General features: G+C 48.1%; 2 protein-coding genes and 1 pseudogene across 2 annotated transcripts; 1 reads left to right on the top strand and 2 right to left on the bottom strand.

Annotated features, from left to right (window-relative positions):
* Nucleotides 1–6,818: 6,818 nt before the first annotated feature.
* LOC109249295 (keratin, type II cytoskeletal 8-like) lies at nt 6,819–31,907 on the bottom strand. The gene is given in 15 exon segments (XM_053895337.1): nt 6,819–6,961; nt 6,964–7,050; nt 7,348–7,382; nt 8,007–8,227; nt 8,838–8,963; nt 10,068–10,214; nt 10,469–10,564; nt 11,214–11,274; nt 12,500–12,720; nt 22,356–22,574; nt 28,700–28,809; nt 29,924–30,019; nt 30,538–30,667; nt 31,210–31,374; nt 31,857–31,907. Coding segments are annotated over 15 exon segments (1,908 nt in total).
* Nucleotides 31,908–42,969: 11,062 nt separating this feature from the next.
* On the top strand, nt 42,970–43,464 carry LOC109249296 (ADP-ribosylation factor-like protein 2-binding protein; annotated as a pseudogene).
* Nucleotides 43,465–47,696: 4,232 nt separating this feature from the next.
* Nucleotides 47,697–57,392, bottom strand: KRT76 (keratin 76). The gene is made up of 9 exons (XM_019419468.2): nt 56,766–57,392; nt 55,011–55,231; nt 53,543–53,603; nt 52,757–52,852; nt 51,992–52,156; nt 51,757–51,882; nt 50,684–50,904; nt 49,006–49,040; nt 47,697–48,585 (listed from the first exon to the last, which is right to left on the bottom strand). Exons 1-9 carry the CDS (start codon nt 57,390–57,392, stop codon nt 48,245–48,247), a joined length of 1,893 nt encoding a protein of 630 aa, XP_019275013.2. The 3' UTR covers nt 47,697–48,244.
* Nucleotides 57,393–61,857: the final 4,465 nt, after the last annotated feature.

The raw sequence follows: 61,857 nt of genomic DNA, 5'->3' as shown, positions 1-61,857 counted from the left end.
GGATTCTGTGTCTCCCTCTCTCTCTGCCTCTCCCCCACTTGCACTCTGTCTCTCTTTCTCAAAAATAAATAATTTTTTTTTAATTTTTAAGCAGGAGCTGAGATGACAGCTGCCAACAGCTACAGAGGTGGGAAAGGTGGGTGGTGGGAAAGAACAAGAGAGGTGTCTGGGAGCAGCGGTGAGAAAGCATCCTAGGCTGGGAGGGGCTATGTGAGCAGCTTCAGGCCTCCACACCTTCTCTACTTAATAACTGTTTAGTGGACCGTCTCCAGGAGATACTGTGGGATAGACGAGAGAGTGAACCTGAAATTTACAGTCACAAAAACTGGTTTCAGCTCCCAGCCCTACTTCTACTAACCTGTGATCTTAGGCAAGTCCCTTACTCCAGAGCCTCAGATGCTTAAAGGAATCAGTAGCTATTTCTCAAGGAAACTTCTCCAATGCTCTAAGGCATTGAAAAAAGCATCGGGATGCCTGGGTAGCTCAGTCGGTTGAGCGTCTGACTTTGGCTCAGGTCATGATCTAGCAGTGCGTGAGTTCGAGCCCTGTGTCGGGCTTTGTGCTGACAGCTCAGGGCCTGGAGCCTGCTTCTGAGTCTGTGTCTCCCTCTCTCTCTGCTCCTCCCCTGTTCACACTCTGTCTCTCTCTCAAAATAAATAGATTAAAAAATATTTTTTTTAAAGAAAAAAGCATGCACTAAAGAAGCATATAGTTACTGTCAGATCCTGGTAAGATGACCAACTGCCCCGCTTTGCCTGGGCTTTCAGTGCATAAACCAGGATAGTCCCAGGTAAGTCAGGACAGTTGCCACCCTAGTTCTGGCATCTCAGAACTAGGTCTGCACAGCCTTAGTCCTGGCCCTAACCCCCCCACCTCGAGGAGCTGTTGGTAGGGAAGGGAATCCAAGGCTCAGCCCCAGGCACGGGAGATGTGGGGAGAAAACCAGCAGAGCCAGCGGAAGGACAGGAAGTGGAGCTAGGGGTTGGGATGGGTCAGTGTGGGAGAGGTACCTGAAGGCAAGGATTCTGCATCAGGTAGAGGCAGAGAGAAGAGGCAGAGAAAACAGAGAGCATATGAAAACAGAGGTAGATCCCAGACAGGAAGCAGCCGTGGTGTGGGAAAAGATCCTTGGGTTCAGCTTTGAATCCTGGCTCCGCCCTTCCTGGCCCCGGGGCTTGGACCTTGAGCCTCTCTTTCCTGGCCCATAAAACAAAGATAATAATACCAGATTCACAAGGTGATTATAATGAGTAGCTGAGATCAAACATGGAAAAGCATACTGGAAATTCCAAAGAGTCATACAAGGCGGGGGGCGGGGGGATCCCTCACACAGCCTCCCCTGAAGACCCCAGAGCATGTGAGCTCACCTCTCTCACCTGCTACAGTGCTCTCTGGCGACACTCATTTTCGAGCCCCGTCATGAAGAATGCCATGTAGTTAACTCTTCCACGTGTGTACCAGCTAAATAAACAGGAAGCTCACCCAGGTTTATATCTACCCTCAGGCTGGATAGGGAGAATGATTAAGTTATGGTAAAATAAAAGAGGAAGTCCCAGACAGAATTTAGAAAGCTTTTTTGTCTCTGGCTGTGACCAGCTACCAGCATCCAATGCCAACACCCCAGTCTGTCTCTGGTCAGCTGGATGGCCCCTGGTGGGCTGCTGTCACTCCCGTGAAGGCCTTGGGGAAAGACCTGAGCCTTTGGTATAGGGTGACAGCTATTCTCTGCTCCCTCTCAAGATAAGAGAAACTCGGCATAAAGTGAAGCATGAGAGAGTTTTACTTGACCTCAAAGAGATACTTGTCCTCGGGTCAGTATTAGATGCTGGGTGAGGTTTCTGTAACAAACTGCTACCCCTATAGGAAACCCCTCGACCAGTTGGTTGGTCAACAAAAGCAGTGGTTTCTAAGTTTGCTGTATGTTGGGATCCTCTGGAAAGCTTCAACAACCACTGGTGCCTGGGCCTCCCCGCACTCCCCCACCCCCAGACTGCGATTTCACTGATCTGGTGTGTTGTGATCTGGGCTCTGGAACTTTTTAAAGGTCCCAGAAGGCTTTAATGGGCAGAAAAGTTCTGAAACCACTGGCATGGAGGAAGCAGCAGAACCAATGAAATCTTGAATCTTGAGATTCTATTCAGCTCAAGGACAAAAGAATACATAATCATGGTAACCTCTTACCAAGTGCTTTCTGTGGGCTGTGCGTGGTGCTAGGTCTAAAACATGGAGAGTCTCAATCTAGAAGCACCGTTATAAGGAAGCCATTCTTTTAAACTATCTTTTTAAATTTATTTTGAGAGGTGGAAAGAGAGCGAGTGGGGGAGGGGCAGGGAGCGAGGGAGAGAAAGAACCCCAAGAAGGCTCCTTGCTGTCAGCACAGAGCCCGATGCAGGGCTCGATCCCACGACCCATGAGATCATGACGTGAGCTGAGGTCAAGAACCAGATACCTAACCAACTGAGCCTCCCAGGCACCCGTATAAGGAAGCCATTCTTATAATTACTCTCATTTTACAGGTGGGGAAAAGGAGACGTAGAGAGCTCAGTAACTTGCTCAAGAATACACAGATGACAACGGTGGTGTGGAGATCTGAACCCAAGCACTCCCACTCCAGAGCCCACATGTACCGCAGAAGATGTGGGGTCTCTGGAGATAGACGTGCCCTCTTCCTCCCCTCCCCGCTCTGCCCACCTGCCAGCAGCACTCTCCTTAAAGGGAAGGAGCAAGTCCGTTGAGGGCTCCAGCTTGCCCTGCTTGTCTCCCAGGTGCTGAAACCCAGGGCTGCCAAGAGGGTGAGGCCCAGGGCACTTATCAGCCACCAGATCACAGTCTCGGGCAGCAGTGGGAGTCAGGGTTCGAGAGGAGTTGCCAGAGTGACAGGCAGGGGTAGCCCCCACAAATCTGCTCCCCATCTCAGCCTGCACCTCCCAGGTCTGGAGGTGGATATCGCCGGGCAGCGCAGAAGTGTGGCAGGGGTGTGGGGACAGAGAAAGGGAGGGAAGGAGAATTTCAGTCACCTCTGCTCAGGAAGGAGGGACAGCTATGGCCCTGGTGTAGGTATGGAGGCCTTTAATCTCCTTCAGACAGGAGTTTCTGGACCCCTGGGCAGCAGGGGAAGGCAATGATGTGACAGAGATCAGGGAGAGCAGGGTCCTGGGACTGAATCGAAGCTCCTGGCCTGGGCTTCCCATTCCCTCAGACCACTATTCTCCACCAGCCCAGAGCCTTCATATTTTACAAGAAAGAAATAGCTACAAAGAAAGGAAGGCCTTGGTCAAGGTCACTGGGAAAATTGGTGATGCAAGAGCTTGGGTACCCTCCCTCCCAACCCAGAAAGAACCAGAGCCTATGAAGAATTCCCACAGCCTCTCTGTTCCTGCAGCCTGGGGGAAATGGATATGGGGGAGCCCCACCTCCAATCTCTAATAGGCCCTGCCTGCAGAGGTGAGAAAGTGGTGCCTCACACAGAGGCACACCCCTGGGAAATCTCTCTCCTAATTTCTGGGTTGTGGTGGGTGTTTGCAGCAAGAGCGAAGCCTTCAAGCTTTTCCTCAGGCCCCAAACCAGCCAGGACCCCCACCTCTGATATCCTTTTGACTAGAATCCTAGGGCCTACCTGGAAACTAAGGATCAGGCAGTGTCTCTCTTTCTCGTAAAACCCAACAGGTGCTCTGGGGCCACAAGCCCTCACAAGGTCTCAGAGCAGCCCTGCACATTCTCATGGCCAAGGTCCAGAGATAATATTGTTCCAGACATATCAAACCCTTCCATCCAACATGCTGGAAGCCATGACTATTTATACAGCCATTTATAAAGCTGGCACCTCTCTCTGGTCTCTAAGGCAAAGGGAGCAGTGGGACAGGTGTGGGCCCGAAGGAAAATAAGGCTATGGGTTAGACGGGGATTGAATTCCAAGAGAGACCTCGAGGCCTTGGCAGGGGACTGGGGTTGTCTGGAGAGGGTACTTCCCTACGCCGGGCCAAAGAGGAAAATGGGATCGACTCAAGGTTACAGGGCTAGTAAGTGGTGCGCTGGGGACCAGAATCACAAATCCACGGGGGGTGGGGGCAGGGAATGGGAGACCTGTGGGAACCTCCCAGATCATGTCTCCCCTTGCCCATAGTGGGAGAGACACAAACGTAAAGAATTAACAATGTCTTACCATTCCTTCTTTTAAAGAATAGGTGGGTTCCTGAAAGGTCGTCCATTGACAGTAATGATCATTTACTGGGCTCTCACAATGTGCCAGGGGTTAAACAGACGATATCGTTCAACGTGAGCAACCTCATTTTGTTGATGAGATTAAGCACGGAGCAGGCGGGGAGGGGGGGGGGGGGGAGGGGGGCGGGGGAGAGGTGGGGGGGCCCCAAGCAGCTTGCCCATGGTTTGGCAGCTTGCAAGTGGCCCCCACCACACCAGGGAAGCCTGCTGCCAAAGCCTGTGCTGGATCACGTTCTGCTTTATGAGGCAGGTTCGGAACAGCTGCTGGAGTTTGAATCCTGGCTCCACCACTTAATCTCTCTGCCCCTCAGTTGCCTCATCTGTAAAGTAGAGGCAATAACACTGCCCACCTCTGTGAAGATTAAATGAGCTCGTTCATAAAAAGCCGCTAGCAGAGGGGCGCCTGGGTGGTTCAGTCGGTTAAGCGTCCGACTTCAGCTCAGATCTCGCAGTCTGTGAGTTCGAGCCCCGCATCGGGCTCTGTGCTGACACCTCAGAGCCTGGAGCTGCTGCGGATTCTGTGTCTCCCTCTCTTTCTGCCCCTCCCTTGCTTGCTGTCTTTCTCTCTCTCAAAAATAAATACACATTAAAAAAAAAAAAAGCTGCTAGCAGAGTGCCAGGCGAATCACAAGACAGCATCGGTTTTAACAAAGATCGTATTGCTGCACAATGTGTGCAGATTTCTATTAACCAAACTGTTTTTTCCGTCCCGCTTCCCTTAACAAATCAGAATGTCATTGTGAGCCAGAAAACATGGCCCTGTGATATTTTGTAAACCATATGAAAGACTCAGAAAGTTTTTTCTTTAATCATCCTACTTTAAAGAATATGGCAACTTCCTGGTAAGTTTGAAACAAGCCATTAAGCTAAAGGCACTTCTCTCCACCACGAGGCATTCACCACCAGGGATGGGATGGAGAGGAGGGGGGTGGATGGAGGGGCACCAGGTATGGCCAACAGTGGGTTTGCTTTTGAGAAGTGAGGCTGCAGCCCCTGTGGGGACCGGCTGCAACGAGACAGTCCCTAGACTTCCCTCTCTCCAGACTATTCTGGCTATTCCGGGTAAACTTTTCACTCTAGAGTGAGAACATTCTTTGTCAAAGCTGCAGTTGTGTGTTGTGTTTTTCTAGCCCGGTGAGCATTTGGCTCTCTGGCAGGTGGGTGTTTACTTAGCTAAGAGTTTCTGTGATCACTCTAAGGTGTGTCTTCTCTTTCTGTTTATCTGACATCCTTTGGCAGTCCTTTATGCTAATGAGGACCATGATTTACAAAGAAGGTATTCATGCATGGACTCATACCTTTGTCCATCTTTTGTTTTTGCTTCTCCCACCTCTATGTCCCTGGTTTGTGAGGGTCCTCCCTGGCCCTGCACTGAACCTGTGTTCCACCCAAGTACCCCTGGATCTGCCTTGATCGAGTGCGATGTCTGAGGTGGGGAAGGGCAGTGACCTGTCATGAGGCCATTCTAAGTTCTTGTCGGTTCTCATAACTCTTCAGATCCGAAGGCTTCACCCCACATCATATCAAACACATTCGCTTTTGCTATGAAACATTTGAATTTTTATAATTGCCTTTTGAAAATATTTGTCTACCGACAACTCATTCAATTACAACTAGCTGTAATTTGTGGACAATTTCAGACATACTTGGAATTACTGAAAAGCAAGCAAATCTAACCTATAACTTTTTTCAAATGTAATGAAATTTTTATGGGTTGAAAATCTTATCAGTTAAGGACGTGGATCCGTGTCATCCATAGTGTCTGATGGCTGAAAAGGCCTCTGCTGCCTGGAAACTAGAGCTTCCTGTCTCCCTCCAGGCTCAGGAGGAAGCCTCCGTGTGAAAGGGTCTGCCATGACCCATGGGTGGGTGTGCAGACTAGAATCAGGGACCATGGGGGGCGCGTGGGTGGCTCGGTTGGTTAGACCCCCCACTTCGACTCAGGTCATGATCTCATGGTTCATGGGTTCTAGCCCGAGTCCACCTCTGTGCTGACAGCTCAGAGCCTGGAGCCTGCTAAGGATTCAGTGTCTCCCTCTCTCCCTGCCCCTCTTCTGCTTGTACTCTGTGTGTGTCTCTCTCTCAAAAATAAACATTAAAAAAAAAAAAACAAAAAAAAAAAAACAGGGACCATGGAAGCCAGAATGAAAATTCCACCACCAGGTGCAAACCACAATTCAGTTTATTGAAGCTACAGGACAGAGAGGTCTTTTCTTGGAGCCAAAAACGGACAAGTACCACTCATGGGAAATCAAGGCACAGATAGGTGTGTGCATCGGCTGCCTGGGGCTTTCCCGCAAGCCAGTGGGATGTGGGGCTGGAAGGGAGGCACCTGAGAGGCAGAGATGATGAAAAACCCGGCTCCTGGGCCATGCCCCTCAGCCTGGCTTTGGGGTGATAGATGGTTTTTCAACCCAATCATCCTTGGCAGCAAATTTTGGGCTAAGATGCCAGTCGTCTGGGAAGGTGGGACTCCAGGTCGGAGGTCAGAAGGTGAATTGGTAAAGGGTCCCACGGGGGTGTGGAACAGCACGCAGAACTGGGGTGTGCGGGCAGACGAAGGGGGCTGGGGTCTTGAGACACCTGGGACGCCCCCTTCAGAATTTGTGGTGGGACCGCCAACTCTGGGAGGACCTTTGCAAGACCTGGCAGGAGCTATTGCTGCCACCCCCACTGATGGCACATGAGCCCCCCGAACTAGAGAAGCCCCCACGTACCACCGAGCCCCCTCCGGAGCCAAGCCCCTGTGGGCCCCAGCTCTGCCTTCTAGGGCGGTCCCTCCCTGGGCACAGCCGCTGTCGCCTCCGCTGCTGGTGTTGTGTACCATCTCTGCAAAGAGCATTTGAGGTCAGGGAGCCTATGGGGCATCCTACAGCCCCGGGGCCACCCCCTCTGCCCTCCAGCCTTCCCCGGTGTCCCACCCACTGAAACTCCACACAGGGTGGTGAGGGCAGGTGGCTGGCAGGGGAAGTAGGGACTCAGAGCCCCTGGGTTACCCTGGCCACCACCCAAGAGCTCTTCCCAGCCTGCAGGTGAGATGATCTCACACCAATGCTGGCCCACGATTTGAGAAACCTTAATCTCAGCTGTCCAGCCCCTTCCCAGAGAAAGCACTGGGTAACTCACCAATGCTAACAGAACTCTGGCACTCGCCAGACATCCTGTGGGAAAAGCAGAGGTCAGTGTTAGCGACCTGTGTGGCAACTCCCTCTGCTAGATGCACCTGCTTAGGTCCACAGCAATTGACATTGGCAATAAGAAATAGGATGGACTCCGGATGGGTAAGGTTGGACTTTAATTATTGCCCTTCCTACTAACATCCCAGAGTAACAGTAGAGGAACATCCCCTGGCCTACCCATCCTCTCTTTATTCAGTAAATATTATTTGAATCCATATGGGCCAAGGGTCAGGCTACAGGAACTGACTCTTCAGACCTACAATTAAGCCAATGATAAAGAAATGGCCTAGAAATAATATTTATGCCTATGACTCCTCTTTGCAGACATGTGTTTTACAGCTAAGACATGAGACAAGAAGGGTGGGAAGTCTACCCAAAGTAAGGTTCTGGTGGTGTCACTATTGTACAGAAAACACAGCTCTCTGGAGGTCTGGCAGCATCTTGCAGCCCTGAAGAGGAGCAGGCTGGGCCCGCCAAGGGCGCATCACCACCTCCAGCAGTGCGCACATGCACACACTGATGGTACCCGATACCTGGCAGCTGGCTCAGGCAGGAAAGCCACCGGGCGTCACTGCCTCTTTGGGAACCAGAGGGATTCCCACTAACCTGCACTCCTCGCCCTCCAGGAGAGTCCGGTAGGTGGCAATCTCAATGTCCATGGCCAGCTTGACATTCATCAGCTCCTGGTACTCCCAGAGCAGCCTGGCCAGGTCCTCCTTGGCCTGCTGCAGGGCAGCCTTGAGGTCTTGGAGCTTGGCATTGGCGTCCCTGAGGGCCAGCTCCCCGCCCTGCTCTGCATCAGCGATGGCTGTCTGCAGGTTGGCATTCTTGGGGGGTGGGGGCAGGAGTTCGATTTAGATTCAAGTGACATACACTGAAAGCCTGCACTGTATGCTTGGTGTCTGCATGTGGGTCACCTCACACTGGGCAAATGAGGAAACTACCACCCACAGAGGTTAAAACCTGGGCCTTCGTCTAGGTCCTAGCACATCAAGGAGTGGAGTTAGTGACACCTGGCCTCAAGGACCTAGCCCGGCTCACAAGGAGTCAGACTCTGCCTTTCTCGCCTTTCATGGTAAGAGACTGAACATCTTCCAAAGACCTCCCGCCTCCAAGAAGTCTTCCTGGATTATCAGAGAAACTTTCCTGAGCTACTCTCCCAATTCATTCTTCACCTAATCAGCTTCTTTCCCCGACCTCCCTAACCTTGCCTGTATTCAGTATTTCTGACCCACATCAGCAACCAGACTCCAGGGGTACAGGACCTGGATCCACATGACAAGCTTTGCTCAGCACCCAGCCCAGAACTGCACCTGGTCAATCTTGGCATGCATGAGTCCAGGACATGGTTTCACTGCAGTAAGTGCTGAGCCCTGAGATTTATGGGGCAAGCGTAAGCCCATAGTCTCAGACACATGCTCTTCCTCCTCTTCCCACCTGCTTCTTGGTGCTCTTGATCTCAGCCCGCAGCTTCTGGATCATTCTGTTGAGCTCAGAGATCTCGCTCTTGGTGTCCTTCAGGTCATCTCCATGCCTGCCGGTCATGGTCTGCAGCTCCCCCAACTGTGTCCAGGAGAGAGTTACCCTTTCAGAAAGCCAGCAGGTGCCTTACAGATCCCCTAACCCAACCCTTCACATCACACACAAGAAAACCAAACACAGACATGTGACTAGTGCAGAGTCACCCAGTTGGCGGAACTGAGTGCTCTCACCCCTGCATCAAGGGACCTGTCTTCTAGCACAACGGCTGCTGTTTGTGGAGCAGACAGTTTGCACCAGGCCCTGTGCTTGATGTCATACTTCACAACAACCAGATGAGAAAGGCATGGTTACCTCCATGTTATGAATGGGAAAACTGAGCACAGACTGCTTAAGTCCCATGACTAAACTCATCCAGCTATCAAGTGACAGTGCCAGAATTTAAATGCCAACATTGCAGATGCTAGAACCATCTTCTTAACCAGCAGACTGTCCCTCCTTGGGCAGAAAAGACAGAAGAGTCAGCCGTACATGGGCCAGCTGATGCCCCATTCAGATTTGGGAACAGAAGGAGGGGGACAGAACTCCTTGTGCCTGTAGCCCCTTTGCTCCACCCCCCTCTGTGTCTCCCCACTTCTTTCCAGATGCTGGCTTCAACCCCTCAGTGTGATTGAATCAGAGCACACAATGACAAGGTCCTGATTGGTGGAGGAGTGATGGAAGTGTCTCCAGCAATAAAGGGAATGCAGCCAGAGGAATTAAGGATTTTCTGACCTGGGCATACTGACATTTTGGGCAGCATAATTTCTTGTTGGGAGGCAGGGTCATGCATTATAGGATGTGTAGCAGGATCCCTGACCTCTACCCGCTAGACTCCAGTAGCACCCCCACCGCCACCCCAGGTGTGACAACCAAAAGTCTCTACAGACACTGTCAAACATCTCCTGGGAGAAAATCATGCCTTCCCCTCCTGTTGAGAAGCACCAAGTTTGAGCAAAGTCAGAGCTTTCCGGTTAGGAAGGGAGATGTATGTGGGTGAGATCAGACCAGTGAGGCAGTGAGGGGACTGCTATGCTGGCGATAGAGAAAAGAATGACTCAGAGGCAAGGTCTGCCCTCCTGAATGGCCTGCTCATGTAGCTTGATGGGAGAGCAAGATCCTCCAGAGTTACATGCTGGTGTCACCCACCTTGGTCTGGTAGAGCACCTCGGCCTCTGCCTTACTCCTCTGGGCGATCGCCTCATACTGTGCACGGACCTCAGCAGTGATGTTGTCCAGGTCCAGGCAGCGGTTGTTGTCCATGGACAGGACCACAGACGTGTCACTGGTGTCTGCCTGCATCTGGGACAGCTCCTGCGGAGCCAGGCAGACATGCCCATTCCTGAGCAGATCCACACCAGGGCCCCTCAGAAGATGGGGAGCCACCAGCTCTGGAGGGGTCGGGAGTGACTGAGGGCCAGGTGGGAAGATATCACTTTTGTCAGAAGCACAGACGGGACTCAAGAGCCTAATGGTGAGCTCTGAGTGCCTTCCTCTCCAGGAGGGGGAGGTAGGTGGGGCAGAGGCTTGCACGTGAAAAGCACACTCACAGCATCATAGAGGGCCTTCAGGAAGTTGATCTCATCTGTCACAGTCTCCACCTTGGCCTCCAGTTCCACTTTGGTCATGTAGGTAACATCGACATCCTGGGGGACAGTTCAAACACTGTTCTCTCCAGCCTGTGGGCTGGCCCAGTCCTGGGTCATGAGGAAGGGGCCACCGGAGCCTCTTCCCTCCCCCCCCCTCCCCCGCCCAGGAGCTCCCTATCAGGGGAAATGAGGCAGGCGTGTCCTCACAGCACTAAACCACTGTCTGACAGGCTGGGCTGGTGCATACCCGACAGAGAGGAGCAAAGGAGCTAAGGGGCTGGGGGGGGGGGGGGGGGGGGTGCGGGAAGGAGAGCAGGGCTGGGGCCACCACAATGGGCCCAGGGCAGAGGAGGGTTTGTGACTATGCAACCCTCAAAGTTTCTCTTTAGATGGATTATGGGGATGTACTCCTGAAAACACAAAACCCTGTTGCCTCCCTTTGTCCATTTTCTCATCAAAACTCAAGACCTAATGAGATTCATAAGCCCCACATGCCCATCAGGGAGAGGTATCGCCAAAGTCTGGCAGGCCCTTTATAACCTGCCCCTGCCTGCCCACCCTGCTCAGCAGCCTCCCTCCCGGGCCCCGGCCCTCACCCACATAGCCTAAAGGAGACCCTCAGCTTAGCAGGACTAAACTCATGCTTCTCCTCAATCTTCCAGCCACTCTGCTTAGTGGGAGGTGGGAGTAGGGAGAGACCCTTCACCTTCTTCAAGACCACGAAGTCATTCTCTGCAGCCGTGCGCTTGTTGATCTCCTCTTCATACCTGTGAGAAAAGAGCCCCTGTCTGATCTGCCTTCTCTGGGATGTCCCCATGGCCCCAGAGCCCTTCTCATAAGTAACATGGACTCAGGACTTCTGCCAGTTTCACTCAAGACAGGTGTCATTGCAATGCACAGCCCTTCTGAAGTCAAGGAAGAATTCGTTCAACAGACTCTCTGCTATGTGCCAGGTACCACTTAATAATGGCGGTGGTCATTACTGGACACTGGAGTAGAAGCCTGTTCCTATTTTGGGGTCCTATTTTGATTCATCTCCTAAGGCTTCCTGGAAAATTTTGGATTTTTGAAAACCATTTCTAAGACCAAAGGGAGATGGCTGAGCTGCCAGGTGCTTTTGGGAGGGAGGTGGGTGGTACCAACTAGTGTATAGTGAGTATAGTAGGCCCATGGGCTCCCAGTAGACACTTAACAAATCAGTAAAACCCAAGAATGGGTCGCTAAGAATGTGCCAGTGAATTCTGCTTGTATTAACTCATTGAATCCTCGTTACAACCAATAGGGTAAATGCTCCCACTCTTTCCATTTTACAGTGAGGAGACTGATCACAGAGCTCCTAAGTGGCAGAATGAGGCTTGGCCAAGGCATAGCAAGTTGCTATTTGCTGAGAAGCTTATTGACAGGGGAAATAAAATTCCGATTTGGAGGAGAACCTGAAGACGGTCTAGCCCAGGGAGGACAGAGGACATTAGCTGAGTCTGTTAGCTTCGGGGTGTCTTGGAACTCCCCAGAATTCTGTGTGTATACCCTTTCACTAAATTCTCAGAAGGACTTCTGCCTCAAGCAAGCCATAAGCCACTCCTTTAAAGACTGGGCTACTGATGGGGCGCCTGGGTGGCGCAGTCGGTTAAGCGTCCGACTTCAGCCAGGTCACGATCTCACGGTCCGTGAGTTCGAGCCCCGCGTCAGGCTCTGGGCTGATGGCTCAGAGCCTGGAGCCTGTTTCCGATTCTGTGTCTCCCTCTCTCTCTGTCCCTCCCCCGTTCATGCTCTGTCTCTCTCTGTCCCAAAAATAAATAAACGTTGAAAAAAAAAAAAAATTTAAAAAAAAAAAAAAAAAAGACTGGGCTACTGAGAGTCAGAGAGGATGGGGTAAATTCTACAAGCTGGCAGCCAGCTGGAACAGAGCGAAGCCAGAGCCCAGGCCTCCTGCCACCCACCCCTGCCACCTGCCAGCTCACCCGCCTCACCCAGGGACGGGGCAGTGCACACCTCTTCTTGAAGTCTTCCACCGTCTCCTCCCTGCTCCTCAGCTCACCCTCCAGCTTGTCCTTCTCCGTGTGCAGCCCATCCAGGAAGGCCTTGAGGCTACTGATGTAGTTCTCAAAAAAAGGCTCAAGGTTGTTGTCATTGCTATTGGAACTGGAGCCCTGCTCCTGAAGGAGGGTCCACTTGGTCTCGAGGACCTTGTTCTGCTGCTCCAGGAACCACACCTGCAGCCCAATGGGAAGAGCCCCAGGGAGCTGTCTAGGGCCAGCTCCAATCATGGCGGCCCATGGCTTCCCCAAAGTCCCAGGGGTCTCCTCCTCTCTCCTGCAGGGCTGCATTCTGTAACTCTGCAACAGTTTAGTCCTAAACCCGTGTGGACAGCAGCATTGGGGTAATGCAGGGGAGTCAGAGCCCTATTGCACAGGTAAGGAAGCCGAAGCCCAGAGATGACCAAGGGCACACAGCAAGTCAGTAACAAAACACAAGTGATGTTTCCTGTTACTTAGGCTTGATGATCTTCCCGCTATATCATTCATTCATTCCTCAGTCATTCGTTCCTCAGTCATTTAGTAGTCAACAAATAGCAGGAGATCCCAACATCCAAGAGTAGATAGAGTCCCCAGGAAGAGGTTTGCAGGACCGGCCAGGTACACTGCACTAATGTGGGAAGTGGCAAAAGCCATAGGGAACTGGCTTTCAGGCAGCCCGTGTCCCAGGAACAGGGTCCAGACACACCTAGAGTCAGCCTCGTCTGACAAACCTGGTTAAATGTAGGGCTCAGCTGCATTTAAATTGAACCACTGGTTAAAAGTTCTAGGCCAACTGTACACACATGTAGAATAAATATCAATTGGCCATTCAACAAACATTTGCAGAGCACCAAGCTTGTTGCCAGGGCTTATGCTGGACAGTCAAGACCCTCAAGACCATGAGAGGCTCAAGACCCTCAAGGCTCATGAGAGGGAGGGGAGCAGGCACGGAGAGGGGCCCGTTGGGAAGGGAAAGCTGGAGGAGGGCCAATCCGGCCAGGAAGCGGGTGTAGACCACCTCGTCCAGACCCAAGAGACCACCAGACTTTCCTCTTCCAGGCTCACATTAGGATTCCCAAGGCCTCCTCCCCCTGGCTCACATGAGAGACACCACCTTCCCCATCTGGGAAGGTTGGGTTTCCTCCCCAGGAAAATTTAAGAAGAATGAGAACTATAAAAATCACCACCGTTCTGCAGCTGGGCAGTGGCTACTTAACTTGAGCCAGATCATATGCCAGTGAAGGCTCTTTTCCACCATGAGTTTTCTGAAGTATCTTTTTTAAAAAAAATTTAATATTTATTTTTGAGAGAGAGAGAGAAAGAGAGAGAGAGCAGGGGAGGGGCAGAGAGAGAGGGAGACGCAGAATCCGAAGCAGGTTCCAGGCTCTGAGCTGTCAGCACAGAGCCCCACATGGGGCTTGACTCCCAGACCCACGAAATCATGACCTGAGCTGAAGTCGGACACCTAATGGACTGAGCCACCCAGGCGCCCCTGAAGTATCTTTTTATTTATCATCATGATGTATATGCTACAGGGCTAGTTACATCCAACACATCATCCTGGAGGAGTAGATTTTTGTCCTCAAATTCTTTACATTGTTCTTGTTTCCATATTAGAAACAAAGTTTTAGATACCTTCAGACTCAGTGTTCCAAGTTGTTGGGACGCTGTCATCTGTATTTCCCACCATCCAGTGACATCCTTGTCTTTCATCTTGAATTCCTTTTCCAGGACGCACTGCCTAAAACCCACAAATTTTACAGAAGCCCCATTGAACCTACCAATTTCCCCTTTGTTATTTCCATTAAAGTTAAGAAAGAAAGAAGAAAGAAAGAAAGAAAGAAAGAAAGAAAGAAAGAAAGAAGAAAGAAAGAAAGAAAGAAAGAAAGAAAGAAAGAAAGAAAGAAAGAAAGACGAAGGATGCCTCTTCCTCAGGTTGTTGAGAGGATCATGTATGAGAAAAGTTCTCTGTCACTTGGGTGCGGTGTGAATGTAGGTCGTTTTTGTAACACTTGTCTCCTACTTCCCTTCAGCAGCAGAGACCAGTCTTGGTGCCTCTGTTGCTGGCAGCGAAACCGTAGGTCCTCTGGGGGGAAAGAGCCTGCATAGAGTGTGCATTCCCACTAACATATACATGCAGATAGACTCGCAAAACCACACACACGCACACACCTGCTCTCTCATCACAGTGCCCTGCCCCGGGCTCTCTTCCCCGTGAAGCCCTTTATGTCGCAGACGGGGACTGCCCTCCTTGCCCCCTCACCCCCTACGTACCTGCCCCATGCCCTCAAGGCCCTGATTCTTGCCCAAAGCTTCTCGCTAATCTGAAAAAGCAAGACACAGCAATTGAGTCTGAATCGGGGCACAGACTGAGAGTTCACAGCCCAGGGGCTGTCTGGACACAGCCACCTCCTGAGTCTCCTTGTACTCAGCTTCCTTTTCTGCACATACAGGGCTTCAGACTTGAGTGGGCGGGGGGAGGGGAGTGGGGCTCACATTGGACCTACTGAAGTCAGGGGTTCAAAGGAGGTATGGAAATGAGAGAAAGGGCACCAGTGTCCTAGCCCCACATTCCATCCACCACCTCGGCCTGCTGACGTCTGTGATGCTGAGGACAGAGTCAGTCTGGGGAAAGTGGAAGGAGGGTGGGTTTGCGGCTGGGAGTTGTGGGGAGGAGACATTATAACAATATTTATATAAAGTCACCCTGTTTTCGCAGACATGTGAGGCTGGTCTTGACTCCCAAATCCGAACGGTGCATTTCCAGTGTGGCCCCTGCCTTCCTTGAAAGAGACCTGGGAGCAAATGAGGAAATGTGCCACACTGTCTTCCCATCCCCTGCCTACCATTTTCTCCAATCCTTGTTATCAAGGGAAAAACACTTTGGAACAATTCAGTGGCTTCCACCCCTTGATGGTTGCCAGCAACCTGGCCCGGTTTGAATATGCTGAGAAATCAGGTTGCATTTTAAACATAAAGAACAAATTCCAAAGAAATTGGGGTGGAAGTTTGAGGCTCTAATGAGGGCCCATCCCAAATCCCTTCTTCCTGGCAAAGCCCACTGCTAATCCCCCACACCTGCAGACTATAAACCCAGCTGTTCTCCTCGGATGCCTCTTAGAAAGGGGAGCAGAGTGTGTTATTACCAGCACAGCTGGGCCTTCCCAGAGGGGAGGGCATAGGGGCTCCTTGAGAGACTCGGGGCCCTGTAGCCCCTCCTCTCCATGGCCATGGCTAGGCCTCTCACAAGGGTACCATGACCAAGGTCCCCTCTGCTCTGAGGAAGCCGGGCTGTCACTGGGGGGAGTTAGGAAGGCAGAGGAGAAATCGCTCCTGGCTGCAGGGAGCCCTGGCTTCTCTGGGAAACAGGGCACTCAGATTCAGGTGCTCAGGGTTAAGGACCAGCTTGGCAACACATAGCACAGCAGATGGCAGATAATGTGGGTTGGGGACAGAGGTGGTTGAGTGGAGCTAGGAAGGAGTTGAGGAGAAAGAAGCGTGTGGGGCTGCGTCAGGATGGGGGCACTGAGTCAGGAGGCCTTGGATCGGGTGTGGGGGAGGTGAGGGACTGTGTTTTGGTGTCCAGGACAAACTGTCATCCTGTTGTCAGCAACTGGAGAGAACCCTGCTCTATAGGGAACTGTTCAACACCAGGTGAGCTCTGAGCCAAGTCATACTGGGGAGGGACCAGCCTCGCTGCATCTAGAACCCAGGAAAGGTCTTAGGCCAGCAGCTGCTGTCCTAAAGGACAGGGTCCTTGACAGATGGGCAGCCTCCTCAAAGTGCCCAGATGCTGCCACCCCAGGAGGCCATCAGAGCAGTGCCATGGAAAGCACCCTGGACAGAAACAGGAAGCCCTGCTTCCAGGCTCCGGATCCCTCTGGGCTACCATTTAGCCAATCAGAATAGAGCTGATAAACTGCTCCGCCTATGAAGCGGCTGGGAGTTGGGACGTGAGGTAAGTGCTATACAGTGTTGTATAAACCAAACAGCAGACACGCTGTGTCTGTTTCTGTGTCTGTGTCTGTGAGGGACTATAATAGCGGCAGGTAGGCAAGCCGTGGCGTGCTGGCCAGGGGGCGGGCTCAGTGACTGACATTCACAGACCTCTTCCCTTCTATCCTCCCTCCCAGCAACCCTGTAGGGAAGGGCACGTAGTAGTTCCATTTCACAGATGAGGAAAACTGGGGCTCAGAAGTTAAATTGCCTGTCTGAGGGCCCACAGACAGTAAGTGCCAATAGCCTCCGATCCCGTTCTGTCCCAGTCTGGAGCCCGTGTTTGTGGAGCAGCCAGGCAAGACTTGGGCCTCTGCCAAAGGCCTCCTGTGGGGACCCCACACAGTGCTCTGTGTCTGTTCCTACCCAGAGCTCAGCTCATGGAACAGGCCCTGACTCTGAGCAACTGACTCGGATTTGATCAAGTTTGGGAAATGGCAGATGAAAACAGAGTGCAGAACCAGGAGCCAAGGTACAAGCAGGACCCTACTCTTGTCTAAGCCCCCAGCAAGGGCACTTGGCAGTAGTTCCCCAGCAGTGGGGGTAGTTGATGGGTGCTATATCATCTTACCTTTTTCCAGTGAGTATCAGAGTCCCAGTTTTGCAAGCCAATGGGCCGCAGGCCAGGGTCATGAACCACCCTGACACTAAGCGGTTCACAGTTAGTAGCCCCGCCTCTAAATGAGACCCTAGTGTGAGGCTCCTCTGCCCTCCCCCTCATCTGCTCCCCAGCCACCCCTTCCTGAACACCTTTCTGTGCTGGGTACTACCTTGACCTCTTCTGACTGGCTCCTCCTCTGTACCAGGGATCATGAAAAATCCTCTGGCTTCAAGCCCCCCTCACCTTTTCTTTACACCCAAACTGACCCATAATTTAGAAACCAGCAAGCACCCCAGCCCCAATGGTGTCCTGTCTTACAGCTCCTGGGACACCATTGCCCCTAAGTAAGTCAGACGAGAATGTCTTTCCTCCCCTCAACCAGCGGGAAAGCCCGTGGAGGGCAGGACCATACTTGGGGCGGTCTCTATACCCTCAGCACCCAGCCAGCCAGCCTTGTACAACTTGAGCCATTCTTGTTTCCAAAAAGTGCCAAGCCACAGCCTCGTAAGCATACGTGCCAACACTTAATAGCATCTGACATTTGTGGAGTGTCTTCAACTTTTTAAAATCCTTTCACTTATCAGGACTGACAGACAAATGGGCAAGCATGCCACACAGGGACACACACCCTCCCGTGACTCACAGACAAAATGCTCTCAAACGACCTGCAACCCCAAATGAAAACGACCAAAGCACTAAGCACGAACAAGGTTTGAAGACTGATAACAGTCAGAAGGTAAATGCTGTCTGACTCTGCTTCTACCTACCCTCTGACTCTGCTTTCTCCCAAGAGGCATGGAAACCAGAGCTGGGAGTGAGGGTCAGGCACAATGCTCAGAGAGCCCAGGCAGGGGTAGCCAATCCTTGTTTTCCCCAGGACTCCATTCCCAGCAAGGGGTACAAGGACCACCATCCATACCATTATCTTTCCAAACGTCCATTCATTCTCTCAGCGGTCGTTCGTCAAGCACCTACTTACACCAGGCACCAGGCTACCCAATAGGAACACGATTCTGCACAAGATAAGGTCCAAGGTCTGGAGAAACTCACAGTTGTATTGAAGGAGGAGCCAGTCATGTAAACAACTCCTTATGTCACATCGGGATCAGTGTTTTGGACAGCGGTACTATAGGCATAAGAGGAAGAAAGGCTATGGAAGGCATCATAGAGGAGGCAATTTTGAGTGGGGTATTGAGGGATGAGTAGGAATGGGCCCGGTGGATGCACAAAAAGAGAAAAGCATCCCCAATAGAGAGGAAAACATTTCAGATACAGGTGAGTGGGGAGGGTTAGTGAGAGACCCCACATTCTTGCAGAATAGAGGACATGGAAGGGGGGGACAGGTGATATGGAAGGTTGAAACTGATTATGATGGTGTCTTTGTGCTATGCTACAGAATCCAGGCTTCACTCTGTGGGCAGTGGCCTTGGGGCTGACTGCACATCAGGACCACTGGGCAGCTTTTAAGAATCCAGATCCTCAGGCCTCACTCTTGATCTCCTGAATCAGAATCTTAGGTAATGTGGCCCAGGCACCTGTATTTTTTTTAAGTTCCAGTTTGCTTTAACTCTGATGTACTAATCCCTAAAACATAAGCAACTTTATTATAGGAGGAAAACTTCCACATCTTTGTGAAGGGCTGGGGGAGCCATAAGAGAGAGTCACCCGTCCTGTCTTCAGACCAGGTATAGACTTTTATCTAGACCAAGAGGCTGGGCCAAGCAGCCAGTCTTTAGAGGCAGGTGCAAATGCTGATGACTGAGAAGCACCACCAGAGCGCTGGAGAGCCAGCAGGGAGCTTCGAAACACATCACTGAGAAAGGGCAAGAAAAGGTGAACCACAGCCTAGGGCAAACATGTATCTGATGGGTCTCCAAAACATCATGATGAGAGAAAGAAGCTAGACACAGAAAGAATATATTCTGTATGATTTCATTTACATGAAATTCTAGAAAAGGCAAAGTAACCTGTAGTGACAGAAAGCAAGCCCCAGCCTGGGCCTGAGGGCTGGAGGATGATTGACAGCAAAGTGGTGTGGGAGAAAATTTTGGAAGATGTCCTATATTTTGATTGTGGTTGTATTTACACAGGGATACACCTCTCTGTGAGTCAAAACTCACTGAAATGTACTCTGAAAATGACTGCATTGTTATTGTATGCAAATTATACCTCAGTGAAATTGATTTTAAAAAGGGGACAAGAAGGGCGCCTTGGGTGGCTCAGTCAGTTGAGCATCTGACTTGATTTCAGCCCTGGTCATGATCCCAGGGTCTTGAGATCAAGCCCAGTGTTGGGTTCTGTGCTGAGCATGGAGGCTGCTTAAGATTCTCTCTCTCTCTCTCTCTCTCTCTCTCTCTCTCTCTCTCTCTCTCTTTCTCTCTCTCTCTTTCTCTCGGCATCTGGGTGGCTCAGTCAATTGAGCGTCTGACTTCAGCTCAGGTCATGATCTCACAGTTCGTGAGTTCAAGCCCCACATCAAACACTCTGCTCTCAGCACAGAGCCCATTCTGGATCCTCTGTCCCTTTCCCCCTGTCCCTCCCCTGCTTGGGTGCTTCCTCAAAAATAAAACCATTTTAAAAATTTTTTTAAAAGAGCCAAATTATGGAAAGAGCCTAAATGTCCATCAACTGATGAATAGATAAAGAAATTGTGGTTTATATACACAATGGAATATTATGCGGCAATGAGAAAGAATGAAATATGGCCTTTTGTAGCAACGTGGATGGAACTGGAGAGTGTTATGCTAAGTGAAAGAAGTCATACAGAGAAAGATACCATATGTCTTCACTCTTATGTGGATCCTGAGAAACTTAACAGAAGACCATGGGGGAGGGGAAGGGGAAAAAAAAGTTAGAGAGGGAGGGAGCCAAACCATAAGAGACTCTTAAAAACTGAGAATAAACTGAGGGTTGATGGGGAGTGGGAGGGAGGGGAAAGTGGGTGATGGGCACTAAGGAAGGCACTTGTTGGGATGAGCACTGGGTGTGGTATGGAAACAAATTTGACAATACATTTCATATTAAAAATAAATAAACCATATTCAAATTGTAAAAAAATAAATAAAACAAAATACACACTTGTCGATAATTACAGTTTTTATGAAGGGAAGTAGAAACCATGTCTACTCTGGTCACTAAACCACTTAGGATAAGAGTGACTTGAAAATGGGACCCAGAATTAAAGACAGTTCTTGTGCGTGATGCCAATCCCTCACTGTAGCGAAAAGGTGGCATTATGCTCCAAAGGGCTGATGTGGTTTGTCTACCATCAAGTCCTTATAATCTGGGAATAGCTCAATCTCCGGTGGGGATACAAAAGAGGGCAGGATTTATGCCTTTCAAAGAGTTCAGGTAGTAGTGATGGTGGACGCAAAGGGTTCATGCATGGCCCTTTCCACGGCGGGGAAGGGTCGCTCTCTCCCATCGCCCTCACCCCCTCACCTCGCCTCTCTGACACAGATCGAATGACGAGGGAAGTAGAGTGTGCCATTCCAGCTCCGAGAAAGTCCTGGGAGGTCCAACGGGCACAACGGGAACTGGGCTTGCCCCCTGAGGAGTGCCATCCCACGTGGCTTCGGCCCCAGCTCCCTGCTTTCCTCTTTCTTGCCCAGCCCCACCTTCATGTGCCTTCCTGAGAAGCACAAAGCCACTCTGCTGCTGTGCACTTGTCCATCTGGCCACCATACCTGCAAGAGGAGAGAAGCCTGGGCTGGGCACAGCTGTGTCAGAGGCATGCTAGGAAGGTTCCCTGGCTGGCCCAGCTCACCCCATGTTCCAGCTTCCAGGTTCCAGCCCTGGGATTCCATGGGTGAGCCAAACAGAAAGCCAGCCTGGTCATAGGGACTCACTGAGTCCTGTGTCCTCCCAGCTCATCCCGGCTCTGGCATAAATGTTCAGGATGTTGGTAATGGATCATAGAATGGGGTAAGGGCAGTACTTCTCCAAGCCCAAACAGACCTAGATGGCACACGGCCTCCTTTTCCATTCTGCAGCTCTGCTACTCAGGTCCAATCCTCTTTTCTCCCATATTCCTCCGCTCCCCCACTCCGCTCCCGCTCTGAGGCTTGGGGACCCCCCATGGCTCGGGAGTATCTCTCTGTTCCTCAGTCAGCACTGCAGTTAATATCCCTGCAGTCTACCACAGGGCTAGGAACTCCCAGAGAGCGACCCCGGGCTTCTGTCTCTGCAGCCCCTCTCTTAATCTAATCCCTGTGCCCAGTCATGCTGAGGCCCAGCTCTGCTGCTCTGGTCCCCAGACAGAGGGCTCTGGGAATAAGGACCATGAATCAACTCCTTGGTCACAGGAGCCCCAATGCCTAGCAGAGGGCCAGGCACAGACTAGGCACTCTATTTGCTTTATTATTATTTACATTTTAGTTACTATAATTGTAATAATAATAAAATAATAATTATTAAGAATCTGGTTTCTGGACACTTAATTAATATGAATTAATAATAACAACAATGTGGGGCACCTGGCTCAGTCATTTTAAACATCAGACTCTTGATTTCGGCTTAGGTTGTCATCTCACAGTTTCATGAATTCCATCCCCGCATCGAGCTCTGCGCTGACTTCGTGAAGCCAGCTTGGGATTCTCTCTCTCTCTCTCTCTCTCTCCCTCTCTCTATCTGCCCCTCCCCCACTCCCACTCTCTTGGTCTCTCTCAAAATAAATAAACTTTAAAAAGATAATAATAACATTGTATCACTATTTGCCAGACACTTTTGAAATGTTCAGTATATGTTCAATGAATTCACTCTCAGGACAAACCTCTGAGTAGATACAATTATCATCCCTATTTTACAAATTAGGAAACTGAGGCACAGGATAGTTAGGTAAATGACCTATGACTGAGCAGCTAGAAAGTCACATAGTCAAGATTAAACCTGGGCAGTGTGGATCTAGAGTCTGTGCTCATAAACACAGTCTACACTGCTGGTCTACCAGTGAGATGCATTAAGCTTCTTCCCTATTCCTCACTTTGCAACCTGTCCAGGTGGGCCTGCAGGCAGCTGGTGTAGGACTCAAAGAAGGGCTGCAGGTCATGGGCACTGGCCCTGGAGGTGGCCAGCTGCTCCTGCAGGAGGCAACACTTGGTCTCCAGGAACTGTACCTGCGGTCAACCAAGGAAGAGAGGTCATGGCCTGCCTGGCCTCCAGCTCATGAGCAGACCCACTGCCCCAACCCAGGCCTTATGTTCCCAGGCCCCCTCCCCACACCACAGGCCCTCACCTTGTCGATGAAGGAAGCAAACTTGTCATTGAACATCTTGATTTGCTGCTTCTCTTGGTCTTCACCCTCCTGATCTAGAGGGTCGATTCCCATGTTCAGGGACTGAAGGAGGCTCTGGTTGATGGTCACCTCCTGGATGCTGAGGGGAAAGCCCCCTGAACCCTCACGGCCCCCAGATCCACCAGGAATGCCTCCAAAACCACCATATCTCCATTGCCCCTTCCTCCAGCCTCACACATTCTCCCTCCAAAGACACCCAAACATCCCCAGCATCCCCACGCTGAGCCCCCAGCCTGGGTGGCACACTAAGCAAGACTTTCTTGCTTCTCCCAAGGCTGTATAGGCTCTGGCTGCCAAAGGCATCCTGTATCATGACAAAGGCTACTACAGCAGGTTAGATAAAGGTGCCCCCTCCAAAAATGATGTAGTCCTAGGAGTGCAGAATTTTGTCATAGACAGTGGGCTGAATCTCTGTCCCCCACTCCACTCCGCTGCTTGGGCCTCAGCTAGAAGTCCTTTGTGGTAAAGCCTCATAAAGATGTGCTACAGCTCTGGTGGAAATGCGGTAAGAATGCTTGAGAAGTGGCACAATTTTTTTGTTGTAGGGAATTTAGCATAACCAATTATCTGCTGCCTTCTAAGTCTGCACCAGCTACCAGGATTTGGCATTGACTTTGCAGTGCAGACTACTACTCAGTAATGGCATTGCGTTTCCTAAGGACAAGATTATGTTGTATCGTGATCCAATAAGGGAGTCCATCTCAGATCCTCTCCAATCACCAGGATTGGATAGCGGGGGATGGTGGGGGAAGAAGACACAGAAGGCTCCTCCACTGAGAACTCCCCAGCTGACAAAGGGAATGGAGGTGCACACAGCACATGGAAAGACACAGAGACCCTAAAGCCACAGCAGGGCCATGAGCCTCAGGACCTGATCTCAGGATAAATTTGGAGCAATTCACACACACACACACCACACACACACACACACACACGCACACACACACACATGCCCTCCATGAGACCTGAAGGGCCAACAGGGCTTTACTAAAGACACATTATGACAGACTAGCTTTATCTCATTTTCAACAGGGGCCACTTGCCCAGTAAGCCAGAGGATACTACAGGTGTAGGGAAACAGGGTCCCAGAAAGACGCCAACTGGGTTGCTCATGAGGCAGATGGAGAAAGACCTGGAGGAAGTATAGCACCGGTAGCACATCCATGGCCAGCTGACTCCCATTCTCTGACCTGGACAGTGCCCCTTGACAGGATGCTCGATCCCCCACCCTCATTCACTATGCACTCATCCAGTATCTGCTCTGGGCCCAGAACTGCCAGGTGCTGCAAACAATGGCTGTTGCCTGCTCTGCCTGCTCAGTCTGCCAGTTCACGGGCCAGCAAGGAAGGCAGACATGTCAATACAAAGGTACTGAGAAAGACAGGTGTGTTCAGGGCCTGCTGGTGACACGATGAGGGGGTGAGTAACTCTGCTGGTAGCTGAGGGGCAGACATGGAAATCTCTCCTCAAGAGCAGATGTCAGAGCTGAAGGAAGATGGGGTCTCAGAGAGTATGCCCGCCAAAAAGGAAGCATTTGCAAAGGACCCAAGACTTGGAATAGTTCAGAGTGTTTAAGAAAATGGAAGCATTTTTGCTCACTGGTAAAGGTAATACAGAAAAGGGTGTGGTGTTCCGGGACCTCGTTGGAGAAACAGGCTGAGCCCCTTCAAGAAGGCCTGATAGGTCATACGAAGATGTCAGATTGCGTCCTCAGGCAATAGGGAGCACTGTAGGACTTAATGGGGAAATAACATGGTAAGATTTGTGCTTCAAATGCAATGCAGACACCCTCAAAGTCCTCCAACCTCCCAGGTCTTGCTTCCCTTTAATAACCAACCAAATGTCCAACCTCCATTTCAATTCTGCAGGGAGTTCAGTACCTCCCGCTCCCACATACTCCTGTGGAGGAGCCCTGAGCCAGACCTTCCCTGGTCAGTCTACAATACGTCTTCCTACCTGTTGCTCCCTGTCCCCAAGACCACCGTCTGCCCCTAGCCCACCCTGGCCGATATCTGAACCCAACCCTCTTCCTTTGCCAATGATGTACTGTAATGAGAGTACAGTATGATCCAGGAATGACCCCAGTTTCTTATCTGACATCCCTGTGATAGAAATGTCATGGGCATCCCCTGGGAAATGCTTCCTTGACCGTGGCCTCCATGTGTGATCTCCTGACATGTTGTAGGAGTCACTCTTCCTCCCTCTCTCTCTGCCCCTCCCCAGCTCACATGCTCTCTCTTTTGCTCTCAAAAATAATTTAAAAAAAAAACTTAAAAGAAAAAAAAGAAGTAAGGATATAAACAACCCATAGTACTTCAATTCTATGGAATACTCTTGGCAATAAAAAGAAGCAAACTATTGATACACACAACAAATTGGAGGCATCTCAAAGGCATTATGCTGAGGGAAATAAGTCAGTCTCAAAAGGTTACCTACTGTGTGACTTGTTTATATGAGATTCTCTGAGAGACTAAACTATAGTGACAGAACAAGTCAGTGGTTGCCCATGGTTAAAGGTGGAGGGAGTGTGTCACTATGAAAAATAACATTCAGGAGTTTCGGGGGGTGATGAAACTATTCTGGACCCTAACTGTGGCAGTGGCTTCACGAATCTATACTGCATAACTGTTAAAATTTATAGGCTAGTTCACCCCAAAAAAGTCCATTTTAACATATGATAATTAAAAATACAGACAAAGGAAAAAGGAACATGTTGAACAATATCACGGCAGAGGGGTGGAGGTGGGGGAACACTAAATTAGCAGGACACTAAATCTACAAGACAAATGACCAGGTTTCTTCAAGAAATAAATTACTAGGAATAAAAAAGAGGGATATGACCCAATTGCAATGCATGAACATTTTTTAGATCCTGATTAAACAAGTGCTTTTAATGCAAACATTCACAAGACATTATAGGAAATGTGAACTCAGACTGGATTTTTTTTATTTGAATATAGTTGATAAACTGGACTGAATTTTTTTATCAAAGAATTAATGTTTATCCTGTTAAGAGTGATAATTTTAATATGGTTATATTATTTTAAAAGTCCTTATCTTTTAGAGAAACTTAAGGACTATGTATGAATAAAATAGTATGATGTCTGGGATCTGTTTCAACATAATCTGGAGGGGTAAAAGGAGTGGGGAGAATAGAAATGAAACAGAATAATGAGTTGATTGTTGAGTTGATCGTTGATGGGTACAGAAAGAAGCATTCATTTACTCTTCTGTCTATTTTTATATTTATTTGAAATTTTCTATAATAAAAAAGTTTTTAAAAAGCTACTTCCCTTAAAATTAAATATAACACCTTTCTCCTCTATTCCAGCTCAGGATGAGTCAGTGGCAGGAACTGCCAAACTGCCAACTGCAAAGTTGGAGGATACATAGTGAGAAGCTCCATGCCCACTCTTTTCCTTGGGCTAGTCAGGCCACTCTTGGAAGTTTGGGTTGGGTTCCAGACATCCAGAGGATGTTATGTCTATGACAGAGCACCCAGAATGGTAAGGGCACCCAAAGCAGAGTTGGAAATGGAATGATTCCACAAGGAGAAGGAATCCAATAAAGGGGAAAAACATCCTCGAACATTTGTAGACTGTTGTGCACAAGAGGACTTAGGATTTTCCCTATAGCCACAGAGGGGAAAAAACTTGGACCAGTGAGTAGAATTTACAAGGTAAAACTCAGTTTAGTGTCCTTTATAAAAGAGAGGAGTTACTTTCCACAGGAAGCTGCTGACTATAGAATGGTGTTTTAGAGAAGACTTCAGTGTCCAAATGGGGATTCCTTTTCAGGGCCTCTGAAGTCATTTCTAGCCTTGAAAGTCTGACTCCTCAGAAATTAATTAACAGTGGTAACCCTCAAAATAATAGTGGTAATATCTCCCATATATTGAGTACCTATCTTGTTCTAGGAGCTGACCTCTGTCATGCATTGTACAATTTAATCAATACATCAGTCAACAAGTACAAATTTTCTGTCTGATATTATATAAGATACAAACAATATATGGCATAGTCCCTCTCTTTAAAGAGCTTATAATCTAGGGGTGCCCGGGTGGCTCAGGTGGTTAAGCGTCCAACTTCGGCTCAGGTCATGATCTCACAGTTTGTGGGTTCAAGCCCCACGTTGGGCTCTGTGCTGACAGCTCAGAGCCTGAAGCCTGCCTCAGAATCTGTGTCTCCCTCTCTCTCTGCCCCTCCCCTGCTCATGCTCTGTCTCTCTCTGTCTCAAAAATAAATAAAACATTTTTAAAAACTTTTAAAAAAAAGTAAAGAGTCTATAATCTAGTTGTTAATCAAAATTTGTATACAAGTAGTATAATATCTGTATGAATATTTTCACTTTATAAAATACTTTCATGTATATTATTTCATGTATTTTTTGAAACATCCCTGAGAGGTAGATATTATTTTTATTATCACATTAGCGAATACTAACAGCTAATATTTTAAATTACTCTCTTCCTCTGTGAGTGTCCAGTTTCCAATTTGCTCATCATGAGCCTAGCTCTGATCAAGAGAAGAAGACTATCTTCTCAATTTTCTTTATTTTCATTTCCCTCTCATCCCAATAAGGGAGTTAAATTAAACATAATAATCCAAAAAATAATAACAGTAATAAAAGTAATAATCCATGTTTTTAAAAAGGAAGCAAGTATGCTAATCATCCAATGACAAATACTGCCCAGCAACTGAGACAAAAAAGCAAACATGCTAAATTAGGTAAGTTTTATTATCTATAAGGACTCTGACTCTTGTTTGTTGTTCTTGGTTTTAAAAGAAACAAAACAAAACAGACAAAGCCTGGGTCTATTTTAAAGTTGAACTTTGAAACAAATATTAATATTAACATTACTTGATCTAAGTGGAAAATCTGTGAGCACATGTAAATAGTCAGAACTAAAGGTGGGACTGAGAAGTCAGGTTTGGAGGGATTGAATCCCCCAGGTATCTGGACCAGATCTCAGAACCAAGGACAGAGCAGGGCTGTGAATAGTCAGCTTCTGCCTTCAAAGACCAAAGACATTCCACCCCACAAATCTATCATGAAACAAACAAAACCACACATGTGACATTAGTACACCATGCAAGTTACAAGCATGGACTCTAGGGTCCAACTACTCATGTTCAAACCCTGGCTGTACCACCTGCTAACTGCATCCTTTGGCATAGTGTGATCTTTATGTCTCTGTGCTCCTTTTTCTCATCTATGAAGTGAGGATAATCATACTTACCTCATAAGATCATTGTGAAGATTAAATTATTTATGTGTGAAATTTCCGAACAATGTCTGAGGAGGTGAAAATTACTTAATAAAACCTTTTTTCATTTATTGATTTTCCAGAGCCTTGAGATCTCAAGATGTGGGAGGAAAAGGGAGACAGAGAGCTACAGAGTCTTACTGGGAAGAGGGGCAACTGTCATTGAATCATAAGGAATGAGGACACAAGGGCAACGTTTGACCACATTCTCCTACCACTGTAGCCTAAAGCCCCCAAGGGAGGAGATAAAGAAAGGCTGCCCCTGGAGGTGACCCAGGCTGGGCACTGCAGTTAGTCAGTTGGCTGTCACTGAGGCATTTGGAATTCTTGGCAAGGATTACTGATGCCAGTATGAGAAGTGTGCCAGCCTCAAGGCGTGTCCTGCCCTGGGATAGATCCAAAAAGAGTGAAGCACAGCATGGCAACTGAGCAAAGTCTGACCCAGTTGGCTTAACTCCAAAGACACCCTCAGCACCCTCCTCCTCTCTTCTTCTCTCACTCCATACGTAGCTGCTAAAGTAACGTCCTGCAGGCCACATTTTGAGTATGTTGCTCTCTGACTCGGCAAACATCACGGGTCCCTATTATTCTGAAAAACTCATAGAGTCAAATACACCATCACATATTATAATTTAATGAAGAAAAGGAAACAGAGACCTGAGAGGAGGCAAGAAGAGTTTCTATATAAGAGAACAATGGGCAGGTGATACGCTCAGGGACAAACTTCTCACCTGACAGTGTCTACCTGGGTCCCCTCTTGGCTTTGAGCCTCCAAGCGGATGAGAGTATTTTAGGAGAGAGGAGCGATTATAGAGAGGTGTGGCTAAAGGCAGGGGAAATCCTACAGTTGCACATCAAGGTCCAGTCTCAGTATTTGATGCAGGAGCTCTGGTCACTGCTGGTGGCAGTCTGCACGATCCTAGCCGAGGAAGAGGATGAACTGCTCAGTCTGGGACTCTGATCCATGGAGATGCTCTTGCTTCTGGACTGGATGCCCTTCCCACATTGGTGGACTCACTGTCCCTTTGGATGCCCTGGCCACCTCTGTTGCCCGAATGCCATTGCTGCTGCTGCTGCTAGTGCTCCCAGCACTAATGTTCTTGCTGCTGGATGTTTGGCTGACCACAACTGCAAAAAAAAAAAGGGGGGGCTGCTCAGTGTCATCTGTCTGTCTAAATGCCCACTGTATGCATTCCTATCTTTGGAATGAGTGTCAGAGAAAATTCAAAAAAAGGTGACCACCCTCCCATGGTAGGGAGTTCTTTGTCTGAGGGGGAATCCAGGACATACACTGGATAGGACATTAGATAAGTCTTACCCAAATACGACTCTCCCTTTGCCCCTCCCTTTCTTTTACTCTTGGAATCAAACCGTGGAAAAGACAATTTGCAGGTAGGCAAGCTGAAGCAAAGCCACAAGAAATCATCTCAAACAATAGAAATGGAGTGTGTAAGATACTCACAGATGCACACTGGGCTCTGACACTCCCCAGGTATCTTGTTTAGGAAAACAAAATAAATATAATGGGAACCTCATGGTGGTTCCTCTCAGCATCTCTGTTCAGAATTATCCCCTGGGATGCCAAAGTACAATAATCTGAGTTGCAGCATCAGGGATTGAAATTAGACATGAGAAGGGCTTCCCTGGGATTCTAGGATGGGGATGCAGAGAACAGAGATATAATGTGTCTCTGGATACTTGGCTTTGTCATCACCTTGGCCTTGATTCCCTCACTGACAAACCTGGGATAATATACTTCTTCATCAGTTTGTTGAAGAGAGTAAATTAAGCCATGAAGAATGTCTAGTACAGTGCTTGGCCTATACCAAAAGTGACACAGCTTTTATCTGTGCCAGAGATATAGAGTCAAAGAAGAGAGACTGATGCAGAGAGGAGTGGAAACCAGTTTGTAGAACTGGAGGAGCAGGCTACCAGGACCACCTAGTACCCATCTTGTATTGCCCACCATCCCAGGATTGACTGACATTGACCTTTGGGGAGAACCATATGCCTGTTGGAAAGCACTAAGTATTCAGCTGTAACAAATATATAAAGTTGGTGTTGTCCCCGAGCCCAAAGGGGGAGTGCTAGGCAGTATAATTCAGTTAAGCGAGAATTTGTTAAGACCCTCCTTTGTTCCCTACCACTGTGTCCAGCCAAGGACCATACAATCCTTTGAAACTTGATTCTCAAGTTGCCCTCCTTGCCTTGGCCAGAGTCCCCATGCACCTGCACTCCTCACCACCCAGCATCTTCTGGTAGGTGGCAATCTCCACATCCAATGCCAATTTGACATTCATCAGCTCCTGGTAGTCACACAGGAGATAAGGCTGGTATTCTGAAATGGGAAGAGAAAAAAGAGAAGAGCTGAATCTTTAAACCCTCCTTGGCACATAGCAGGTGACCACAGGTCTCCCTCCAACTGTCTTAATGAAAACTTCTAAGCTGTGTGCTGTGTTGTTAACCATGCTAACTTCTTCTGCCCATATCATTCATATCCATGTAGCTACACTATGCTAGGAAATTCCAGTGGTTATTTGAATCCTTACTCAGAGATATTGGTCACCTGCTTCCCAATCTCTTAAATCTCATACTCCATGGTATGAGACCCCAGAAACTCAATGCCACATATTTCATGGAGTCTGGGGCCACACCCAATGAAATGAGGGAAGACCATTCTATCTTGAAGATGATGGCTGGGAGTAAAGGTAACATACATGAAGCCATAGCTCTGTATGGTGTATCGTGGGAAGCCCCCTGTAGGTTCCAATGAGGACCTGAAAGGCTTTCCAGCCTGCTAGGTTCAGATACCCCACCAGCATCAGAGTTACAATCCTAGGCTTTGGGGAGCCACACCTGCCTGCTTCTTGGTGCCCTCAATCTTTGCCCACAGCCTCTGGACCATCCTTTTGAGCTCTGCAATCTCATTCTTGGTGCTCCTCAAGTCAATGCCATACCAGCTGGCTATAGTCTGCAGCCTCCCAAGCTAGAAGGTGTGGAGCAGATTATCTCTAACCCTCAAATACATGTGTGTTAAAAGGAGAATAGGGGGAGCCTAGGTGGCTCTGTCAGTTGAGTGTCTGACTTAATTTCAATTCAAGTCATGATTCCTGGGTCGTGGGATTGAGTTCTCCATTGGGCTCCATGCTAAGAATGGAGTCTGCTTAAGATTCTCTCTCTCTCTCTCCCTCTCTCTCTCTCCCTCTGCCCCTCTGCCCCCACTTAAAATGAAAAAATAAAATAAAATGAGAATAGAAGTGCAGTTAATCCAGAAAGTCCTAACATTACATGGAGGTCCAGCAAGCATTTAGAATGAAAAGTATTGCTTAACTAAAAATCACAGTTGTCCCTAAAGATATCAGGTAGTAGAATGAAATGTACTGCAAATTATGGATATTTGCAAAAGTTATTTCAGTAGGTTTCCCATTGAACAAAATGTGCATTATCTGGGATGGGGCCAGGAGGGGCTGGAGGCGAAGGAGCAGGAGCCCTGGGTGAGTCTAGACTGATGCAGTCACCCTTATTTACCTTGACCCAGTACAGCCTCTTAGCCTCAGACTTGCTCCCCTGGGTGATCTCCTCATACTGGGCCTTGATCTCGCTGATGATGCTGTCCAGGTCCAGATGCCAGTCGTTGTCCATGGACAGGATAACAGACATATCACTGGATTCTGACAGCACCTGGTTGTACTCCTATATGCCCACAGGAGCACACCATTGCACAGTGTTGCCTTCTCTCTGGGATGCCCTAAACCTTCCATGCACTGGCTTCGGAACGTTGTGAGATCTAGAAAACTAAATCTTACTGGGGGGAAAGGAAGGGGACAAGACAGAGACCCAGAAACCAGGCAGCAAGAAACTTCCCAGCAGGCAGTGAGGGATTTCCCTTAACTCTCCCGAGGATTTCCATTGGGAGGCTATGTACATGGAGATTCTAAAGATATGGGCTGCAGATTCTGAAAGCTTGGAGCCAGGGGAAGGAGAACATAAGCAATATTACCAAGGAGGTATAAAATTGAAAAAATGAAAAAGAAATAGGGATAAAGATGGGAAAGACTTTGCAAATGTTTGCTGCCAAATAGATTTCACAAAGGAAGCTGAATGCCCAGAATCAAGCAAGATCTGACACCACATGTTGTGGCTTCCACCCTACAGGATAGTATAGAGGTGCTTACCGCTTCAAAGAGGGCTTTCAGGAAGTTGACGTCACTGATCAGACTCTCCATTTTTATTTCCAAGTCCACTTTGGTCGTGCAGAAGTATCCACATCCCGAAAGTAAAAAAACAGAGAACCAGCCTTCTTAGCTTTAGTATTGCTCTCATTCATTACCATTGCATTTAAGAATATTGATACTGGGGCACCTGGGTGGCTCAGTCGGTTAAGCATCTGACTTCGACTCAGGTCATGATCTCACGGTTCGTGGGTTCCAGCCCTGCTTCAGGCTTTGTGTTGACAGCTCAGAGCCTGGAGCCTTCTTTGGATTCTGTGTCTCCCTCTTTCTCTGCCCCTCCCCCACTTGTGCTCACTTGCTCTCTCTCTCGCTCTCTCTCTCTCTCAAAAATAAATAAACATTTTTTAAAAAGATACCATGCTTATGTAGTTGTGGGAGCAAAAATCACTTAAACCAGACATTACACTTGCAGTAGAGAGTTTTGACAATTAAGCTCAGTGTTAGAAAAGATCTTTATTATCGATTTTTGTAATTTTTAATAGTTGGCAATGAACTGTAATATGTAAGGACTGGCTTAAAGCCATTTTGCAACTGATAAACCAAACACACTTGAGAGATATCTTAGCTACAGAAAGAAAACCCTCAGGGCATAGGTTCAGACTCAAGGCTGGCACTGTCCTGGGTTCTGGTCATCAACACTTGGAATCCTGCTCTGGACAAAGTATTCTCCAGTCTCACATCCCTGGGAAGGCACCACCATTCCCCCTTCCTTCATGCCATCTCCTCCCTGTGCTGTCTTGTTTTTCCCCACTGGCCTGCTCATCTTATTCAGAACCGTGAACTCATTCTCAGCCTCTGAGCACTTGTTAAACTCATCCACGTACCTATGAGAAAGGAAGGAGGTCATGCTTAAGGGTGGCTGAGCCAAGGGTATGTGCACATGTGCCCAGGGAAAGGTGTTTTTTCCAGGAGCTAGTGTATAACCTGGGGCAGGGCTGCAGGTGGCTATCTCTGGATAAAACCAGGCTAAAGCCAGTTGAGTGGCATGCTTTATTATGATAGTAGGGCCTTTAAGAGCACATTGGCACCCCATTTCTGACCCTACAGGGTATTGGAAATAAGGGAGGTGGGAGAGAGGGGAAAGTGGGTAATGGGCATTGAGGAGGGCACCTTTTAGGATGAGCACTGGGTGCTGTATGGAAACCAATTTGACAATAAATTATATTTAACACACACACACAAAGGAGATAAAACGTGTGGTGGAACTGGTACATAACCCCTGGTGTCCTTGGACACCACATTCATAGAGGTCTCTGGATTCTCCACTGCAGGAACTCAGTCTCATCCTCTTGAACAAAGACCCATGGTCACTCCCAGGGCCACCTTCCATCTGCCCCTGAAGCTCCCAGCTGTTCCGTTCTCCATCTGTGTCCTACCTCCCCTTGAATCTCCCTCATCACCCAGGACAAACACATTCTCTAACTGGTCCTCACTCTTGTAAGTATGTTGAAATCACCTGGGGCTCTATAAAAGCTACCAATGCCTGGCTCCAATGCCCAGAAAACCAATGAGTCATGAGTGCAACCTGGACATTCCGAAGTTATAAAGCTCCCAAAGTGATTCTGGTAAACAACAAACGATGAGATCCACTGTTGTTAATGCTAGAGTGCCTGACATCTTCCTGTGTCTAAAGGAGCTCCCTAGATGCCCATGCTATGACATACACCTCATTCTCCTTGCCACCAACACAAATATCAAAAGAGAGCAGATCCTCCTGTCATCAGACCCCCAACCTGATACCCCATCCTTTGGCCTACAGACTCAGGTCCTTGAGGACATGCACCAACAATTTCCTGGCTGGAAAGCCTCCACACCTCCTGACCTGCACCACAATCACCTAGACTTCACTCACTTCCTCTCATATTCCTCCACAAGAGTCTGCATTGTGCTTTGCATTGTGCTCCATCCAGCTGATGCCGTTCACTCAGCAGCCTGTCCAGGTGGGCTCGCAGGCAGCTGGTGTAGGACTCAAAGAAGGGCTTCAGGTCATTGGTGCTGGCCTTGGAGGTGGCCGACTGCTCCTGCAGGAGGCACCACTTAGTCTCCAGTACCCTGTTCTACTGCTCCAGGAACCACACCTGTGGTCAACAAGGGAGGAGACCACATGGCCTGCCCAGCCTCCAGCTCATGAGCAGACCCACTGCCCCAACCCAGACTTCGTGTTCTCAGACCTCTTCCCCACCATGAGCCCTCACCTTGTTGGCTAATGAAGCAAACTTGTCATTGAACATCTTGATTTGCTCCTTCTCTTGGTCTTCACCCTCCTGATCTAGAGGGTCGATTCCCATGTTCAGGGGCTGAAGGAGGCTCTGGTTGATGATCACCTCCTGGATGCTGAAGGGAAAGCCCCCTGAATCCCCAAGGCCCCCTGATCCACCAGGAATACCTCCAAAACCACATCTGTCTCCATTACCCCTTCCTCCAGCCCCACACAGGCTTCCTCTAAAGACACCTGAGTAACCCCATCAGAGCCCCCAGCCTGGACAGCACATCTGCCAACACTGAGAGAGACCTTCCTTCTCCTCCCAAGGCTGTTACATGCTCTGGCTGCCAAAGGCACCCCCTATCATGGCACAGGCTGTGGAGGCACTGCTTCCCCCAGAGCGCGAGGCTGAGTGGGACCTGGTGGGGCTGATACAGCCCTGGCTGGATGCCACAACAGCAGAGCGACCCCTTGAGCCCTTGGTGACCTGGGACAGCCTGCTGGACTGCTGGCTCATTACTTTCTCTGGGCACAGGAAGATGTCCTGGTTCAGATGTCTCTGAAGAAAGGGCACCTTCTGACACAGGGAGATAGGTGACCCCTTTTATAGGTCCCAGTGAACTGGTTCATTAATTGGATGATTTCCAAGGTTTCATTCTCTGGCTACAACTAATTCCCACACCAATTTCGTTCGCTGTAATCCCAGAGTCTCTATTTCAAGTCTTTCCTGTAATTAGCCTTTTACAGATTTTGCGCACTACTGAACCAGGGCCCTCCCTTGATGAATGAGCTTGGCTCCTGCCAGGCATGGCTCAGTCCCAGGGCCCCAGGCACCAGCTTCTCAGGAGGCAGCAGATTCAACTGGGTGACTCTGTGGCTTTTTCATTCCCCCAAAACTCTGGGCGTCCACTGGTGTCACTGTGCTGTCTGCCTCCCAGAACGAACTCTACACAGGAGTCTGGGAAGAGTTTGGGAAGACAGAGTGGAAAGTGGGCTCCCTCCTAACTGTAGCACCTACAAATCTCACAGTGTGTCCCCATGGAATTCTCCAGAGAGCCTCTGCTGGTGCATCCCTGGCTCTACAAGCAGCACCTCTGCTACCCCAGTCACAGGGGTGAGAATGTTCCAGACTGACCCAGAGGCTGTGGACTCAATACCAAAGACATTCATCTGAGCATTAACATTGTTCACTATTGGGGTGACCAAGAGATCTCTATTGTCTCCTCTGTCTCCCTGTGGCTCCCTGCATGGTTTTATTGCTCCTGTTCAACTCACTGCCCTGGGAGCCTCCACATCCCCTTTTTCACTCCCATGCCAGGTTTCTTCCCCTTTCAAAGGTGCCTCCTCGGTTTCCTTTCCAGAAAGCCTCCCCCTTTCAGGCTCCTGTGGGTTCTGCTACCTGCATTCCATTCCTTCCTCCCTCTTTCCTGCATGAAGGCTGCAGCCCTGCCCCCTCAACAATAGACACAATGGGCAAGGGCGGGGGGGTCTTATCTGTCTGGTGCAACAGTGCCCCCATCGCCCAGCACTGCACCTGGGCCCAAGTTTTGTACAATGAATGGCTGCCCAGCTTTTCCTGCTTCTGCTACTGCCCTTCTATATGGGTCCCTGTGTGTGTCCCACCTCCATTGTCACACTGGACAAGAAAGCCTTTTCCCTTAGGACATTCCTCCCACCCAGATTGTCTCTTACCCCAAGCTCAGGACTGAGCCTGGCACACGTGAGTTCAGAATACGGTTTTAAGACAAAAACTGGTAAATTAGCTGCCATTTGTGTGGATGGTTTCTCTCTCTGCTAAATATCCCAGCTGTGTATCAAACCCATTTTAAGTGCACAGGAAATGCAACCAGATAGCCCATGGGTGGGAGAAGGGACCCGACTCATCAGAAGGCCTTGAACCTCCCTTGAACTCTCACATTCTCTTATCTTCATAAGCCCCCTTAATCTCACCTTGGATGCTTGTTGTGGCAACCTGACCACCTTGGGAGCCTGGGAGAGAGGCTGCATTGTCCTCAAAATAAAAAAAAAAAAGTGATTTCATTAAGAACTCCACACTTGGGGTAATAGCAAAAGCCACCCTAGCTACAAGGAGAGATCAGAATCTGGTGGTTTCTGGTGAACCTGAGCCAAGGAAAAGGACCCACTACAGTGGGAGGGATGCCAGAAAGCCTTCCCAACAGAGAGGTTAGGAGAGCTGGAGCACCTTATGGCTGCTGTGGTATCTCCCCTGGAAGGAAAGGAAGTCATGATTGGGTGTCAGACATGGATCCATTGCCATCTGACCCTGTGTGAGAGACCTGAGTACCTTCTAGTCACACGAGGTGGAAAGAAGGAAAGGAAAAAGTCAGGCAAGGTCAGGGGCACTAGAGTTTACAGAGTTCTTTCTGCTTCCAGTAAGAGCTTACACTGGGCTTGGAATACACATTTCCCCACACCTCAGCATCTGCATGGACCTAACACCATGCCTTGCCTCTATAGACAGCACCATGGGAATAGCTCACCAGATGATGGCAAGTCAGCTCTCAAAGATTTGTGGGAAACGTACTCATTGCAAGGCACACAAGAAAGCACAAGAGCTAAAGTTTAGGCAAAAACAGGTCTATTCAAGCATTTACTGAGCATCTTTTAGGTCATAGAGCAAGGAATTCAGAGGAAAAAGGAGATGTGTTCTATATATGTAGGAAGCAAACAGTCTGACACTGTCACCCAGAACACGAGACAAGCACAGATGGAGCCAGTAATAGCCATGCGTCTATTGCAGTTATAGGAGGGGATGGAAATGGGATCTGTGGAGGGAAGTTAGCCATGGAAGGTTTCCCAGAGGAGACATCATGAGCCAACTTGATAAAGAAGACACACAGCATCCCATGTTGGGATGAAAAGACTTGCAGGAACCAGCCTGTGCAGCAAACATTACAGCTTTATCTGAAGCAGGATCATCAGAAGCTACTTAAGGCAACAGAGGGTAGTATGTTATATACACAGATGCGGGGGCGTGTACCAGCATGACCCATTGCGTGGGAAGAAATTATGCCGGTCATGGCAACCTGGAAAACTATGGTGGGTCATGGAATTGGACATGGTTCACTTCTCCCCCAAAGACCCACCCAGAACCTCTAGTCTCTCCTTGCTCCCATCCACCCCGACATCGCTGCCAACATGATCTTATACAAATACCACTTTAAACCTGTCACTCTTCCACCCAGAAAATGACTAGGTCTCCTGTTCTAGAAGAATGAGCTTCTCCCTTGACCTCTAATGCCCTTCCTCCTCTGCCCCTTATTCTTTCCTCCTTCCCCAGTGCCTCCCTTTAATATTAAGGCCTTGCCACTCCATCCAAGTCAATCTTCTTGCTATCATTTGGTGGGAAGTTGGACCAAACCACTTCTGAAGTTTCTTCCGCCCCCTGGGTTCTGGGATGCTATGATGCTCCCCCACTTTCCCTCGCCATCACCCTTGGAGACTTTTGCCTCTGAGAGTGTGACCCACCCTGCATCCTGACCCAGGAATTCCTTGATCTTCTCAATTACACTCATCTTCTTCCTCCTCCACCTCAGCCACCCACTCAGGGCCATGCCCTGGGTCATCATAAAGAAATGTTCCCTCTTAGAAGCTTAAATCCCAAATCCTACTCTCTGGCCATAATCTTTCATCCTTCAGTTTACTCCCACCTACCTCCCACCACATCTGCTCTTCAGTGTTATAAATACTACCATTGTCTTCATCCCTTCATTTTCTCCTAGCCTATTAGCCCTCTCACGGCCTCTTTTCCTGTTCTTCCCAACCTAAGTATTACTCATTCATTCAACAAATACCTTTTTAGTATCTATTATGTGCCATGCACTTACCAGGTGGTAAGGAGTGGTGAGCAAAATTAATACTGTCTCATCCCTCATGGAACAGTCTACTGACCATCTGAACAACCTTCTCACCAGCATCCTCCATTTCCTTATTCTGCTATCTTCCACCAGTCACCTAACGAAGTCCCATGTCTAGGAGGAGGCTACAACATTCCTTTCCCCTCCTATCCCAAAAGCTGAGCACTGCTGGGAGAATCACACAAGCATGTAATCTGGGGCACAACAGAGTCCTGATCTCCACTTCAGCTGGGGGTTCAATCCCTCTCTTGTCCTGTCATCTTCTCATTAATGCCCTTGACCTTTGTCCCAAACTTCCACCACTCTCTTCCAGCCGCTTTTCAGTCCCTGCTTTCTGTTCAAAGAAGATGACCTGGCTTCCTACTTCCCTGGGAAAATTCAGGTTATCATAAGTGATCTCCTTTTGGCATCTCTTCCATGCCTTCACTCTTAGCTGCCTCCACACCCACCTTATTTTTCTTCCTCTTGTACAGGGTTACAAGACAGCCTCCCTACCCACCTCCTCTAGTTTTTTACTCAGTTACCCTCTTTCTCACCATGTCCTCAATCTCTCTTCTATGCCCAAGTCTTTCCCATCTTTAAAGTCCCTATCTTGACCCCATGACACCTTCTTGCTATTATCCTCTCTGTCTCTTCCCCTTCTCAACTAAAGGTCTCAAACAGGTAATCAAAATTCACATTATCCATTTCCCTATCACTGGTCAACTCCTAAACCTATGAAATCTTCTTCTGCATATAATCACCATATTATGGGCACCACAGTCCTGAGAGTACATTCTTTGCTGGCTTCCTAAAAGCCAAATGCAGTATAAACCCTTAGGCCCTCATTACCTCATAGATCTCTCTGCTACAGTTGAAACATGGTAGTAGCATGTTTTCATGAAAACCATTGTTTTCAGTATCACTTCACTAACTTGCACATATTTTTTTGAATCTCATCATTCCTTAAAGGGCTATAATACACATAAATAGGTTCCAGTCTTCATTTTCATGTAACTTGGCAATTTTCTTTCGGATGTGGTGGATAAACCATGGATAGATCCAATTCATCAGGAATTTGGACAGAGCATTCCTTGACGAAGAAAGCACATACCCATTCTTTGCAGGCTGAAGTCAATCTAAAGCCCTATGATTCTGTGGGACCCTGGGCCACTGATGAGCAAGTTAAAAGAAGTGGTGGTGTTATTACTGTCTCGTTCTAGAAAGACAGTGCCAACCCTGGATGAAAAGGTGTAGAAGCAGGCCAACTACAGAGACTAGAGACCAATGAATCAACAAGGAATTAGAGATATTTCCCCTCCTTCCAGATCTCAGAGTTCAAACACAAAACCACCTGGGTGGCCATGTACATTTATGTGGGTTGTGTCCTTCACAAGAGTGTGATAAAGAGCCAAAATTTAACTTATGCTCTGGTAACCAACCTGCATGTGGTGGCATGGGCTGTGTCCATCTGGAGCACAGGCATCTTTTACTTTACACAAAGTGTTGTCCTCTACCAAGCCTGTAGAGCTGTATCTGCACAGAGTGGACACCTGTTTCTAATTCACAAAAAGACCAGCCAGGCCAAGAAGACCTTGGAACACCAGAGTTGGACATAATGAGCCTTGGGACAAAAAGAATCCACTACTAGAAAACATTTGCTTCTCTTGTATCCCACTGGTATTTGGGTCAGTCAAGTCATGTTGTAGTAAAACTGCCTGAGTTCAAATTCTGACTCTCCAGCTCCTAATTACATGATTTTTCATAAGTTGCTTAATTAACACGCTGTGCCTTGGCTTCCCTCAATAAGCTAAAGATAACAATATGATCTACTTCATAGTGTGGTTGTAAGAATTATTTTAGAACAGGCCCAGGTGTATAACAGCACTCAGTACACATTAACTCTTAGCTAATAGTGTCATCCTATGTATAATGATGGAAGATCATCTCTTGCATATCAACCAAACAACATAACTGCCTATTACCAGGGTCCTTATCAGGGGTGTGTGTGTGTGTGTGTGTGCGCGCATGTGTGTGTTTGGCAGCGGGCGCGGGGGGTGGGGGGTTCCCTGTTGCCGTTTAGTGTGTTAAAAAGAAAGCCATAGTCCCTTGGGGCGCTTGGGTGGCTCAGTCAGTTGAGGGTCCAACTTCGGCCCATATCTCGCAGTCTGTGAGTTCGAGCCCTGCGTCAGGGTCTGTGCTAACAGCTCAGAGCCTGGAGCCTGCTTCAGATTCTGTCTCTCCCTCTTTGCCCCTCCCTCACTCATGTTCCCTTGCGCTTTCCCTCTCTCTCTCTCCCTCTCTCTGTCAAAAATAAAAACAAAAAAAAATTTTTTTTAAAGAAAGAAAGCCACAGTCCCAAAACAGAATCATTTAGGACAAGTCAGCAAACCAAGAGTTACTACCTAAACTAACTGCACTTTTTGACCCCCCTCCCCCAGAAACGTAACCTTTAACTAGCCAATGCAGAATTTTCTCATCAATACTAGGAAATTTGCTGATAAACATCTTCCACTCCTCTTAAAAGGGTTACCTTGTCTGAACAATGATTCCTTGCTAATAAATTCCTTTCTCCTTTTTCTATGCCCCCTCTCTGCCTTTAAAATCCTTTTGTTCAGTTCAGTGGAGCCTCTCTATACTTGTTAGTCAGGATGTAGCCCAATTCTTGAATCATTTAATAGAGCCAATTAGAGGGGCACCTGGGTGGCTCAGTTGGTTGAGCTTCCAACTCTTGATATTGGCTCAGGTTGTGATCTCACAGCTGTGAGACTGAGCCTCACGTTAGCTCCATGCTGAACATGGAGCTTACTTGAGACTCTGTCTCTCCCTCTCCCCCACTCCCCGGCTCACACGTGCATGCTGTCTCTCTCTCTCTCTCTCAAGATAAACATTTTTCTAAAAAGCCAATTAGATCTTCACATTTACTCAATTGAATTTTGTTTTTTAACAAGTGTTTCTCTGTTTCAAAAAGGCAGGCATGTGGGTGTGGGTATGTGTATGTCTGTGTGTATATGTAGGTGTGTGATGGGTGAGGCAGGAGTTACAGTCAAAAGACTCAGATACATCAGCCATGTGCAGATGCAGAGATTGGGTAGACCCATTCAACTCTATACTAAAATTTGTATTTAATTCTAACTGAACAGCAATAATTATGCAAAGCTTAAAATAACTGTTAGAAATGCCTCAGGTCCCAGACTTTCTTTGTACTTCCATCACAAAAGATTATTGTCGGACAGCTAAGACCCTGCATCTTAATTACCAGTTTCTCAGGGCAAAAGGTGCATGAAATAAATTTATGGGCATTCAAATGAGGACTGTGTAGCCTTCGACTGCAAGTAACTGCATCTTTAATAAGGCAGAACCTGGGTTGAAACAACCAAAAGACTAGTCTAAGCAGTAGCATGAGAAGGAGCTCTAATGCACACTTTTGTCAATTGCTCTCCCCAGATGCCAATAAAGGGTAGACTGGGGGAGGTGATCGATCCCCAGCAGCTTGGAGGCAGGGAAAATGCTTAGGAGTTTATCTCTATCAGCCAGGGATCAGCTAATAAGGGTCTTGACTTCTGACCTTGGCCAGAGTGGAGTCCTCAGAAACTCAACCAGGGGGATAAAAAAAAAATCCAGAATGGTCAGACAAGGCAGAAGGTGGGCTGGGGAGACACATCAATCCCTGCCCCAGCCACAGCCCAGCTTTTCTGAATATTCCAGGCAAGGTTTACAACTAATCAGATGGCAGCAAGCCAGGGAAGCCAGGGAAGCCCACTCCCCTCCGAATCCCTGAAGAACTTTGTAATGACTTCTCTGGTATAAGGCGGGCTGCCCACTGGAGGGCCCTTCACCTCCACGGTCTTCAAGGATCTCAGCGTATTCTCCACTCTCCCCAGGAGAACTAGCTCTTACCTGAAGAGAGGCATCCTTCAAACCCCAGTCAAGCAGCCATCTGGCTGCTCCCTCAGCCTTTGCCTCAGGTCAGATTCCCCACCAGACAGACTCTGAGATGGAGATTGCAATCAATTCTGTAAAGGAGTTATTAAAGCAGGACTGGGAGTAGAGGGCCATTCACAACAGACCCCTCATCCCTACATTACTGACCCTGCTTGTTTCTCTCTTAGCCTCCCCACCCCACTCCATAATCCCATCTGCCACAGCAGACTTGATTTTGGAAGTGACTCCTCCCCATTTGGAACTTGGCCTCACGTTCCCACAATCCTGTTAGCCCCCTCTGGCCTCCCTCTGCCTGGGCCAGTTCTGTCTTCCTCACCCCACTTCCCCCACAGGACACTCATTCTGGCCCAATTATGACTGTTGCCCAGATTTTGGCCTCCTGAGTGTCTCGAGTGCTGTTGGAATCCTTGCCTCTGACAAGTAGATTAATAAGAAAACCAAAATGACTATCCAAAGAGAAAATGGACTGCACAAATAGACAATTCACAGAAAATGAAAATTAAATAGCTAATAAATGTATTCATAATGTTCAATCTCATTAGCAATCGAAGAAATGAAAATCAAACCAAGAAAATTGTCAAACACTAAAAAGAATACTGCAGTGTTCATGCAGCTGGAGAAACAGAAAGTCTTACGCATTACCTGTAAAAGTACCAGTTGGCATACTCTTTCTGAACAGTAGTTTGACAATATAAATCATAATTTTAAAGTGGCCTAGCAACTCCACATCTAGGAAGTTATCTTAAAGAATGAATAGGACAAGTGTTCACAGACACAGGTGTTCATTGCAGCGATGTTTATTATTGTGGAAAAAGTGGACGTAACATAGGCAACAAAATGTGCTATATCCACATAATGGAAATTGTGCACTCATTAGGAATGATAACCTCGGCCACTGTGACAGGAGGCAGGGCGTGGCTCCTGGAAGTCAGTCATGGGGCCTCGGTGCAGGGCAGCTGGGCAGGGCATGGAGGCCTCTGGGCCCGAGCGCAGGCACAGACTCACCAGCCTCAGACTCCAGGGAGGCTGACCAGCCGCTAGCCAGGGTGGAATGGAGGCTGCAGAAGTCTTGGAAGAAGAGAGCTTTTCACTGTCCACCTCTTCCACCTCTGAAGCTGAATTTGCTGCTGTGGTTGGATCTATCAAGGACATTTTCATGGATGCAGAGTTCCAAGTACTGCAAAGAAATTTCATGGACAGATACTACCAGGAGTTTGGAGACATGGAAGAGAATAAACTCACCTACACACCCATCTTTAATGAATACCTCTCTTCGGTAGAAAAGTATATTGAAGAACTGCAGCTGACAGGGATTCTGGGATTCAACATGGCTGCTTTCACAGCAACATTAAAGCACCATAAAGATGAGATGGCTGATGACCTATTCGACATGCTGCTCACATTTACAGACTTTCTGACATTTAAATAGATATTTCTAGACTACAGAGCAGAAAAAGAAGGCTGAGGACTGGTCTTAAGCAGTGGCTTAATAGTGACTTCATTGTGCAAATCCTCTTCGGTGGCAACTTCCCAGAACAACCCCTAGCACTAGCTTCCACCTGTGGGTAATGGCGGCCTTCTGGACAACATGGGCCCAATAGGCCAGGGGAGGGTTCTGCTCCTGATGACTGGAGACTACACCCTGGAAAGACTGACTCTGTTCTGCAACTGTTTATTAATGTTAGGTATTGATGGGTCGAAAAGATAATTATCTGATGCTCCCAGGACTTCTCTTTTTCCTGAAATACTTTCTTCTATTCAATAACCCCTAGTACTCCTGCCAAAGTAGACACCTCTCTCAGGTGTTTCGGAGAGTCAGACTGCTCTGGGACAAACACTATGTCAAGCATTTCATCTAGAAGGCCCCTTCCCCCAGAATACATGTTCCTGTGACAACCAAGAGGAACAACATCATCATAAACTCTCCCTGTCTGCAATACCACAGGCAGGTTTTGCATAAATCTCCCCCTGCTCACAGTTCTTTCACTTGATTGAGAGTTTCAGTCCTTCAAACCCAGTGACCCACCTGTGTGGAGTTTTTTACTATTTAGGAATGCTTATCTATGGTGTTAAAACAGCTGGCCCTGTCTTCAGATTTCTGAAACTCCTATTTTCAGCCCACCATCATGGGAAAATTAGAACTAGTCTTGGCTATGGGAATAAACTAAAACATGATGTCTTTTACCGAAAAGCTACATGTGAAAATCAACTCTTAGTCTTGGGTTTACAGTTCTTTTATCACTATCTTCTTCTAGTCTTGATGGAGTCCTACTGTGGCAAAAGAAGCCTTTTTTTAAAAATGAGAATCATTTTTGAAAAAAAAAAAACATTTTTATAGATGAATACTCACACTAATCTGGCAGATTTAATCTTAGAATTTCTTTAATTATCCAGTTAAAGATCTAAGTATTAAATGGTTGTACTTTTTTTTTTAAGTTTATTTATTGATTTTGAGAGAGAAGAAGAGAGACTCGGGAGGGGCAGGGAGAGAGGGAGAGAGAGAGAATCCCAAGCAGGCTCTGCACTGCCAGCACAGAGCTTGATGTGGGGTTCAAACTCATGAACCATGAGATCATGACCTGAGCCAAAACCAAGAGTTGGATGTTCAACCAACTGAGCCACCTAGGCTCCCCTAAATATTTGTACTTTTTAGTTGTTAGCACTATGAAGGCAAAAATACTTTCTTCACTGGAGTTACTATTTTACTGAATATCAGTGAATATATACTATAGTCTGGAAACAGACTAAAGTTATCCTTTTCTTATTGCATATTAAGTATTTATGCAGATTTGCTTAAAATCCTTTCTGTATAAATTACTTTGTTAGGTTTTGGGTTGGGGTTAGAATGAGTTTGGTAAAAATGTGATTCTCCAAGCTCTGCCCTTCCAGCTCTCTTCTTCTCCCTGCCAAAGTGGTATTCATTGGCCTAACTCAGTCTGAATAGGAAGGGATAACAAAGAGCTTTAATGGTCTCTGTCTGGCTTAGGTTAGTAAAATGTTTGGTAGAATATTAATGACCAGAAAACATGTATGTCACACCTTTAGAAAGAAGGAAAAAATAGTAATTTAATTCCCAATGTGTACCTTTGGTTTTTTTTTTTAAGTAAAAATAAGAAACTGCACTGAAAAAGAAAATCTCCATCTACATTGGTTGTTATGGTAAGATATTATTTGGTAAGTTTCTCCCCAGCTAGACTGTAAACTCTATGAGAGCAGAGACTGTATGTGTTCTCCACTCTATTCCTGAGCCTGGCACAGTGTCTGGAGAATGATAGGATCTCACTCTAGTGTCAACTAACTTAATGGATAAATTCCACAATAGATTAAGTGAAAAATCAGGTTACAAAGCAATATGTATTTTAAGGCCCTATTGTGTAAAAGATGATATATTTACATGTACCTATCCATATGTATGTGTGTGCGTGCATGTGCGTGCATACACATAGGAAAATGTCACAGGATTGTGGAATTATAGATGATCTCTCTTTTCCTTTTTTTTTTAACTTTGCTAAATTTTATGCATTTTTTGCTACAGATATGTGCTGTTTTTGTAATCTAGAAGAAGACCTTTAGAAGAAGAGGGAAAGAGTGGGGGATAAAGAATAAAAGATAAAAGATGGAGAATGAAGAAACAGTTGCCTCCAGGAGACAGATTGTTTAATCCTAAAGACGTAACTGGTAGGATTTCAAGCTTCAATTTGGAAAGGCTCCTGTCACCTCTCTGACCATTACATAAAGGTGAATACTACCTACTCTATATACCCTGGCTACCTTCAGAAGCAAAGAGCTACCCCAGCTCTGTCTTCACATGGGAGATGGATTTGAGGGATTCTTCATGGCTCAGAAAGCTCAGAATTGCCAGCTTTCCATATTAGAGATATTCCATCCTCTCCAACCCTTAGCCTGGCCTCAGACATTGTGCCCTCACCTTGGAAGCTTCCCTGCTTCACTAGCACATGGTTTAGTTCCAGCCTGTGTCAAGAACATGAAACGTGATGCTAGCCCTAGAATTCTCCTGGGCTTTGGTCTGGACATCTGCCCTGTAACCTTGCCCCACCTCCATGTTGCCCAGACTCTCCTTCCCAGTACTGCTCCAGGCTTCTGCTCCAACATGCCTTGATTGACCCCCCACTCCCCGGATTCCAAGTATCCTGTAGTCTTTTGCCAACTCCCTCCATAGCCCCCTTGCAAGAGCTTATAAGAAGGTGCCAGGCTCTCACTCTCAACTTTCAGCTTCATCCTGCCTTGGAGTGGACCTATTCCGGGGTGGAGGGAAGTCTACTCTCATTACTCTCTTCATTCTTTCAGTTGACCCCCAAACTTTCACTGTGTGCCCCACACACAGTGATGCTTCTTGTAATGTCTCTAAAAAGCCAGTAAGAGCAGCAATACAGAATAGACTGTTCTACTTCCACAGTACCTAGAGCTATGCCAAGGGTATACGGGGAAGGAGCTAAAGAATCCAGCAGGCCTTGAAAGGATAGGCAAGGATTTATTACACTCTCAAGTGTAGGAACTTTAAAATTAGATTCCTCCAAGGCTTGAGACCAGGTCTGCTATATTTTGGAGATCAGATGGGGTAGAGTGTAGAAGATCAGATCAGACACAAGAACATGGAGGCCAGGTCCTGGTACTTTTCTTGGACCATCAGATAAGAGGTCATCTCTTATGTCCTCTCATATGAGGTGACCTCTCATTAGTCCAGCTCTGATCTGACTTTGGGAAGTGTGGGGAGATAATGTATGATCTACAGTGACTTACACATTTTACCATGCTCAAAGGCATGCTGATGGGATTGGATTTGGGAGTCGGGGAAGGAACAGAGACTCCACTGAAGTTCTCAGCTTCCTGGTTTCCTTCAGTGGCTGTCTCATTGCCCCTCTCCTCCCTGGGTTTAGGTTTCACCTTCCTGAGAACAGCTGGGAAATGCCAGTATAGAGCGAGTATGCATCTTCCTCAATCCTAATTTTTCATCCATGTGGAGAGAATTCCACTAGTGGCTCTACTACTCTCTCTCTCTCTTGCCTGATATGAGTTTGGAAGGAAGGTAGGGCATGCATAGCTTTGTCCCTCCATCTCTCAAGATCGGACTACCCAAAGCAAGCTTATGTTCTGCTCTCCTATGTCCCATGAGGGGTCTGAACCCATAGGAAGGCTACAATGACCCTATATTGTGTCTGCCCAGGTAGGAAATCTGGTCTAATCCTGAGGTCCTGTAAAGGAACCCCATCTCACCAGAGGTATAATCAGTATTCTCCAGTATCTGCTTTGCTGATAATAAAGGCAATATTGGCTCTCCATTTGCTCATTCCTTTCTCTTATTTTTTAATTGGCTCAGAACCTGGTCTGGGAAAAGAGGCTGTCATGCATTGACCTCTTCAGACTCTAGGAGCTGTGCTTGCAGAAAGAGAATTTGCTGTGTCTGGCCAGCATGGGATTTGGAGCAAAAGAGCCACAGTCCCAGGAGAATCTCTTCCCTTGATGAACTGCAAAACCCTCTTTTTCCAAGACTGGATCCCAGAGGCCTGCTCAGAGGCAGGAGGATGGATGGGAAGACCTCCATGGGAGTGGAGGGGTCTTCGCTTAAGCAACATAAATACTCTTGGGCAGACCTAGCACAAGAACCCAGCCAAATGGATAAAGGAGAAGCTAAGACTATTGAGCATCCCTTATACCTACCATAACTTCTGGAAGACCACCAACCACACCTAATTTCTCTCCTCTCTTGGACCTCAGTTTATTCTATGACTCCCTGAATGAAAGCCAAACACCAGAATGTGAAATACAGTGCAATTTATTGAGAAAAGAAAGTGCAATATAATCATCACCAGAGGATCCACAGCTGGGGGAATTAAGGGGACAGAGGCAAGGTCAGGACATGATGCCAATGTGAAGAAGGCACCCTGAGAACCAATAGTCTAGAGAACTTGACCATTCACCCTCTAGCACCCCCGCCTCCTCAGCGGGGCTGAAACATGCCTACTTCAGACCATCGATCGACTCCCAGTGAGAAAGGGAGATGGGCCAGTGTAGGAACAGGCCAGGCTGGAAAAGCCCACAGTGGTATGGGCTCAGGTATTGCTACCATCATCAGGAGCCATCACAGGCTCATCTGGGGGCATCATCCTCTGGGACTAGCAGCTGGACCTTCCTCGCCTAGGAAAGGTCTTGGGGATGGAGGAGCCAGGAAGAAGTTCAGCCCCTTCTCCAGGGAACTTGAGGAAAAGCGAGGCTGAGGTTGGCATTTGTTGATGCCAAGCAAAGTAGGAGGTGCTGTGGCAGGCTGAGAGGGATGCAGGTGGGCCTGGACACATGACCCCAGAGGATCACTTGGAGCAGTGCTGGCTCGAGCTGGTGGTCTGGGAGAAGCGGATGCTGGTGCTGCCTCCACTGCCAGACTTATAGCTGCTGCCTCCTGAGGTCTGGATGCCACCAGAGGCGGAACCAATTCCACTCCGGCTCACAGAGCTGCTGCCTCCGCTGCTGAGCCTGCCCCCGCTGCTGCCACTCTGGTAGCCACCGCTGCTGCCACCACTGAGCCCTCCATAGCCACCACTGCTGCCTCTGCTGCTGCTGCCGCCTCTGTAGCCACCGCTGCTGCTGGCACTGACCCCTCCGTGGCTTCCAGCAGAGCCACTGCTGGTGCTGGTGACATTGCTGATCACCGCTGCAGAGAACAGGCACTCAATTCAGGCAAAAGCCTGGGTCTGCATCACAACTCTACCTTGCTTGGCTTGTGAATTGGAGGAAGGTGCTTAACTTCTCTGAGGCCTCAACTTGTAAATAAATGACAAGAGTAAGCCTGGCTCTCTGGCGTCCTTCCCCAAGAACAAGAGCCAGCAGCATCCACAGAAATTTCTGGTTCTCCAACCTAGGGAATTCCCCAAGACCATGGGCATTTTAGCTTTGGCCTTAGAGTTTCCCAACTTTTGTGAGGTGGGGAGTGTGGGGCCATGGCCCTAGCACTGTTTGGTGGCCTGGTCTCCTTGTATGGGTCAGCCTCTCCTGCTGTAGATCAGTCAGTGAGGGTGTCTCTGTGGCCACCCTTTTTGCAACCCAGGGAGAGAATTTTTGAAGGGCTACTTACAAATGCACACAGCACTCTGACACTCTCCAGACATCCTACAAAGGAAGAGAAAGAGATGTGGACTATTTCTGCAATGAGTCACTAGCCACAGAGCTGAGGGTTCATTACCTTGGGAGCCACGTTCCCCTATTTGCCCTACTAGAGGTCAAGTTCCCGGGGGAAGAAGGCTATTCCAAGTGTCTCTATGACCACATCTCGCCCAGGAAAAGGAGCTTGTGGGGCCAGGGGATGGGGTTGAGGTGCTCAGAAGCTTCACCAGCCATCCTCCATTTCTCCATCTGTCTGCCCTCTTTCCCTTAGTTTCCAGAGCATCTGTTCCAGGCAAAGTGCTCAACTACCCAGCCCCCAATTGGTTAGTCCTGTCTCACCACTCTTCCCCTACTGAGACCGTCTTTCTACCTCCCTCACCCAGCCCTGGTTTTCTTCTGATTTTCCTCTCCCAAGAAGCCTTCTCCAGTGAGCCTTCCCGGGGTGGGGGTAGGGGTGGTGGTTCAAGGTAAGGTAAAATGTGAGAGGGGCTGACACTCAACACATGAGGAGCTTGAAAATGTCCTGCCCACACAGCCCATCTTTCTGTGCCTCATTCATGTTCATGGAGCAGGCACGTCCACACATCTGAGCAGACATAGAGTGTGTCTGCACCCCTTGCCAGTGTGGGCCCCCCTGTGGTCGACCACTCTGTCTTTATCCCACAATCCCCAATACACATAGCACCATCTTCACTCTCACACCTTTCATTGATTTATAAAAAAAAAAAAAAATCCATAAACTTCCTTCTCACCCCTGAGTTCTGCTTCCTCCATCAGATTGGGAGCTGCCTGAGGACAGAGGTTCAACACAGGATGCACAGAGCAACTAGTCAGCGAAAGATCTCTCAATTCTTGACAATCCTTTGGCATTTGATATCCACTCCCTAAGCCCTTATCTGCTGCTTGATGCTGGGCTATTTTTCCAGAGTATGTGTGCATCGGCCACCTCCCCTGTGGACTCAGCCTCAGGGGTGGAAAGTTACAGGGCTCTCTCTACTGTGCTGTCCAATATGGTAACTACTAGTGACATGAAGCTAGTCACATTTCTTAAAATTAAATTAAGTATAAAACTCAGTTCCTCAGTTGCACTAACCATTAGTACTCAAGTGACTAATGGCTACTGTACTGGAGAGCACATAAAACATTTCTGTCATCTCAGGAAGTTCCAGGGGTACCTGGATGGCTCAGCTGATTAAGCATCCAACTTTGGCTTAGGTCATAATCCCACAGTTAGTGAGTTTGGGCCTCGCATTGGGGTCTCTGCTGTCAGTATAAAGCCTGCTTCGGATCCTCTGTCCTCCTCTCTCTCTGCCCCTCCCCACCTCAAAAATAAATAAACATTTAAAAAAAAGTTCCAGTGGACATCACTATAACTTTTGTCATAACCCCAAAGCACTTTTCCGTACTCATTGCTCATAAGAATGATCAACAAAGCTGTGTAATACATATATCCATGGTAAATAGGAGAATTGGATGATCTTGATTGACAAAAAAAAAAATGGGGGGCACTTGAATCCTAAATTCTGTTGTTCAGGAGGTTCCTTACCCCTTGTCTGAGTTGTCCTCTCCAATCATCTTGCTCTCTTTCTTCATTATCAAAGGTCACTCAAAAATCCTATCTGGAGAATGCTGGCCCCACAGCCCCTCACCTGCATTCCTCGCCCTCCAGCAGCTTGCGGTAGGTGGCGATCTCCATGTCCAGGGCCAGCTTCACGTTCATCAACTCCTGGTAGTCCCGCAGCAGCCGGGCCAGGTCATCTTTGGCCTTCTGTAAGGCAGCCTGAAGCTCTTGGAGCTTTGCATTGGCGTCCTTGAGGGCCAGCTCCCCACGCTGCTCAGCTTCAGCTATGGCCACCTGCAGGTTGGCGTTCTGGGCCAGGAGGAGGTAGGAGACTAATTAGCATAGTGATCAAGAAACAGCTGATTTTTCCTGAAAGTTCTTTTCTCCATTCAGCATCCCTCCATCCCTTACCACAATGGCACATGCCCAGAAAACAAAAGTCCATTTTGCAATTGGTCTATTTATCTATGGCCCACTGAAACTAACTCCTGTCTCATCAAGAAAAGGAACACTGGGGCACCTGGGTGGCTCAGTCGGTTAAGTGTCCGACTTCAGCTCAGGTCATGATCTCACAGTTTGTGAGTTCAAGCCCCGCGTCAGGGTCTGTGCTGACAGCTCGGAACCTGGAGCCTGCTTCAGATTCTGTGCCTCCTTCTCTCTCTCTGTCCCTCCCCCCACTTGTGTTCTGTCTCTGTCTCTCAAAAAAAAATAAATGTAAAAAAAAATTTTTTTAAAGAAAAAGAACACTGATTCGCTGGTAAAGGCAGTAGTGGTAACTGGTAACTGGTTTTTTGCAAGACTGTTAAATACTCCCCTGCCTAATCAGTTTATTCCAGTGACACAAATTAGCCATTGAGGTAATGTGAAGTTCATGACAAATAGTTCACAGAAGGTAGATCCTACTGAGAACGGAGTGTTTAAGGCCCTCCCTACAATTGCAAGATTTGCTGGGAAAGCCAGCAGGAGCAACCATCTCTCCTTAGGGAACTTGAAAGATTTCCGAGGGAATCTCAGGGAGAATGGAGTCTCCCAGAGACTGCTATCCCACATGTGACACCATGGAAGGACAGAGAAAGCGTGTGGCAGAGGCACAATTGTTGCTCTTCTTTCTCCCCATGGCCCAGAAGACCTCCAGGATCTCTCCGATAGGACCAGACCCACCTGCTTCTTAACATTCTCGATCTCGGCCCGCAGCCTCTGGATCATCCTGTTGAGCTCCATGATCTCACTCTTAGTGTTCTTGAGGTCATCTCCATGCCTGCCGGCCGTGGTCTGCAGCTCCCCAAGCTGACAGAGGGGAAACCAATCAACATAGCTTCACAAAGTGTTAGAATATTCTTGATAAAGGTCAGTGGGACCTAAACCTAGAGTATGCAGGCAAGGAGAGGGCTCCCACCTTGGTCTGGTACAGAGCCTCAGCCTCTGCCTTGCTCCTCTGGGCAATTTCCTCATACTGGGCCTTGACCTCGGCGATGATGCTGTCCAGGTCCAGGCAGCGGTTGTTGTCCATGGACAGGACTACGGACGTGTCACTGACATGACTCTGCATCTGAGACAGCTCCTATAGGGAACACGGATGGTCATTCTCACCATCCCTTGGCCCCAGGAGATGCTGGGAATGAATAAGTCCAAGAATCTTCTACCAGCAGAGATATCCCAAAAATAGGGCCAGGAATGGAACAGTCAGAAAAATAAGCTTGCATTTCAGGCCTGGCTACCGCCTAAAAGATGCCAGGCAACAAAGTTAAAGAAAAAAAGTAAATGTGCAAATAGAATAAGGTTGTCAGCCTGAGAGTATCAGTCAGTGAGTTCAACTGTGTGGGTTTCCAGGGGACTGGAGTAGGGAGGAGTGCTCTGAAGGAACTAGCTGTGATACTGGCATAGGAGCCAGAGGGAAGGTGTAGAACAAAAAGGGCTGAGGACAGAAGGAAAACAAAGAAGTCAGAGAGGGACCCTGGCCTTGAGGCCCAGGTCATTGCAGGCTGGGTAAGCTAAGTTAGCATTTCCCAGGTGGGGTGTAGCTGAGTTCCGAGCTCTGTTGCTGGTTTTGTGAGTGTTTTGCCCCTTAACTATCCCCTAAAGTCTTGCTTGGGAAGCATGTCAGAGAAGATGCAGACAGGAAGGCTCTGGAGCTCAGCAAACCAAGAAATCAAGGAATCACCATCTCATAGAAGGTCCTCAGGAAGTTCAGTTCATCTGTCAGGCTGTCCACCTTGGCCTGTAGCTCCACCTTGTTCATGTACGCAGCATCCACATCCTGCGAGGTGTGGAGACGGGCAGTCAGACACCCAAAAGAATGACCCGCAGCCCCCTTACCACCCACAGCTCTTTCCTAAGCCTTTGTCCCTCCTCTTGTCCCTCCCCTGTCCTCCCCCTAATTTCCACTTCTCACCTTCCCTCTTAATAGAAAATCAAAGTGGTTTTCTTCCCTTTAGTTGCTTTGACCAACCAAACCCTGATGCTTTAACAAAATATAAACCATATTAGCCAGGCATGGAGTATGGGTAGATAAATCACATTTATCTAACATGTGACTTTGGAGGTTTGGTACCAGGTAACCAGCCTTCTGAATAGAAAGGAAGATATTCTATTCTTCTCACTACTTCATCTTTACAATCAAGTCAGCTGTAAGTATTGGCTGATTGTTCTTATTAATACCATCCAGGGTACCCTGTAGGCTGCAAACCTTGATTAATGCTACACATAAATCCTTCATTATTTGTTCGCATTACTAATCAGTTCATTAGTCACAGTGACATTGTAAGGCGTCTTTCCTCACCAATAACGTATTTAGAGCTGCTTCCTTCGTTTCCAAAACTGTCAGGAAAAATATAAACCCCACACCCAGCATAGGGTCACTGTGCCCCAGAGCTGCTGGCTCTGCCCTGACTCCATGGGGGTGGTGCCCAGAAATAGAGCCTTGATCTGTTCCTCCCCACTTGCTCACCTTCTTAAGCCCCACAAACTCATTCTCAGCCACATTGCGCTTGTTGATTTCATCTTCATATCTGGGACAGAAAGAAGCACATATTTGGACAGTGACATTCCAGAAATTAAAAAAAAAAAAAATTGAGGATCCCAAGCACTCATCCAGAATCTTCTCACCAGGGGACAGGACCAGCTTCATGGGCGTGTGACCTGCGCAGTTACACAGGTCCCTGGGTTCAGAAAGTCCTAACAGTTTAATGTTCTGCTGGCACCAACCCGATTTTTTAACAAGGGCCCTGCATTTTCGTTGTGCACTGAGCCCCTAGGATTACATAACCCATCCTGCTTGGAGACCTTTCAAAGCTCAGGCCACTGCCTCGTCCTCCTCCCTCCAAGCCCAGGTAACAGGCTGAAGTGTGGGGAGATGGGAGGGGGAGGAGGGGAGGAGGGGAGGCGGGGAGGAGGGGCCAGGGGCGTGACTTCTTGTCTGGCTGTAACAAAGGTCACTAAGCGCAATGTGTGTACATGAGACCCAGAGAGGTATTTGCTCAGACTGGGTGCTTCTGCCTCTGCCCTCTCTGTTTCTGTTTCCATTAAGAGTTGCTTCTTACAGGAATTTGGGTTAAGAATGAACTCATGTCTCCTGAATGCACCAGGGTTATGAGATTCCTGCTCGTTAATGACTAAAACCTCCCCCAAAGGGTCTGGATCTCATGAAGACTGAAAATGGAATGATTCCAGGAGAAAAGGTTTCTGGGCAACGTCAATCTGAGTTGCCACTGGATTCCCAGAACTCAGCACTGAGCCCAGCACAGAGCGGTGCCTGCCAGATTTGTGCAGTTGACCCAAGATGGGGCTTCCCCAAAACGGGTGTGCCCACCCCTGTGGGTCCTGACCCCACGGATATCTGGAGCTCCCTCCTCACCTCACAGACCTCAGAGGGTATCAACTACAACCCCAAACATGCAGGACAAGGTCGATTGAAGCTACAGAAACAGAGTACTAGACTGGACACATTGAAAGAGTGTCTTACAAAGTGTGTCCCTAGACCATCAGCCAGGTGGTCTCCCCCCTGGGAACCATGGGGCACTAGACTCCTGGGACCTGCCCCACACCTACTGATTCACAATATCTAGGTCTGGAGCACAGGAATATGTGTTTCTGACAAGCTTCCAAGGTGATTCCCATGTACAGTAAGTGTGGAGGGCTCTTCATCCCAAAACGTTTTTGATTCTGGGAAGATTCTCTCATCCACCTAAGTTAGTGTAGGAGGGGCCTGCCCAGAGCCTGAGAAATGTGTCAGAATCAGCCACCTAGAAGTCTCAGTTCCCACCCTCTGACCCCTTCCGCTTGGTCATGCCTCACTCAATAAGTCCATCCAAGAGTATTGACTGAAGGTGCAGTCAGGGACAGTTAAAATCTCAAACCGGGGCTACACCTCCCTGCTAATCCCCTGGAAGGCGGAACTCCCCAGTTGGGGCCCTCACTTCTTTTTGAAGTCCTCCACGAGGTCCTGCATGTTCTTCAGCTCTCCTTCCAGGTTCCCCCTCTCCCCCAGAACCAAATCCAACTGCCTGCGTAGAAAACTGATGTAGGATTCAAGGACAGGCTCCAGGTTGTTGGGGCCTGAGCCAGTGCCTGTGGTCTGCTGCTGGAGCAGGTTCCACTTGGTCTCCAGGACCTTGTTCTGCTGCTCCAGGAACCGCACCTGCATCAGGTGAGAAAGACAAGGAGTCAGCCTCCTGAGTTGGGCAAGTGGGGCCACGCAGCCCGAAGAGTAGAAAATGAACCCAGTTCTCCAATCAGCGATAGCCTCTGTTGTGTTGTGTTTTGTTTTTAACTTGGAAGAGTGAGAATTTAGACGAGGGAGAGCTAGAATATGTTTATACCTAGTATCTTCACTTATTCTATTTCAGTTAATCCTCACAACCACCTATAAAGGAGGTGTTACTATATCCCCTCTGTAGACAAGGAAACAGAGTCTCAAACAGTTTAACTTGCCCAAAGTGATGTGGCTACTACGTGACAAAGCTAAGGGTCACACTCAGCACTACCTTATTCTACTAGGATCCTTTGGAACACCTCTACAGGAGGCCAGCATGAAGTTATTTATAATTGTTTTTCAAGTGAACATTTTACCTCCCTACAGGCAGTGAAAATAGTCAACAAGGTCTAACTTTTCCTAAATTGTGCCATATTGTCCCTAATTGTTTCCCCTTCCAGTTACTCAGCTTACAGATGACTTGGGTTTAACTTCACACTCCCGGTTCATTCCCCCAAACCCAGCACACCCTTCCCTGCTCCAGCATAGACAGCTCGAATCAAGAAGGTGAGCCTGGGTGGCTCAGCTGGTTGGGCATCTGACTTCAGCTCAGGTCATGATCTTGCACCTCATGAGTTCAAGCCCCATGAACTGACAGTTCAGAGCCTGGGGCCTGCTTTGGATTCTGTGTCTCTCTCTTTCTCTGCCATGCTCCTGCTCATGCTCTGACTCTCTTTTGCTCTCAAAAATAAATAAACATTTAAGAAAAAAAAATTTTTTTAAAGGTGAGTCAGTTGCTGAGACCCACCACTAAGAGATAGTTCCACAGTTCTTAGTAACGCAAGTTTGAGTTCCAGCTCAATTCCAGTTCAATTATCCAGAAGTTGCTTTGCAAGAGAAATTGAATGTTAGCTATAATAAGCTCATGGCTAATGCCCCAGTCTTAAAAGGGAGAATGAGCATGTTTGGACCCTCACTTCATTTTCCCTAGTCCTATCCCTAGAAGGAAATTGGGAACTGGATTCCCTTTCCTTCCCCTGTTTCACAGCTAGGAAAACGGGGTCCGAAGAGCAAAAGAGTCATGTTCGCTGTCCTAAAGGGCCCCAGGCAGAACCAGGACAAGAAGCCAATACCTCAGGGGCGCCCGGGTAGCTCAGTTGGTTAAGAGTCCGACTTCAGCTCAGGTCATGATCTCACAGTTCATGAGTTCGAGCCCTGCATCAGGCTCTGTGCTAACAGCTCAGAGCCTGGAGCCTGCTTCAGATTCTGTGTCTCCCTCTCTCTGCCCTTCCCCTGCTCATTCTCTCTCTCTCTCTCTCTCTCTCTCTCTCTCAAAAATAAATAAAACATTCAAAAAATTAAAAAAAAAAAAGAAGAAGCCAATACCTCGCCTATGAGCCTGGCAGATCCTACTGGCATCTTTGTATACCAATCCCTGGCAGCCAAAACCATCCACGCCACCTTTGAGCTTTGCCCTCACCTTGTCGATGAAGGAAGCGAACTTGTTGTTGAGGGTCTTGATCTGCTCCTTCTCCTGGGTCTTTACTTGCCCAATCTGGGGGTCGATCTCCACATTGAGGGGCTGCAGGAGGCTCTGGTTCACAGTCACTTCCTGGATTCCCCCAGGGAAGCCACCAGGACCAAAGCCACTGGGCCCACCAAAGCCACCAGGCCCACCAAAGCCACCAGGCCCACCAAAGCCACCAGCCCCTCCAAAACCACCAGCTCCACCAAGGCCACCAACCCCTCCAAAGCCACCAGCCCCTCCAAAGCCACCTCCCATTCCTCTGCCACCACCAAAGCCACCACCAAAGCCACCTCCATAGCCACCCCCAAAGCCATTGCCACAGCTGCTACGCCCTCCCCCAAAGCCACCAGCCCGGGAGCCACCGGCCACGCTGATGGAGATGCTCTTGTTGCCACCCAGGCTGTAGAGGCTGCGACTGCCAAAGCCACCCGCCCCACCCCGGAACCCGCAGGCCCCTCCGCTGGCTCCCCCCGAGCGGGCCACACAGCTCATCCTGCTGCTTCCTGAGACCACGGCAGAGCGACCCGAGAAGCCCTGGCTGCCGCCACTGAAGGACTTCTTGCAGACTTGTCTGTTCATGGTTAGAGAGCTTGGAGGTCAGCTAGCAATCCCTTAGCAAGAGCCTAGAGGGATAAAGGCAGAGGATGGGGACAGAGAAGAGGCTGGCCTTTATATACTGAGGAGTTAGGCTTGGCACAAGGAAAGGCAAGCAATTAGCTGAGAGTCATCTTGGGTTTGGTTTGCCTCCCAGGCAATAAGTTGCTTCTAGATTTGCAACACACCTCAAAACTAATCCTCTGGACCAAAATGACTTTGCTTTTTTAGCTTAATCACCCAAACTTGCCACAGCTGACAAAAGACAGGAGCTCTGCTCCCTCCCTTCCTGTGATCTCCTCAGGGGGCCTAGGGAACTCAGACAGCACCTGACCTAGCAGGATGAATTGGATTTTGACACCAGGGAATTAGGAGCCACTGAGTTCCATGACACAGGGGTAAGGACCAGACAACCTCTTCCATATGGGCTGAGTCCCTCCCTGTAATGCCAGAGCGTCACAGCCCCAGTGACATGTTGTCTGTGCCCACCTCTTCAGAGAAATATCCAGAGGAGGGCTTGGAGTGGGGGGAGTGGGGAGAAGAGGTGCACTGATCCCACAGAGTCCACTCTGGCACCACTTCAGTCAAACGCATCCATTTAAGCCAGCCTGCCATTTGAGATGAGCAGTGCTGCTCATGGCAAACAAAACAAAGATAAAATGACCCATGGGAAAAGTGAGGGTCATATTTGAAGCAAACAAGTATAAGGCTTGGGAAGAGGACAAAGACAGGCGCAGGGAGGAGCCTCAGACCAAGCCCCTCCACCACCACCCTTGACCCACAGCAGGTGATTTCCGGATCCAGAAGCAAGAGAGGACAGAAAGTGGGGACCCTCCAGCTGGTGGGTGGAATAGTTTGAAAGATCCCATTCATCTCAGGATGAGAGTGTGTGCTGCATCAGTCCTGGTGGCCTTAGGATCTCCTACTCCTCCACCACCTGGTCTGGGTTAGATACCCTTCCCTGTTTTCCCACCATACCCTGTACTTTTCCCCCATGTCTTAAAGTAAACTTATATGTTTACTTGTCAGTACCCCTGTAGGCCCTGACCTCATCAACGGAAGGGATTGAGTCCGACTCATTCTGAATCGCCAGCTTCTTGCATAGGGAAAGCACACCACTGACATGTGTTGTTAACTGACCAATGACCTGTGTCTAAGAATAGAACTATCTAGACCCAGATCTCACCTCAGTCTTATGGAATGAAAATCTTCAGAGCAGAGGCTTGAGTGTCTATATTTTTAATAAGCCCTACAGGTAATCCTTATGATCAGGGGAGTTTGGGAAGCCCTGGTCTAGACTATGGATATTCCATCTGGGTCAGGGAGTTAGGGGGAGGAAGGGTGGGAGATCCTTGGTAGCAGACTGGGTACACTGGTACACTACTGTTCTAACTTCCAACGGCTCAACTATCCCCCATCCCCATGCCCCCAATATCCAAATGTTTGGATATTGCTTCTCCACACCCAACCACACCACCCATGGCAAGAACACGTTTTCAAGTTGTTATCCACATTTAAGACTCTACAAGGTATTACGGAGCAGGAGGGAGTGATTCTGGACTCCCTAAGAAGTAGGTGGTTGGTATTATCTCCAGAATTGCAATCAAATCAGCAACACTCTGTCTTTCTGGAGGGGTTTCCAGACAAGGCAATCTGGGGCAGAGGATTAGCCTGAAGATCCTCGAATCCATCAATTTTAAGTACTCTGCAGCTAATTCTTAATTTTCTGTTCTGCAGTTTGGCAAGAGCCAGGCTGCCTGGTTAGAATCCCAGCTCCACCACTCACTACTAGCTCTTTGACCTTGGCCATTGCTTAACTTCTATGTGCCTTGGTTTTCTCAACGATAAAATGGGTATGATAATGGCGGGTACTTCATGGGGCTTTTGTGAGCATTAAGTTAAATAAATATAAAATGCGTAGCATGGTGTTTGACACCTAGTAAGACACTGTATACCGAGCTATTGCTAGTACTCTATTTAGGGAATTGGAGAAAGGAGATAACTTAACTTTGGCCTTGGTTGTTCTCAAAACAACTTTGCACCCCTGAGCAGCTCACCAAAGGATGGTAGCAAAAGGAAGCCAAATGAGGATGGAGAGTAAGAAACCCAAGCTGGAATAGTAGAGAGCATGACCTCTGCTGGGAGGGATTTGGGCTGGTGACCTTGGGCTGTGATTTAACACACTAAGTCTGTGTTCTCATCAGTCAAATCCCTTCCTACCTCAGCGGTTTGTAGGGAGCCTCGTAGGATATAACATAAGCGAAAGTCCCTTGAAAATCATTAAATGCCTCACAAGAGTAAGGTAGCTGTGGTCTAACAGAGAGCCTGTCATCACGAACTTCAGACCTGGTTCAAACCCCTTGTTTACCTCGCACTATGAAGTGACCTTGGACAAGGTACTTGACTTCTTTGAGCCTCTCTTTTCTTATTTGTAAAACGAGAATCCTACCCCACCTGCAGGATTGTTTTGAGATTTAAATATGGTCCACCAACAAATGTTTGGATATTGCAGTCAATATTATCCATCCATAGACAATCCATGAAGGGGGGTCTGTGTTGGGCTCTTCATTGAGACATTAACTCCACCCATCAACTGATGAATGCCAGCCCCTCTTGGTGAGCTCTTTAGTCTCATTCTTTGGAATTCCCTTAAAAGCAGAAGAACAAATACCTCGCTGGGAAGAAAGTTGAGCCAGGCTCACCTGAAGCTCCAAGTGAGAGCCCAAAGCAAACAAAACCAGACATCAGTGTCTCTGATTCTGATTCCCCTCCCTTGGCTCCAGTGCTGAGGCAGCGGGTGGCAGTCTCCTAAGTGTGGCTTATGTCAGTCACCCTAGCCTATGATGGGGAAGAGGAATAGAGAGACGCAATGGGCAGATCACAAAAGCACAGGTTTGGGTTGGGCTCCCCTAATCCACATTTCCTGAGCCTGCCAAAGCATCGCTTTCTTTAGCTGGTTGGGTTTGTTCTCTCAGCTGTTGACTGAAGCTGCTAGAAGGAGACAGAGTTAGCATCTTCGGCAATATTTCTCTTATTCACTGCAGGATCTTTTAGAGCAGTGGCGTCTCAACAAGCTGCCTGCTGCCAACAGTCTGAGCTCTTCTAATCCCTGGCCTGCCAGAACCTTCTTTGTAAAAGTTGCCGGATGGCTGAGTCCTCTGGATCCTTATTGCCTTACCTACAAATTAGGGGGGATGGTCACCAAGCAGAGTTATTCCCTTTAGCCAATCTCTTCTCTGGTGTTCAACTGCGGTAAGGACGCATAACAGTTGCCCATAATATAATTGTGAGTGGAAGAATGAATCATAAAACAGCAGTCACTACCTCTAGGTCAAAGTGAGAAGACATCCCTCTCCACCTGGGAGCTGATAGCTACATGCCCTTCATACATGTGGATTCAGAGATCCAATTTTCAAGATAACCATTAATTTGTTCTCCAAAAAAAAGAAAAATGTACAGTCATTCTGGATCTGCTGTCCCTGGACTAGGAATTGTCATTTTCTACTTTCTTACCAGGTTAAAATAAAAACTTACATCGGACACTACACGGTGTATGAATGCGTCGTTCAAGTAACATCTTCTCTCATAAAGATATAGGTTTTTTAATCTTTATTTATTTTTGAGAGAGAGACAGCGTGTGAGCAAGGGAGGAGCAGAGAGAGAGGGAGACACAGAATCTGAAGCAGGCTCCAGTCTCTGAGCCTTCAGCACAGAGCCTGACACGGGGCTCGAACTCATGAGCTGTGAGATCATGACCTGAGCCGAAGTTGGACACTCAACCCACTGAGCCACCCAAGCGCCCCAAGATATAAGTTTTTTTTAAATAGGTGATGGGAATAAGGAGGGCACTTGTGATGAGCACCAGGTGATGTAGAGAAGTGTTGAATCACTATATTATGCATCTGAAACTAATATTACACTCTGTTAACCAACTGGAATTAAAATTAAAACTTTAAAAAAATAATGTAAAATACAAACTTATCACTACAGAAATAACTTTATTTAACAAATGAACAGTAAAAATATATTACTAGCTAACTCTCTTTATTGGTCCCTGAAGACCAGTCTCCTGTAAACCCAGATCTCTCTTGCTGAGTCTTTCTGAAAGTCATTCATCCTCCCTCGGGAAGCACCAAGTGAAAGAAGTCTCATCCCTTTTCATTGGCATACTGAATTTTCTGGAAGTCAAATGACAGCACCTCCTTTCCATCCTTCCTTGTCTTGGAGGAGTGGAAAACATAGAGGCCTTGGAGTTAGGCATGTGTTCAAACCCCAGCCTCACTACTTTCCAGTTACAAGGCCTCCAGCGAGTCATTTTACTCTCTGCCCTCAGTCTTCTGTTCTGTAAATGGGGGTTAGCATAACTACCTCATTGGGTTTCCATGAGGACTATGGGAAGTAGTGTTAGAAGCCCCTACACAGAGCAGGTGGTCAGCATATGGCAGTCCCT

The sequence above is a fragment of the Panthera pardus genome, unplaced genomic scaffold, assembly GCF_024362965.1.
Source record: "Panthera pardus isolate Hobbes unplaced genomic scaffold, ASM2436296v1 HiC_scaffold_6, whole genome shotgun sequence".
Classification (NCBI taxonomy): domain Eukaryota; kingdom Metazoa; phylum Chordata; class Mammalia; order Carnivora; family Felidae; genus Panthera; species Panthera pardus.
The sequence above is the reverse complement of the archived record's forward strand: the minus strand, read 5'-3'. Positions and strand labels throughout refer to the sequence as shown.

Bases quoted from the DNA above. Each gene is read 5' to 3' on its own strand.
- KRT76 (XM_019419468.2), bottom strand. From the start codon at position 57,392: ATGAACAGACAAGTCTGCAAGAAGTCCTTCAGTGGCGGCAGCCAGGGC. The intron at 52,853-53,542 runs GTGAGCAAGTGG...CACACCTCGCAG, and splicing joins AGTTTGTGGGGCTTAAGAAG to GATGTGGATGCTGCGTACAT. The intron at 51,883-51,991 runs GTGGGAGCCCTC...CCCCTCTGTCAG, and splicing joins AGGCTCTGTACCAGACCAAG to CTTGGGGAGCTGCAGACCAC.